This window comes from Hemiscyllium ocellatum, chromosome 11 (assembly GCF_020745735.1).
Source record: "Hemiscyllium ocellatum isolate sHemOce1 chromosome 11, sHemOce1.pat.X.cur, whole genome shotgun sequence".
Classification (NCBI taxonomy): Eukaryota; Metazoa; Chordata; class Chondrichthyes; order Orectolobiformes; family Hemiscylliidae; genus Hemiscyllium; species Hemiscyllium ocellatum.
The window spans coordinates 46516222-46588310 of record NC_083411.1 but is presented as its reverse complement, the minus strand read 5'-3'; the positions used below and the strand labels follow the sequence as shown (position 1 = coordinate 46588310).

Genomic DNA, 72089 nt, shown 5'->3' with positions numbered 1-72089 from the left:
CCTTTTCTGATTATTTTCTGCACATTCCCACTGTTATAATATTCTGTTGTACCTAAATGTAACACAAATGTGTAAATGGAATTTATTTACTTGGAGGTGTATGGTGGGTTAATTCACAGCTAATCTCACAGACAGTGCAGCAGCATTTCAGAGACAGGCTATACCGAGAGAGCTACAGAGCAAAGGGAATGTGGCCTGTTGTCATGTGATAATCTCCAGGTCTTTGCCGCACTTACATGTTGATCTATTAAAGGAACATCACCCCAAAGGTGGTAACATAACCTATATGGCATTTTAGTGATGTTTGCAAATTGATTCGCCAAGTTTCTTTGGATCTCCTCTATTTCTCACTTTTCACTGTTTACAAAGTAGCTTTGTTTATACAGACAGATTTTTCTGATTTTGAAATCAGTTTTCCAGTTTACATTTGTAAAGTTACACTTCCATTTAAACTCCTTACAATCTGCATCATTGGAAAGTTTGGATGCCTTCCTTACTATCGCATGATTAAAACTGAAAAAGAAATCTGTTAAATACTTGAGGGCCCCCAACACACACACACACACACACACACACAGCAGAATTCCATGTTCTTCTCACTAAATTAACTTTCCCAACACCTTTAATGTGTATCTTCTGCCAGTCAGCCACATTCAGAACATGGTATTAATTGTCATTTACTTCCATCAGCTTCCACTTTAGCTAATACCGACAACGGATCTTATTAAATGATTTCTGGAAGTTGACATCAATAAGATTTTATAGAAATTCCACTGTCAACTATTTCAGTCACCACTTCAGAAAAAAAGAAGCTTTGTCATGCATGGGCTGTCTGTCCAAAGGCTGCAACCTCTACTACGTGTAAAGGAAGGACGCATTCACCCCAGCCAGAACGGGAACTGCACCCTGGGCTATTGTCAACAATCTGATTTAAAATAGAAATCCAGTACATAACTCAATCAGTCCCACAAGGAATCTGAATTGCAGGAGCGACAAGCTGCTCAATGGACTGGCAAAAGCCTCACGGTAATATTGCTAGACTATTAATCCAGAGAGCCATTTTATGTTCTGGGGATCTGGGTTCAAATCCTGCCATGGAAGATGATGGAATTTGAATTCAACGAAAAATCTGGAATGAAGAGTCTAATGATGATCATGTGTTGATTGTCAGAAAAAAAACCCATCTGGTTCACAAATGTCCAATAAAGAAGGAAATTTGTCATCCTTTCTTTGTCTGGCCTACATGTGACTCCCACAGCAATGTGGTTGCCTCTGGGCAATTAGGCATGGGCAATAAATGCTGACCTAACCAACGATGCCCACATCCCGCAAATGAATTTTAAGAAAATCTTATACATGTTGTAATCTCAAGCTACAGATATTAACGATAGGGATTCTAATACACTTTCCATGACATGATTGGCCAGGAATTTCTCTCACATTAATGTTCAACCTACTTAGCCCTGTTACGAACACACCTTCCTTACCTCTCAGAACCCGTAGTGGGACTTACAACTGCAACTTTTGGCTCAAAGACACTAAGCACAAGCAGGCAAGTGCACCCTAGGTATATTCTCTGCTTAATGGGGAGGTGATGGCCCAGAACATTATTGCTAGGCTATCCAAGTCTGAATCCTGAAAAAATCTACTGAGGACCATGAAATCATTGTTGATTGTCAGAAAAACCCATCTGGTTCACAAATGTCTTTCCTTCAGGGAAGCAAATCTGCCTTCCTCACCTAGTCTGGCTGACATGTGATTCCAGACCCACACAACGTGATGACTCTTAATTAACCTCTGAAATGGCCTAGCGAGCTACTCAGTTGTATCAATTGCTACAAAGTCTCGACAGAGAATTCAAATTGAGTGGATTACCTGGCATCTACTGAGGCACCAGTAAAGACAATGGCAGAAACAGCCTGGCCGACTCTGCAAAGTCCTCCTCACTAGAGTCTGGGGGCTCTTGCCAAGATTGGGAGAGCTGTCACACAGACTGGTTGAGCAACAGCCTGAGATAGTCATACTCACGGGATCAGACCTTTCAGACAATGTCCCAGACATTGCCATCACCATCCCAGGATATGTCCTGTCCCACCAGCAGGATAGACTCAGCAGAGGTGGTGGCACGTGGTATACAGTTGAGAGGAGGAGGGTTCAACAGTGACTCCGGACTCCATGAAGTCCCTTGGCTTCAGTTTAATAATGGGCATGGAAACCTCCCGCTAGTTATCACATACTGTTGTCCCAAGGTTGATGAATTGGTACTCATTCATGTTGAACAACACTTAGAGGAAGCATTGAGGGTGGCAAGGGTCCTCTGGTTGGGGGATTCTAACAGTGACTGGGCAGACTTGGGTCTGCGACTGGTGGTGAGGGAACTAAAAGAGGGAAAAACATACTTGACCTCATCCTCACCAATCTGCTGGCTGCATATGCATCTGTCCATGAAAGTATTGGTAAGAGTGACTGCTGCACAGTCCTTGTGGAGACAAAGTCCTGCCTTCACAATGAGAATACTCTCCATCATGTTATGTGGCACTATCATTTGCTAAATGGGACAGACTTCGAACAGATCTAGCAACTCAAACAATGTGATGTTGTGGGCCATCAACAGCAGAATTGTACTCCAGCACAATCTGTAACCTCATGGCCTGATATATTCTTCACTCAACCATTACCATCAAGCCAGAGGATTGACCCTGGTTCAATGGAGAGTGCAAGGGGCATGCCAGGAGCAGTACTAGGAATACCTAAAAATGAGGTCCCAATCTGATGAAGTTACCAAACAGGACTAATTGTATGCGAAATAGCATAAGCCGAGCTGTAAGTTTTTGCTGCAAACGTTTCGTTCCCTGGCTAGGGAACATCATCAGTGCTATTGGAGCCTCCTGTGAAGTGCTGCTTTGACAGGAGGCTCCAATAGCACTGATGATGTTCCCTAGCCAGGGAACGAAACGTTTGCAGCAAAAACTTACAGCTCGGCGAACAGAACCACAACAACGGACACCCGAGCTACAAATCTTCAACCAGACTTTAAATAGCATAAGCAGCATATGATAGACAGAGCTAAGTGATCCATCAGCAGAATGGATCAGATATAAGCTCTGTATTTCTGCCAAATCCAATTGTAAATGGTTGTGGACAATTCACCAATTCACTGGAGGAGGAGGCTCCACAAATATCACCATCCGCCATGATAGAAGAGCCCAGCACATCAGGGCAAAAGATAAGACTGAAATATTCGCAGCATTCTTCAGCCAGAAATGCCGAGTAGATGATCCATATCGGCCTCCTCCACTGGTCCCAGGATTACAGATTCCAGTCTTCAGCCAATTTGATTCACTCCATGTGATTTCAAGAAATGTATAGAGGCACTGGATTCTGCAAATGCTACGGGTCTTGACAACATTCTGACAACAGTACTGACGACTTGTGCTCCAGAACCTGTTACTCAAGGACACTTACAACACTGGCATCCACTCAACAATGTGGGTAATTGCTCAGGTATGTCCTACACACAAAAATCAGGACAAATCCAACCTCACCAATGACTACTTCATCAATCTCCTCTCGATCATCAGTAAAGTAGTGGATGATGTCATCAACAGGGCTACTTAGCAGCACCTGCTCAGCAATAACCGGCTCAGTGACAACCAGTTTCAGTCCGCCAGGGCTACTCAGCTCCTGACCTCATTACAGCCTTTCTTCAAACATGGACAAAACAGCTGAATTCCGGGGTTGAGGTGAGAGTGATAGCGCTTGGCATCAAGGCTGCATTCAACTGAGTGTGGCATCAAGGAGAACTGGCCACACTGGAAGCAATGGGAATCAGGGGGCAAACTCTCTGTTGGTTGAAGTCAGACTTGGCACAAAAGAAAATAGTTGTGGTTGTTGGAGGTCAGTCATCTCAACTCTAGGACATCTCTGCAGGAATTCCTCAGTGTGGTGTCCTAGGCCCAACCATTTTCAGCTGCTTCATCAATGACCTTCCCTCCATCATAAGGTCAGTAGTGGGGATGTTTGTCGATGATTGTGCAATGTTCAGCACCATTCGTGACTCCTCAGGTACTGAAGCAGTTCATGTCCAAATGCAAAAAGATCTGGACAATATCCAGGCTTGGGTTGACATTTAGCAAGTAAAGTTTGTGCCACACAAATGCCAGACTATGGCCATCATCAATCAGAAACAATCTAACCATCACCTCTTGACATTCAATGACATTTCCATCACCGAATCCCCCACTGTCAGAATCCTTGGGGTTATTATTGACCAGAAATTCAACTGGACCCACTATATAAATACAGTAGCTACAAGAGCATTTGTACAGAATACTGTAATGAGGGTAGGGGCTGAGTGGTCCTGGCAGACCAAATCTGGGTGTCACTGAGTTGGTTATTGCTGAGTAGGTGCTGCTAAGGAGCACTGTTGATGACATTAGTCCAAGGCACAGAATACTGTGAAGTGTAACTCACCTCCTTACTGCCAAAGCCTGTTCACCATCTACAAGATACAAGTCAGGAGTGTGATGGAATACACCCCACTTGCCTGGATGGGCCCAGCTCCAACAACACTCAAGAAGCTGGACATCATCCAGAACAAAGCAGCCCACTTGATTGGCATTACATTCACAAGCATCCACTCCCTCCACTAACAATGCTCAGCAACAGCAGTATGTATTATTGACAAGATGCAGTGCAGAAATTCACCAAAGATCGTTAGACATTATATTCCTAACCCACAAACCCTTCCATCTAAAAGACAGCAGATACCTGAGGACCCTACCACATGCAAGTTCCCATCCAAGCCACTTACCATTCTGGCCTGGAAATGTATTGCTGTTGCTTCACTGTTGTGGGTCAAAATTCTGGAATTCCCTCCTTAATGGCATTGTGGGTCTACCTGGACTACATGGACTGCAGTGGTTCAAGAAGGCAGCTCACCACCACTTTCTCAAGGGCAACTAGGGCTGGGTGATAAATGCTAGCCCACCCAGCGATGCTCACATCCCTATATATTTATACAATCTATCCTAAATATTGATTCAAATAATGGCCATAAATGTTATTAGCAATGAATGCTGTTATTCAATAACAAACAAACTATAATTCTTGACTTTTGCTCTCTCACCTTTCTTCAACAGTGGAACAACATGAATAATTTTCCAAGCCATAGGAATGCCTCAGGAACAAAAAAGAACTTTGTAAGATTAGAGATAGGGCATTTGTAATATTCTCATCTAAGTTCGATAAAATGATAAGTTGGAAAGCATTTATTCCTGATGATTTGTGCAATGATTTTCTGCATTTCTGTTCACTTGCTTACAAATTCTCCACTGCCTGTTTACCTCAAGTTATATACGTTATTATAATTGAAATTGTGAAAATACAGGCAAGGTACAGTGTCTATGGAAGCAGCCTGGAGATGGTTTGAAAGGCTGATTAGAGGGACAGTCATCTAATGAGAGTTTGAGTATTTTGAGCCTGTTGGTTGGAGTTCAGAAGAATGAGAGGCGACCTTATTGAAGTATGTAGCATCCTGAGGGAGCTTGACAAGGTAGATGCTTAGGAGGTGAATCCCCCTGTAGGAGAGTTTAGGACGAGGGAGAAAAATCTCAGAGTAAGGGGCTGCACATTTAAGAAACACGTGATGAATTTCTTCTCTCAGAATAGTGTAATTCTTCACCACAGAGGGTTTATGAGGCTGGGGCATGCAATATATTTAAGGCTGACAAAGACAGATTTTTAATCAGGAAAGGAATTAAGAGTTATGAAGAAAAGGCAGGAAGGTGAGGTTGAGAGTTATCAGATGGGCTGTAATCTCATTTAGTAGCTGGGCAGGCTTGGTGGGCTGAATGGCTTTTTTTTCACTCATATATCGATGTGGTCTTCCAAGGATCCCTCTTGGTATCAATGACACTAGTCCCACTCTGAGAGCTTGTCTATGTTTCCTGTAGATGTGGTAACCGGGTATGTTTCTTTCCCATTACTGACTGCCTTAAAGTCATTTTTTTCAGGAAAGGTTGCAATATCAGATCCTCAAAGTTGTCCTGATGTCTGCAATTAATTCTTTTTGTCCTTTCCTCCATCTGTTTGCACAACAAACATATATTTGACCATATTGTGTAAATTGTGATTCCGCTCAAATGTTTTTTTCCTCACATATTCCCTTCTGGTGCCGTGACAGAAAAGTCATAGAATGTAGCAGTGTAACACTGCCCTCTTCAGGTGGTAGGTTGCAGCCTCAGATATGAGACGTCTTCTAAAATGTCAGGAATTGGCGGGTAGATTAGCCAAAACAGGTTGGACAGTTATAGAGTTCTGCTACATTGGTCAGCTGTTTGGTTAGTTTTCCTTACTAGCAACATCTGTGCATGTCAGATTAGGTAAAAGCCAGCTTTATCATGGCACCTCTGCCTGATAGAATGCCATGATTTATTTCGAGGGAAATTGCAGCAAAGGAAGGCTATGCTTCAATTGTGCATGGCGTTGGTGAACCACATCTGAATTACTGTGTATAGTATTGGTCACCATACTTATGGAAGGATATTGATGTTGGCAGTTCAGAAAATGTTTGTCAAAATACCTGGGATGAGTAGATTGCCTTATGAAGAAAGGCTACATTGGCTAGTTCCCTACCCTCTGGAGTTTAGAAGAGCCAGAGTGAATTTAATTTATATATAATATGTGTGTGTGTGTGTGTGTGTGTGTGTGTGAGATAAGATCCTGAGAGCACTTGACCTAGTGGATGTTGATAAACCGGGTATGTTTCTTTTCTATTACTGACTGCCTTAAAGTCATTTTTTTTTCAAGAAAGGCTGCAATATCAGATCTCTTGTGGTAGTATTTAAATAAAAATAAGATGTCTCCCTTTTTAAGTCAGAGATAAGGAAACATTTCTTTCTCTCAGGGAGTTGTGAGACTTTGGAATGCCCTTCCATAAAAGGCAGTGGGTACGGAGTCTTTAATTTTCTTTTAAGGAAAAAGTAGATGAATTTTTGATTACCAAGAGGATGAAAGATTGTTGGGGATGTGCAGGAATGCAGGGTTGAAGTTAAAATCAGATCACCCAATGATTTAATTAAATGGCAGAGCAGGCGAGAAGGACTAAGTGATGTTCGCTTGTTCCTTGTTCACATAGTCATAGGTTCACACCCCTTAACACAGTGCCACAATTTAAAGTCAAGCACTGATTTAGGAACTCCAAGTAGAATTTTTGCAATCTGGCATATTGTACATTAAATTCCATTATACATGCTTCTATAGAATATCCATCTTACTTTCTAAATCTAACAATGTCTGATCATGCGTTGTATGAATTTGATCTAATGTCTTTCTCATTAATTTTGTCCATTAATTTTTATAGAATTTCAAAACCTTTCTCAGTGAGAATACTGTACACGTCATCTTGTTTCTGGTAGGAAGCAACAGTGGCAAGGCAATTTCTTGTTTTATTCTTGGTAAAGGTGTAACTAATATCCAGCTCATTTTTCCAGTAAGTTTCAGCTTCACAGAGCTTTGATTGGAAGTCTTAGCACTTAGCTTCAGCCACTCACCTCCAAAATAGCTCCAGTTTCAATGGTCTATCTGAATAGTATGCCTTATTTATATCTTATGGCAACCATCCTGTCCTGTCAATGTCAATTTGGATCCAAATGAGTGTGACATATACACAAAGATATACACAAAGATAGGTGTTCTGGGGGAGGGGGCTGGTGTTGTGAGTAGAATTCCATAATTTTTTCATCCTTTTTATTGCATTTTGTTTCTTGATTGTATGACTCTGTTGTTGGCTCCCCAAATGATCAAAATAAGTTTCTGCATCTACCGCATTTATAGAGTCATAGAATCATAGAGATATACAGCATGGAAACAGACCCTTCGGTCCAACCCGTCCATGCCGACCAGATATCCCAACCCAATCTAGTCTCACCTGCCAGCACCTGACCCATATCCCTCCAAACCCTTCCTATTCATATACCCATCCAAATGCCTCTTAAATGCTGCAATTGTACCAGCCTCCACCACATCCTCTGGCAGCTCATTCCATACGCGTACCACCCTCTGTGTGAAAACGTTGCTCCTTAGGTCTCTTTTATATCTATCCCCTCTCACCCTAAACCTATGCCCTCTAGTTCTGGACTCCCTGATGCCAGGGAAAAGACTTTGTTTATATATCCTATCCATGTCCCTCATAATTTTGTAAACTTCTATAAGGTCACCCCTCAGCCTCCAACGCTCCAGGGAAAACAGCCCCACCCTGTTCAGCCTCTCCCTGTAGCTCAGATCCTCCAACCCTGGCATCATCCTTGTAAATCTTTTCTGAACCCTTTCAAGTTTCTCACACTGGCTCCCTCTGCTCACCAAATGGAATTTGAAATCCTCACCTCCTTATCAAGTCCCCTTCATGCCTTCATTGATCTTAATGTGTAACATTGATCTATCTTCCTTGTCCTCCAGAGCTCTTCAATCCTTTGACTCTTGCCTTCTGAGTATCCTTTCCTCTCTTTAGTCAGGAATTCTCTTGCTAAATTCTCTATTGCCTTACTCATTCACCTATCCTAGAAAGCCTTGTTAAAACCTCTCCTTTCCACCAAGATGCCTTTCTTAGTCTCACTGATAATCATTCCTTTTGTAAAATGGTTTGGAAATTACTCTCTTTATATTTGCTGCAATATAAAGACAAGCAAATGAGCAGAAAGCTGTCAGGTGGAATATAATGTGGAAAAACATGAGGTTATGCACTTTGCAAGAATTGGGGAGCTGATATTATTTAAATGGAGAAAGATTGCACCAAACCGCAGCACTGTGTCCTCATGCATAAATCACACAAAGTCAAGAATCCAAGCTCAGTGAGTAACACGAAGGTGAAAGGAATGTTGGTCTTTATTTCAAAGTATAAAAATTGGGAAGTTTGGTTTAAACTGTACAAGACACAGCTGGAATACTGTGAGTGATGCTGGTCCCCTTATCTAAGGAAACATACACTGGCTTTGGACGTACTTCGGAGAGGGGTCACAAGGCTGATGTCAGGGACCATCTTATGAGGAGAAGTTGAGTGGACTGGGTCTGTACTCATTAAAATTTGGAAGAATGAGAGATGACCTCACTGAAATGTACAAGATTCTTGGGGGACTTAATGACCAAATGCCAAGGGATTGCTTCCCCTTATAGAATAGTTTAGGGCTAGAGGGAATAATCTCAGAGTAAGGCGTCATCCATTTAAGACAAAAATAGGAGGAATTTTTCCTCTCGGGGTAGTGAATCTGTGGATATCTTGAGGTTGGGTCATTAAGTGTATTCAAGGATCAGGTAGAATTTTAATCAGTAAGAGAATTAAGGTTGATGGGGATAAGGCAGGTAAATGGTGTTGAGCATTATCAAATCATTGATTGATGGAGCAGACTTGATGGACTGAATGGCCTACCCCTGCTCCTATGTCTTATGATCAAATGATCATATATTTCATAATGTAACATGTTTCACAGGTACTCAGATCCCCCTCCCCCCCAAAAAAATACTTCTATCTCAGCTTTTTAAATATTTTTAAATTCATTGATTTTGTCCAGTTTTCTTTGGACTACTGAGACAGATTAGCAATTTATTTCCAAGTCTGCTGGCATGAACAATTCTCAATTCTAATAACTTGTTTTTTCATTGCTAACAATTTGAAGACTTCTGCACAGATTTGCCTGAACTATTGGCTCCACAAATGGAACATATTTTGACTAGGTTGATTGGTTTCCCCCAGACTAAAAACATTATTTTCCCTTCTGAACAAAATTCCTGATTCTCCTGAACTAAAGTCAAAACCTAATCTAAAGTCCTGTGGTCTGCTGTAAACACAGCAGGATAAAGTTTCTATCCATTTACGGCATGGGTGTAATTAAAATTAGATATGGGGAACACATAAAAACTCCACACAGAAAATCACCTGAGGCTGGAATTGAACCCAGGTTTCTGGCTATATAAAGCAGCAGTAGTAACCATTGTGCCACCTCATCTGATGCAAGGCACTTGATTAAAGTCATATGCCTTCTTAGAAATGATGTACTTTAGTGACTTTCTAGCCTTCTAAGTAAAAAGACCTTTACAAACAGACCAAAAAAACAACACTCCTCCATTTTAAAATCCAAATCAGAACTTTAAACATGCTTAATCACATATAGTGAAGAAGGCGTTTGGTATGCTTTCCTTTATTGGTCAGAGTATTGAGTACAGGAGTTGGGAGGTCATGTTGCAGCTGTACAGGACATTGATTAGGCCACTTGTGGAATATTGCGTCAGAGGCTGAGGGGTGACCTTATGGAATAAATTCTGTTCTTCCTATCGGAAAGATGTTGTGAAACTTGACAGGGTTCAGAAAAGATTTACAAGGATGTTGCCAGGGTTGGAGGATTTGAGCTACAGGGAGAGGCTGAACAGGCTGGGGCTGGTTTCCCTGGAGCGTCAGAGGCTGAGGGGTGACCTTATAGAGGTTCACAAAATTATGAGGGGCGTGGATAGGGTAAATAGGCAAAGTCTTTTCCCTGGGGTCGGGGAGTCCAGAACTAGAGGGCATAGATTTAGGGTGAGAGGGGAAAGATATAAAAGAGACCTAAGGGGCAACTTTTTCATGCAGAGGGTGGTACATGTATGGAATGAACTGCCAGAGGAAGTGGTGGAGGCTGGTACAATTGCAACATTTAAGAGGCATTTGGATGGGTATACGAATAGGAAGGGTTTGGAGGGATATGGGCTGGTTGCTGACAGGTGGGACTAGATTGTTTTGGGATATCTGGTCAGCATGGACGGATTGGATCGAGGGACCTGTTTCCATACTATACTTCTCTATGACTCTATGATGTGTTAGAAAATGCAATATTTTTAAATAATAATGTGTTGCACTAAATGTCAGTCCCATGATATCCACACTCATTTCTGCATTAATGAATGAAGGAAAGTACTTTGTTTGAGTCAAACTCACAATGTAGAGTCATAGAGATATACAGCACGGAAACAGACCCTTTGATCCAACTAGTCCATGCTGACCAGATATCCCAAATTAATTTCATCCCATTTGCCTGCATTTGGCCCATAGCCTTCTAAACTCTTCCTATTCATAAATCTATCCAGATGCCTTTTAACTATTGTAATTATCCCAGCCTCCACTACTTCCTCTGGCAGCTCATTCAATACATCCACCACTCTCTGCAGCATGGAAACAGACCTTTCAATCCAAATTGTCCATGCCAACCAGATAACCCAATCGGATCTAGTCCCATTTGCCAGCATTTGGCCCATATCCCTCTTAACCCTTCCTATTTATATTCCCATCCAAATGCCTTTTAAATGTTGTAACTATGCTCACCCAATATTCAGCTCCTAATTTTATTTGAAGAGTGATTCTAAAATAAAAACATAAGGGGAACGTTACATGAAGGTCTGTTTTTCACTACATGTTTCCTAAGATTCAAAGTGATTTTTCAAAATTAGTCAGACCTCAGCCATTCACAGCCTTACAAACACTTCAGTTTATATTTCCAAGATACAAATGGTATGTCACCTTTTGTTACAGAGGGTTTGGAGTACCAGGTTACAGTAATGTTCAACAGAGCCTGGATGAAATCACCACTGGAATAGTATGTAAGGTTTTGATCACCTTACCAAAGGAAGGACAAACTTGCTCTAGAGTAAGTGAGTGGTTATTTGAGGATGGATTTAAGCATGAAGCCATACTGACAAGCCAACAGCAAATTTTTGCCTTAGGTGCACCAAACTGTATTGTGACGGTCAGCAAAGTGTGTGAGGATGCTGTCACTTTAAAAGGCTATTTTGTCCTTGTTGTTTTTGAAGAGAGGTGGTAAAGCAGGGGTACTGAACTGGCTACTGAACACAACTAGTGTAAACAACTTAGGAGACCTGTTTTTATTTTCAAAAGCCTGAATGATTGTGGCCAGCCCTCACAAACCCAGACTCTGGGTATTGGTTTCTCAGTAGCATTAGAAGCTGTTTGGGGTCTCAAAAGACTTGGAAGCTTCAGTGCATGTCTCCTGGCTTCTACACTCACTGAATCGTTTCCTGATGTTGGATGGGAGAACTGCATATGAGGATCTGTGTCTGAATTTGCCTTATTGCCAAGGGGTATCTTTATGAGATGTTACTATATTGGAGCAGTTAATTACTAATAGTTACTGTATCTATGATTTGGTTAAGTTTTCCAACAGTTAAGTTATTCAAAACTCTTCTTTCTTTTGTTTATTTTTTATCTATAATGTTTAAATAAATTGTGTTTTTTTTTAACATCCAGTAGTTTGACCAGTCACATCACATGTGGAGCATGACTTTAAAATATTGAGGAGGTCTGGACTAGTCCATAACAAGTGCATGAGACCAACAAAATCTACAACTGATATGATTGGTTGCATCTACCCAAAAGCTATTTTGCTTTTCTTGATATCCGTAAAGTTTGTGCCACCTGGAGATATTAGGCAAACATGTGCCAGAACTTTAATTTTAAAGATGAAGCCAGTCCCCATTGTAAAACGCAAGTGACAACATGATGGTAAAACTCACAACACTCGCACAACGATGAGTATTAAGATGGTTAATAGTGAAAGACAATCAGAAAACATTTATAGTGTTTAGAAGGATGAGGGGGATCTAATTAAAACATACAGAATACTGAATGGCCTAGACAGGATTAGATGTTTTGAGACTAAGACCCGAGGGCACGGAGATAAGCAGAAACTTCTTCAGCCGGAGAGTGGTGAATCTCTGGAATTCATTGCCACAGAGGGCTGTGGAAGGCAGGTCATTGAATATAGCAAATAGATAGGTTCTTGATTGTAAAGGGGATCAAGGGTTATGGGGAGAAAGCTGGAGAATGGAGTGAAATGGTTGAGCAAATGCGATGGGCTGAATGGCCTAATTTCTGCTCCTATGTCTTAAGATTTTATGATCATTAGTACAAAATGTCTTGAAAAGGCAAGATGACACATGAGCATTCTGCCACTGGTTAACGTGGTTTACAAAATACCATGCAAGGACTGCACAAAACACTATATAGGACAAACAGGAAGACAGCTAACAATCTGCATCCATGAACATCAGCTAGCCACAAAACGACACGACCAGCTATCTCTAGTAGCCATACACTCAGACAACCAGCAACATGAATTTGACTGGGAAAACACCACTATCATAGGACAAGCCAGACAGAGAACAGCCAGAGAATTCCTAGAGGCATGGCATTCATCCCCAAACTCCATCAACAGACACATTGACCTAGACACCATATACAAACCACTACAGCTGAAACTGACACCCGGAAACGGCAAGAACATCCATCAACAGACACATCGACCTGGACCCCACGTACAAATCACTGCAGCTGAAACTGACACCCGGAAGCGGCAAGAACAAACCAATATAAATACCGGAAGAAACATCAAAGCAGCGCTTCACACGAGGCTCCAACAGCACTGATGATGTTCCCTAGCCAGGGAATGAAACGTTTGCAGCAAAAACTTCCAGCTCGGCGAGCAGAACTACAACAACGGATACCCGAGCTACAAATCTTCAATCAGATTTTTGGTTTCAAGAACGACGTGTCCCCCAGCAGGTTATTATTCATGGTCGAGCCTGCAAGAGACCACCTCACAGTTCTGTGTATTGGCATAAAGTACTGCAGTGTCAATATTCTCTCTCAACCCGGCTTCTAGAAATCTTTTACCTGGTAGAGACCAATGGACCTACAGCAGCAGGACTGCCAGAATGTACAGATAGAACATAGAACATTGTTGTGGTTCTGCTCGCCGAGCTGGAAGTTTTTGCTGCAAACGTTTCGTTTATTTAAGCGGGCATTGGATAGGCATTTGGAAGTTATTGGGCTAGTATAGGTTAGGTAGGACTCGGTCGGCGCAACATCGAGGGCCGAAGGGCCTGTACTGCGCTGTATCCTTCTATGTTCTATGTTCTATGAACAGCTGACATGCAACATAGTGGAATCATTCAATGCTCTCAATCTTTTGTGCCCAGACCAATTTCAAAAGACCAATAATTTTAAGGGTGACGCAATATCAGGGCTCAGGGATGATGGATCCCAGTTTATTGATCCTCCAAGAATGTGCGGTGGAAGCTTCAAGGGGAACTGAAATCAATGGGGTGAGATTGTATAATTCAGAAGGTCATCCACCACACAGATTATTGGAATATTTTAATATGGCAACACAACAGTAGGTCGAGATCCAAGATCCTGAACTTTCACTCAAGAGGTTTCAACACAAAATATTGATGTGAAAATAATTGAATTTCTAACATTGGATATGAAGTGGGTTTTTAAGCCCCGTCCTCACCTATAGCAACCAGACAACACACAAGTTTATTCAAAGTTCATTTGAGCTTATGCAAGGTGGATTGGAGGAGCAATTCATATCCAAAGCTGTTCCCCCGATCAGTTCCACTTTGTTATTGTTACAAATATCTGACAGCTGTAGTTTTTTTTTATCTGTCAATCAAAAAATAGCACGGGTTATCACTGCTCCATGGTTACCAAATCATATACACATGCAGGAAATATACTAGCTTATTACAATCGAGTGTGTTCTTTACAGATTAGGAAAACACACTTGCATCGAAAGAAACATCTCATGGTTCATCAAAAAGCTCCAAGTCTGCTTATTGTGCTTTGCCTGACAGCTGCAGCCTGGAATTAACAGCATAGTTTCTGTCTCCTCTTTTCCCCCTTCAGATGACTGTCCATTTAGCAGCAGAAACCCAAGAACTTCTGACATGTAGAATGTTATCTATTCAGAGGACTGTCTGTGTTATCAATTAGTAAAAGCCTATTCTAGCAGCAAATAGATGGGATTACTGAGAATGTACATTGCTGCATTGAATAGTTGACAATAGTCATGGGTGAGGCAAAGGCAGAGCATAAATATAACCTTCAACTAGTGATGACAGCAACATGACAAACTAGATTTGTACTAAGCAGCATATAGAACCAAGTAAATGTCAGCCAGATAATCCTTTTAGGCTGCATTTACACCACCCATACAGTCCGTCCCAATCCAAGTCAGATCTAGGATGATAAACAAATGCTGGCCCACAGAATAACAATGTTGCATCAGATTTTGTTAACTTCCTCAGGAAATATATTCCTGCCTTTGGGAGCAATGTCCCTCGACTGAGTGATTTGCTCATGTCCCTTGCGTGTGATTAGACAAACATCAACACGTCTTTGATTTTCTTGAGCTGGGTTCTTTCAGTAAATTCTCACCAACTGCAATACCACGATGCCAGGAATATCATAATTCCCAAAGTACTTGCATCACAAAAGGATGGGTGCATGTCTTTTGCAAGATAAGCACTTGTTGTTCAAAGGCCAAGTGATCTATGCAACCCTTTATTCCAAGACTGAGCTCTGTTTTTTGGCACCATATGGCTTCACATACATTAATTTGGCAAGACATAATGCTGTTTAAAAAAAATCGTCAGACATTGGAAATAAACCGGTAACAAGTGCACTACCACATTTGCAGTGTCTACTTTGCGAGATCCAAGGATGTGACTTTAAAGAGAGGTGTCAGAAAGAATCAGACTCCCTACAGTGTGGAAACAGGCCATTCGGTCCAACAAATCCACACTGACCCTCCAAAGGGTAACCCACCCAGACTAATTCCCCTACCCTATTACTCTACATTTACCCCTGACTAATGCACCTAGCTTACACATCACTGAACATGATGGGAAATTTACCTGACCAGCACATCTTTGGATTGTTGGAGGAAACCGGAGCACCCAGAGGAAACCCATGCAGACACGGGGAGAATGTGCAAACTCCACTCAGGCCGAGGCTGGAATCATGCCCGGGTCCTTGTCGCTGGGAGGCAGCAGTGCTACTCACTGGGCCAGCGTGCTGTGAAGATTACCAATGACACACTGGTGGATTATCCAACCCCTTGTTTTTGGTGCTTTTAACTTGGAAGTTGAAGACACTCTCAAGGCTGATCTGACACACTTTAACCAGAACCAGTTTGAATATTTCCAGTCAGCAAAACCAACTAGAGAGAAGCAACTCCAAGAGTATGAAAAGATCATTATCCAGGTATGGCCTAGCAGCATTAAAGTACCTGAGAAGATTTGTTTAATTTTTGCCATACGGAGATAAACGTGGTATACCATGACTCGTTAAGAGCAAGCAGGTCTAAACATGAAGAGCATTAGGTCTAGATGTTGGTTCAGAGTTTCTAATGCCAGATAGCCATTCTGCAGCAGCAATGGGTGTTATGCACAGGGATGCTGTAGAATCCTGATTCTGTCAGAGACAGACAGAATTGCCAAGGAAATTGATGCTTCTGCTGGCCAACTTGCCTAAAGATGGATCTTCCTGAAACTATCCATTTAAACTAGAAAATTCAGAGGGTTGTCCTGCAGGGAAGGAGTTACTCAGAAAATGTTAGATGATTTAAACCGAGCCTAAACCCTTTGTAACTATTAAACTGAGCCTATCTTCCCACCTCCCCCAAACCGTCCACAGCACCACTCCCTCCTATTATTGGGTCCAGCACCCACCCCATCACAATGACACACTCTCCCCCCCACCCCGACAAGGGCAAGTGACTCAAAAAGCTAACATTGCTAGACAACACTCCCTCTCTCTGCCAAGAATCTGAGAGCTCACTTACTGCCCAGGACTTCAAACATCTACCATCTGTGATGATACCAAGGCTTCAAGAGGTGCATTTGGTCCTTTGTTTTATAAAGAAAGATTAAGACAGAGATTGTAGAGCAGTCTGCTTTGAAGCCTGTTGAGTAAATGGCTTGTGAGGCCATGGGGGTTTTCAAAATCTAAACGTGGAACAATAGAAGCAGCCTGAAAGGGTGGGGCCAAGCTTCCACACAACCAGGATTGTTAGTTTTAGTTTTTCAGTAGGAGTTGTTGCTGGTAACTTGAAGCTAGGTGGAAGCTACAGTACATCTCTCCCTGCTACTCTCTCGCTCTATCTTTCTCAGAGTTTTCACTTGATATTTTTCTTGCTAGACTGGAGAATTGTCTGTGAGACAATCTATTTTACTGACTTTGCCTTTGCCAAGGTATGTTTATGGGATATTATTATATTGGAACAGTTATTGTTTAGGAGTAAAATAATCTATTATTCTATTAAGCTTTCCAACAGAGTTGTGATTCCAATTCTTTCTTTTGTTGTATTTAAACTATAGTGTATGTATTAAATGTGTTTTGCTTTAAGACTGGTTGGTTGACCAACAGCATCTGGAACACAACATCTGGAACTTGCCTTTAAAATAAAAAAAAGTTAGGATCTAGGCAATCCTTCTTAATATATTTTCAAGGGATTTTGTCATCAGATCTGACAACCACCAGCTCTCTCCAAATCCTTTGGACTTGACAGCTCCATCTTTCCCATGTAATTGAGATGCCAGTACAACTTATACTTGGAAGCTGTAGTAGGATCAAGAGAAAATCCCCACTATCTAAAATACTGGGCAAAGCCTTGGATTCAGGTGCCAGCCGGTACACAACACAGCCAGCAGAATGGGGTTTTCTGCCTGGGACTATTTTTCAGTCTGGAATTCCATTTTACACTTCCATTCTAAAAGGACAATCAACTCAAACAGATTCCAGCCCGAGTCAGATCTTATATCTCTGGCTATCCAGCACAGACAGTATGAGGCCTACAGAAATACCGGGCATTCAACATAACAATCAGGAAACCAATTAACTTCAGAAGGAAACACAATGAAAACTATAGGTTTGAAGGGAGATAAAGGGGTACACAGTCAGTACCACCTGAGGGCAAGCCTTTTTCATACAATTCCTACTGTGCAGACACAGGCCATTTGGCCCAACAAGTCTACACTGACCCTCCAAAGCGTATCCCACCCAGGCCCATTCCTCTATCCTATTACTTTACATTTACTCCTGACTAATGCACCTAACCTGCATATCACTGAACACTATGGGCAATTAAGCATGGCCAATTCACCTAACCCACACATCTTCAGACTGTGGGAGGAAACTGGAGCACCCGGAGGAAATCCACACAGACAGGCACCCGAGGCTAGAATCGAATCCAGATCCCTGGCACTTTGAGGCAGCAGTGCTAACCACTGAGCCACTGTGCCACCCAAGCCCACACTTTCTTGAACAATGCGTGGAGTTTTGGAGTTGGGATGTCATGTTGTGGCAGGACTTTGGTTAGGCCACTTCGGAATACTGCATTCAATTCTTGTGTCTTTGCTATAGGAAAGATATTCTTCAACTTGAAAGGGTTCAGAAAAGATTTACAAGTATGTTGCCAGAGTTGGAGGGTTTGTGCTAGAGGGAGAGGCTGAAAAGGCTGGGGTTGTTTGCTCTGCTGAGGGATGATGTTATGGAGGTTTATAAAATCATGAGGGGCATGGATAGGGTGAACAGCCAAGGTCTTTTCCCCAGGGTAGAGGAGCCCAAAACTAGAGCGCATAGGTTTAAGGTAAGAAGGGAAAGATTTAAAAGGGATCTGAGGTGTAACCTTTTCATGCAGAGGCTGGTGCATGTGTGGAATGAGCTGCAGAGGACGTGGTGGAGGCTGGTACAATTGCAACATTTAAGAGGCATTTGGATGGGTATATGAATAGGAAGGGTTTGGAGGGATATGGGCCAGGTGCTGGCAGGTGGGACGAGATTGGGTTGGGATATCTGGTCGGCATGGACACGTTGGACCGAAGGGTTTGTTTCCATGCCGAACATCTCTGTGATTCTAAAAGGAGCTGCACTTCAAAAAAAATCTGTGTTAATCGGCAAAAGGTAAGTATAGCACAAGAAATATAGGTAAATACAGTAAACAGGGAATTTGACAGTTAAATAATTTGACACAAATACTATTAAAAACACAATTAGCTAGATTAAATACTATTTGAACTTAAAAATAAGTTTTAATTACAAAATCTTTATTCAGGCTTCCTACCCAAAGTACCGTCACCATCTGCCTTCCCCTCCCTGCTAGCTAAGTCAGACCCTTGGGGCTTCGGGGGTTTCAGCTCATCACCTGAAACGTGGTTTCGAAGCGTGCCTGGGTTGCTGAGGTTCTTGCCATTGATTCTTTTGGTTTGGAACATGCCAAGATCTGGAACTTTACTCCGAAACTGCCTGTTGGGAAGCTGTTCACACACAAGTCTGTCTGTTGGGGTGATATGGTGGCTCAGTAGTTAGCACTGCTGTCTTACAGCGCTAGGGACCAGCGTTTGATTCCAGGCTCGGGCGACTGTCTGTGTGGAGCTTGTACGTTCTCCCTGTATCTGCGTGGTTTCCTTCACAGTCCAAAGACGGACCAGTTTGCTCATCTTGCCCCCACCTTATCCCAGATCCAACTCAGCACTGCCCTCTTAAACTATCCCATCTGCCCATCTTCCTTCCCACCTCTCTGCTTTACCATCACCACCCCACCTGCATCTACTAATCACCTTCTCAGCCCCTTTCACCTCTCTCCACCTGGGATGAAGGGAATATGCCCAAAACATTGATTCTCCTGCTTGTTGGATGCTGTCTGACCTGCTGTACTTCTCCAGCACCACATTTTTCAACTCTGATCTCCAGTATCTGCAGTCCTCACTTTCCCCTGAGGCAATATGAAATCAAGAGCCTGATTCTAAAAGGGGCAGGAACAGACAGCGTGACAAACACGTTTCCACTTCAGGGTATTGTCACGAAAACTGAATTCCCATCTGCCAACTCTGCAATGGTGATGGAAATCAACAAATGCACTCTACTGTTGCTTGGCCACTTCAAAGCCCAGCACCCTCTTCTGTGATAGGTCAACCTGGACATTGTTAATCCATTACTTCCCTGTTTCCTCTTTGGTCTACATCTGTCTCACAGGGTCAGGTATGACAGACAAATTTGTTCAATTGTAGAAACATCCGGAAAGGTTCATTCCTGTCCCAAGTCATCGTCTTGGATTAGTTTGAATTAGTTGCCTCCTGGATACACTCAGTATTCTGCCACCCAACTCATGCCTGCTGTTACCTTACACTTATTAAAGTTCCTCATGTTCTAACATTCGGATCTACTTAATAAAAGTGGATGGAAATGCTAAGGCACAGTTAGCTATATGCAGAATATGGTTATATATTAAATAAGGAGACATGCAGAAATGGTGACCAATATATTTATTATGCTGTTTAATACAAATATGAAGGCATTTGGAGCTTTCAGATTGCTGGAGATTTTTGCTAAAATATATTAGTAAGAGCTATTAAACAAAGGCAGGTAAACAGAGTTGGAGCATAGATCAGGCAATCTCCAACTGCACAATAAACAGGCTTCATGTTACAACCTTCCCTTGTGAAGAGTTATATACATTCTTTCAGATTTGAAAAAAAACACACACTGGTATTTTGATGGAATACTTGCGATTCATTTTTGAGCACAAGTTCTTCTCATTCAGAGTGTTTAACCTTCCACTAGCATTTCCCTTTATAATAAGGATAATGTATCTACAGGGACATCAAATGGTGCCTGTTCAACACTGTGAAGGAGACAAAAAATAAAAAGGCAAAACTGACCCTGAAACCCTTCCCAATCTTTCTTTACAATCCTACAGTGATCAGAGAGAAGACTGTAATAACTTGGGAGGGACTGCACAGCAAAGCAGCCTGTCAGATTTAATTTGAAGACACTATGAATTAGATACGGCCGTTTGTCAAAACCTGGCATTGGAATGATTAGCCATGATCATGAAAGAGCTCCTGAACCGTTGATTGCAGATGACACTAAAATAGGAGGTTTCATGGACAGTGAGGAAGGTTATCAGAAATTGCAGCAGGACCTTGATCAGCTGGGAAAATGGGCTATGAAATGGTAAACAGAGGTTATTATAGATAAGTGTGAGGTCTTGCATCTTGGAAAGTCAAATCAAGGTAAGAGTTTCATAGTGAATGGTAGGACCTTAAGGAGTGTAGTGGAACAGAGGAACCTTGGAGTTCAAGGGCACGGTTCTGTAAAAGTGGAGTTACAGGTAGACATCTTTTGTCTTGAAACACCTGTCTATGCCTTCTTCATTTCACACTCTTAAATAAGTCCAGTGACTAGAACCAAAGATCTGGGGGTGACTCGAACAACTTTAACATCAGAAAATAATTGATTGCAAACCAGAACCCTACAGTTAAGTGTAAGCAACCTTATCCCGCAACCGAGTATCTTGCCATTCCAAGGTACAGGATATTCTTCTTCAAAGTCAGAGGATACTGGAAGAGATGCATGAGGATCAAGTAGGTAGAGAACTTCCAAAACTGCACACTAGGCAAAGAATGCGAGTTAGAAATCCAAATACCAATATTTGAATTCTAGCAAAGGTTTCTAAAATATATAACCAACCCAGATCATATAAACTCATTACTAATCATAGTCCTACATTTTGAAGAAACAGGAGCCAGCTCAGAGTAATATACAACTCCACTATCATGCACAATGTGAATGAGGAACAACTCACTGACAATGATGATTGTTAGGGCTGTCCATGACCGAACCGCACAAAATGGCTGACCACTGCCCATGGCTAATGCAGCAGAACATGGCTGGCAGTAGTTAGAATGCTTGGGAAAATATTTGCTTCATGTAGTCTTCACAATTAGAACAATAGTAGCTGTATATAACCAAGATTACTGGTTGAGATAGAGCGTGCAGCTGCTGTTACTTACATAGATAAGAACATTTCACATTAATTAGTTGTTTATCTTGAATTATTTAATCAATCTGTTACAATATTAAGGCTAGGTTTTAGTTAAGATTCTTCAAATTATCATAGATAAAGATTCCAATACAATAACTCACTAAAAGATTAGAGGAAAAACATTCAAACAAATTTCAGAGAGTAAAAGCAGCCAGCATATCGTTACAGAGAGGAATGAATCAAAGGTACAGAGATTAGCAGACATTGGAATGTGGATTGAATAAACACTTTATGACACAACTTGTGAGCTAAAGAATTCTAATATTAGGTGTAACCATGTAACTTTGTTGGAACTGATCAAAAATCAATATTCCTTTGTATTTAGACAGAGCAGGACAGAATCCCAACAGTTTAGAAACTGGCCATTTGGCCCAACAGGTCCACATCGATCCTCCAAAGAGTAACCCACCCAGACCCATTCCCTACCCAATTACTTTACATTTACCCCAAACTAATCCACCTAACCTACACATCACTGAACACTACAGGCAATTTAGCATGACCAATTCACCTGACCTGCACATCTTTGAACTGTGGGAGGAAACCGAAGCACCCAAAGGAAACCCACGCAGACATGGGGAGAATGTGCAAACTCCACACAGACAGTTACCTGAGGCTGGAATCAAACCCAGGTCCCTGGCACTGAGAGGGAGCAGTGTGCTAACTACTGAACCACCATGCCGCCCATATTTGCTGTAATGAGGAATTTAAAAGATCCCAAAATAATAGGCAAGTATCCAATTAATTGGCAGTTAACACTGTGCAGCCCGTGCAAGGGTTACTTGTATACAGTATCTATTGTGATTTGGAGGTGCCAGTGTTGGACTGGGGTGTTGGACTGAAGAAGAAACAGCGCTCCGAAAGCTAGTGCTTCCAAATAAACCTGTTGCACTATAATCTCTTGTTGTGTGATTTTTAACTTTGTATCTGTTGTGTAAAGCTTCAAGAAGGAAGATAAGAAAATCTTGGCAAACATTATGTAGGACGGAGGGTGGAGCAAAAGCCAGTTCACCTTTTTGTTGTTCGGTGTAGCGTAATTGGAAATACGCTGAAACTGCTGACACAAGCTTGAACTGTGTAAGATGTTGTACCAGATAGATAATTACAAAGGGATAACTTGGTGCCGCTGACCAATAGTAATCAAAGGGGAGGGGGGGTGGATGTGCTCTAAGTTTAAACTGTACAAGTTAAGACATTCTGAAGCTTTTTGTCTGCCTTATTGTTCTGGAAAAATGCAGCTGGAAATCACAATAAAAGTCACCTGGAAATGCTTCCAAATCGGACTGTCATTGGAAAATATGAAATCTGACAATGATTATGAGGTGCTGTTGAGTGACAGCAATAAGCAACACATTGGGGCAGCACGGTGGCACTGTGGTTAGCACTGCTGCCTCACAGCGCCAGAGACCCGGGTTCAATTCCCGCCTCAGGTGACTCTCTGTGTGGAGTTTGCACATTCTCCCCGTGTCTGCATGGGATTCCTCCGAGTGCTCCGGTTTCCTCCCACTGTCCAAAAATGTGTAGGTTAGCTGAATTGGCCATGTTAAATTGCCCGTAGTGTGAGGTGTAGGGGAATGGGTCCGGGTGGGTTGTGCTTCGGTGGGTCGGTGTGGACTTGTTGGGCCAAAGGGCCTGTTTCCACACTGTAAATAATCTAATCACATCAAGCAAATTGTCAACCAAATTCGCCAGAGAACATCATATTACATTCACCAGATCTGGAAAAATGATCAAAACCTGGAAACCTTACATTGACATTTGAATTGCTTGTTTCACAAATTCCACTTCAATTGTTTATAAAATTATCAAATTGACAGCACAGGCCCATGTAAAACTAAGTGCATTTGTCTGGCTTACGTTTGCATACTTGAGGAAAAGGGGGATGTTGTGTTATGTTCTCACGGTCAGTATGTTAGGTATAGCTTTAAGAGGTATGTTCATGATGTCATCACTGATTCATAGCATGTGACCAGTGAATATAAAGGTCTCATACTCCATCCTACCATGGATTAGTTGAAGTTTGACAGACTATTGGATGCATATGAATCTGTTGTTAGCTGCTAACACATTTTAGTCCATTCTCATGCGTCTGAGGAAAATGCTGTTTGGAATTTGCTGTAACAAATGTCTGTTGGATTCTTCAATACCACAATATCCGCAATACCAAAAGCCCAGTGTCTTTTGACGCCAGGCAGCTACCCACGTGTTTGGGCCTGCCAGTTTGATCCTGATGATGCACAAACCTATATGAAAATCTGTTTCCAGGACATTACTGGGACAAGACAGCTGCTGGCACCTCTCAGATTCTGCCAGTCAAAATTTTGATTTCACATAAAATTCTAGGGAAAATATATATTGGTGTTCCTTTCTTTTTCCTTAATGTTACAGCACGCTCTTGAGGATTAGCTGCATTGAGTGTTGTGCTCAAACACTGCTCAATGCTTTAGCATGCAAGCTCATGAGGCAACTCCTCATTGAGAACAAGACAGTGAAGGGGCAAAGAGAGACAGGGGACGAAATGGTGATATAGTGACATACTGTGGGGAGGTGAGGTGAAGAGGGGATTGGGATTCAGGATTGGGGGGAGCAGGAGATTGTAATTCAAGTGAGGGGGGCAGAAAATTGTGATTCAGGATTGGGGGAAGGAGATTGTGATTCAGAATGGGGGAGATAAAGGAGATTGTGTTTCAGGATGTGGGGTGGTAGAGGAGGGTGTGATTCAGGATGTGGGGGGGAGAGGAGGGTGTGATTCAGGATGTGGGGGGGAGAGGAGATTGTGATCCAGGATGTGCGGGGGGGTGGAGAGGAGATTGTGATCCAGTATGTGGGGGTGAGTGGAGTTTGTGATGCAGGATGTGGGGGGAGAGATTATGATTCAGGATGTGAGGGGGGAGAGGAGATTGTGATTCAGGATGTGGGGGAGGGAGGAGATTGTGTTTCATGATGTGGGGGGGGAGAGGAGTGTGTGATTCAGGATGTGGGGGGGGAGAGGAGATTGTGATTCAGGATGTAGGGGGAGAGGAGGGTGTGATTCAGGATGTAGGGGGAGAGGAGGGTGTGATTCAGGATGTGGGGGGGGGAGGAGATTGTGATCCAGGATGTGCGGGGGGGTGGAGAGGAGATTGTGATCCAGTATGTGGGGGTGAGTGGAGTTTGTGATGCAGGATGTGGGGGGAGAGATTATGATTCAGGATGTGAGGGGGGAGAGGAGATTGTGATTCAGGATGTGGGGGAGGGAGGAGATTGTGTTTCATGATGTGGGGGGGGAGAGGAGTGTGTGATTCAGGATGGGGGGGAGAGAGATTATGATTCAGAATATGGGGGGGGGAAAGGAGATTGTGATTCAGGATGTGGGGGAGAGATTATGATTCAGAACGTGAGGTGGGAGAGGAAATTGTGATTCACGATGTGGGGGGAGAGGAGATTGTGATTCAGGATGGGGGGGGGGAGAGATTATGATTCAGAATATGGTGGGGAGAGGAGATTTTGATCCAGGATGGTGGGGGAGAGGAGATCGTGATTCAAGATATGGGGGGGGGGAGGAGATTGTGATTCAGGATGTGGAGAGGTAAGATTGTGATTCAGAATGCGGGGGGAGAGGAATTTGTGATTCAGGATGTTTTGGGGGAGAGGATTTTGTGATTCAGGATTTGTGGGGGAGAGGAGATTGAGTGTCAGGATGTGGAGGGGAGAGGAGATTGTGACTCAGGATGTGGGGGGGAGATTGTGATTGAGGATGTTGGAGGGTGAGAGGAGAGTGTGATTCAGCATGTGTGGGAGGGAGGGGAGTTTGTGATTCAGGATGTTGGAGGGTGAGAGATGATTTTCATTCAGGATGGGGAAAAATTGATTGTGATTCAGAATGGAGGGGAGAGATTGTGGCGACGACAAAGGGAAAGAGAGAAGACAAAAAGGATAAGAAAAGAATGGAGAAAGTGGTCGGTCTGTAGCAAACAGGTCGAGGACCCAAACGCTGTCTACCTTGCCAGTGCCGCCATCTTGAAAACTTGAAGAAATTTCCCAACTTAACCTCAGGCATCCAAATATGATATTAAACTGCCTATAGGATCTTCCCTGCTATCATAACACTGTATAAAGGTTGATTGGTGATTGATGTCCTCTGTCTGTGGTGTTTGACTCAGAACGTTTCCTGCATTCATCTAACATTTCAGAGGGAGTGGTCTTGGACTAGTCATGAAGGAATGGAACAATTTCTCACCATGATTTCAGTGGTGACTCATTCCTAAACAATCTTCACTTCAAAGAGACCCTGACAGTTTTTGATTTGATTTATTATTGTTACATGTACTGACATACAGTGAAACGTATTGCTTTGCATGCAGTCCAGGCAACCATACCTTACATAAGTACTCATGATTTGGAGATGCCGGTGTTGGATTAGGGTGCACAAAGTTAAAAATCACACAACACCAGGTTATAGTCCAACAGGTTTAATTGAAAGCACACTAGCTTTCGGAGCGACGCTCCTTAATCAGGTGATTGTGGAGGGCTCGATCGTAACACAGAATTTATAGCAAAAATTTACAGTGTGATGTAACTGAAATTATACATTGAAAAATTGATTGTCTGTTAAGCCGTTCATCTGTTAGAATACAGTGATAGTTTCACCTCTTTCATGTGTAAATCACAAAACCCTTCTTTTTAAAGTTGCATTCTCGGGTTAGCTGTTAACAATGGTGATAGCTAAACAATATGTTGAAGGTGTTAGCCCCCTGTGTTCTCTGTCAATGACCTGATGTTTAGATTGATTCTAATCTAAAAAGTGAGATAACAGAGTTTTACATAAATTCATGCAGTTTCTGAGCTCAGAGTTCTACATGAATGTATGCAGTTTTTGAGCAAAGTGCAATGTAACTCTGCAAGTACAAATTCGCCACACAAAATATATGTGTGCACGTGGGTCTTTGTCTGTCTGTCTGTGTGTGTGTGTCTGTCTGGGGTGGGGGTTGTGAGTGTGAGAAAGTGTGTGTGTGTGAGAGTGTGTATCTATAGGAATATCTCTGTGCAATTGTGAAAGTCCACTTTGGAGGATGGTCACCTGAAGGTCCGAGGCGGAATGTCCTGGACCACTGAAGTGTTCCCCAACTGGGAGGGAATCCTCTTGTCTGTTGATTGTTGTGCGGTGCCCAATCATCCGTTGTCGTAGCCTTTGCTCGGTTTTCCCAATGTACCATATCTCTGGGCATGGATTCCTCCACAGCAAGGAACAGTAATGACCTCCTCAGGAGACAGACAGGTGCTGCAACTGATAGGGTACCCTTTGTTGTTCAGTACTTCCCAGGGGCTGAAAAATTACGCCATGTTCTTCGTGACCTGCAACACATTATCAATGAGGATGAGCACCTCACCAAGACCGTCCCCACACCTCCACTACTTACCTTTAAACAACTGCCAAACCTCAAACAGATCATTGTTCATAGCAAACTGCCCGGTTCTCAGGACAACTCCATACAACCCTGTCACGGTAGATGCTGCAAGACGTTTCAGATTGTGGACATAAATACCACTATTACACGTGGGATCACCTCCCACCTTGTACATGGCAGGTACTCATGTGACTCAAGCAACGTTGTCTATCTTATACGTTGCAGGCAAGAATGCCCAGAGGCATGGTACATTGGGGAAACCGAGCAAAGGCTACGATAACGGATGAATAGGTACCACACAACAATCAACAGACAGGAGGGTTCCCTCCCAATTGGGGAATACTTCAGTGGTCCAGGACATTCAGTCTCGGACCTTCGGGTGAACATCCTCCAAGGTGGACTTCGGGTCAGGCAGTAAAGGAAAGTGGCTGAGCAGAGGCTGATAGCTAAGTTCGGTACCCATAGGGAGGGCCTCAACCGGGACCTTGGGTTCATGTCACATTACAGGTGATCACCATTGCACTACACACACACATACAGATATTCCTACACACACACACACACACACACACACACACAGATGCGCATACAGACACCCACACACACCCTTATAGACACACACACTCCCACACTCACACATGCACCCCCTCACAGACTTAAGACACTCTGCACCCGCTACACACACACACACACACACACACACTTTCTCACACTCACAACCCCCACCCCAGACAGACACACACACACACACACACACAGACAGACAGACAAAGACCCACATGCACACATATATTTTGTGTGGTGAATTTGTACTTGCAGAGTTTCATTGCACTTTGCTCAAAAACTGCATACATTCATGTAGAACTCTGAGCTCAAAAACTGCACAAATTTATGTAAAACTCTGTTATCTCACTTTTTAGATTAGAATCAATCTAAACATCAGGTCATTGACAGAGAACACAGGGGGCTAACACCTTCAACATGTTGTTTAGCTATCACCATTGTTAGCAGCTAACCCGAGAATGCAACTTTAAAAAGAAGGGTTTTGTATTTACACATGAAAGAAGTGAAACTATCACTGTATTCTAACAGATGAAAGGCTTATCAGACAATCAATTTTTCAATGTATAATTTCAGTTACATCACACTGCAAATTTTTGCTATAAATTCTGTGTTACGATCGAGCCCTCCACAATCACCTGATGAAGGAGCGTCGCTCCGAAAGCTAGTGTGCTTCCAATTAAACCTGTTGGATTATAACCTGATGATTGTGTGATTTTTAACTTTACATAAGTACAGCAGGGTAATAGAACAGAATGCAGAATATAGTGTTACAGCTATAGAGAGAAAGATCAACTCTGATATGTGCAAGGTCTGGCCAATAGTCTGATACCAGCCAAGTGGAAGCTGTTCTTAAATCTGTTGGTGAGTGTTTTCAAACATTTGTATCTTCTGCCTAATGGAAGAGGATGAGAGTGTAACTAGGGTTGGAGGGGTCTTTGATTATATCAGCTGTTTTCCTGAGGCAGAGGGAAGTGTCAATGGAGTTAATGGATGGGAGGCTGGTTTGTGTGATGGACTGGTCTGTGTACACAATTCTGTAATGAAACAGTGTTTTATTTGTTTAAGTGTTTAGAAATCCCTCCATGGCTTTTTCCCTCACCATCACTCATCTCCTCCAGCACTATTACCATCCAAGATTTAGATTAGATTAGTGTGGGAACAGGCCCTTTGGCCCAACAAGTCCACACCGACCCTCCACAGAGTAACCCACCCAGACCCATTTCCCTCTGCATCTACCACTATGTGCAATTTAGCATGGCCAATTCATCTGACCTGCACCAATAAGTGAATTAAGTTTTATAGAGACCTAAATGTCTCTGCTATATCTTTGTCTATGTGTCTACTGTTGTCTCTCAGAGATGGGCAATGCCACTTTCATAGAATTACATGATTGACGAATATGCAGCCAATTGCCCTACAAGCCACCTGTTGTAAATGCATAATTGAAGCACACAGATTTCAGTGCAGTTGGATTAATAAATGAATAAATCAATTTATATAGAAATCATGATTTGGAGGTGCTGGTGTTGGACTGTGGTGGGCAAAGTTAAAAATCACATAATACCAGTTATAGTTCAAAAAGTTTATATGGAAGCACTCAGCTAGAGCTTCCAAATAAACCTATTGGATGATTACCTGGTGTTATGTGATTTTTAACTAGATCATAAGTACCAGTCATGATCTATCTTTTTCAATCTGATTTTGAAATAAAGTTATATTGACAAAGCTTTCTATCCTACCCTTATCAACACTCACACAAGAATGGGCCAAACAAACAATCACACCAATTCCAAGAGAAAAAGATGCTAATTGTTTGGCAGATTGATTTTGGTGGCCGAGGATGTACCTTGGAGAAAGCATTAGGATTGTTTGATGGCTGCAAGTTAAAACAGTTTTGTGATATGCTTTTCAGCAATATTCAAATAATTCCTTTAATTAGGATGCTTCTGGTCTTCTTACACTGGGAATTCTTTAAGAAGGTAGCATGGAATGATCTCACATGAATTATGCAGGATTCTGAAGGAATGGTATCATATACCCATGAGTTCTGGCTTCTTATAATGAACATCACATGAAATTTATACACAGCCCAAACCAAACTATCTCTCTCCAGGGGTCTTATTTATGTGGCAAGCAGATAGTTCAAATTTCCTGCGCAGCCATTGGTGACGATGAGAGTTTCAGCTGACTCTCTGGTACTGGGATTGCAGCAGCATCATGTTTCTGTCATGAGTTCAAATTGCACCATGGAAACTGGGGATTTTTTTATTCACTTAGTTTAGTCAACCTGAGTTAACAACTTGGTCTCAGTGATGGTGACCTTGAAATGACTTAGATTCTGTTTTTTTTTAAAAAATCACTAATGTGTAGGTTTACTGTTTTTAACAGATCTGATATCTAAGTGACTCCAGCCCAACCACAATGTGGTTAACTCTGTAATAACCATGTAATTTGGCCTCTGTAATAGCCTAGAATTCCATTCAATTTTTGATTATTCATTTATGGGATGTGGCCACTTCTGGCAAGCCGACATTCATTGTCAGTCCCTAATTACCCTCTTGAGAAGGTGGTGGTGAGCTGCAGTCCATGTGCTGGAGGTAGACCCACATTACCTGTGGGTGGGAATTCCAGGATTTTGAGTGATGGGATAGTGATATATTTCCAAGTCAGGAGGATGAGTGGCTTGCAGGGAATCTTGCAGGTGGTGGTGTCCTCATGTATATTCCACTATTGTCTTTCTAGGTGGAAGGGGTTGTGGGTTTGGAAGGTGATCTTTGGTGAATTTCTGCGGTGCATCTTGCAAGTAGTACACACTGCTGCTCCTGACCGTAGGTGGTAGAGGGAATAGATGCTTCTGGATGTGGTGCCAATCAAGCGGGTTGCTTTGTCCTGGTGTCAAGCTTTTTGAGTGTTGTTGGAGTTGCACTCATCCAGGCAAGTGGGGAGTATTCCATCACACTCCTAACTACCTTGTATAAGAATAGTTTCCCTGTGGCAGATAGGAGAGAGACTCCACTGTTGTTATTATATTAGGCTTGTCTCAATTCTTAAATATAATCCCAATGTTTGAGTCCTTGAGATCCTCCAGCATAGAGTCAGGTACAGCACAGAAATAGACCCTTTGGTCCAACTTGTCCATGCCAACCAGTTCCTAAATTAATCTACTCCAATTTGCGAGCATTTGGCCCATATCTCTCTATATCCTTCCTATTCATTAGACCCATCCAAATGCCTTTTAAATGTCATAATTGTACCAGCTTCCACCACTTCCTGTACAGCTGCAACATGACATCCCAACTCCTATATTCAGTGCACTGATAAATAAAGGCAAGCATGCCAAACGCCGCCTTCTCTACCCTGTCTACCCTGAACCTGTACTCCAAGAACGCTTTGCTCAGCAATACTCCCCATGGCCTTACCAACACACATCCCTCTTCCCAGGTGAGGGATGTGAGACCATGCAAGAGTGTATCTCTGGGCACGGAGATAATCAATAGAGCAGAAAGACAACTGTTCAACCTTTGGAACCATCAATACAAAATCAAAATCAGTCCAATCTCAGTAACGATTATCCAAAGTTTAATGTATCCTTAAACCAAAGATACTCTGCTTTGGTATAGAGCAGAAACCAAGTTGTGTTGTTTAGGCAGCTTAAGTAGCCCATTAAGAAACACTATAATGGGAGACCTACAGGGCTACCATATTTGGAAGAACTTATATGCCGATGAAAGTTCCTCAGACATGACAATAACTTGGGGTAGGTCAGTTCTAATAGCTGACAAGTGTCATTGGATTCAAAAAAACTTATGTATAATTGGGATCAAGTTTTCTGAAATGTAATGAAAACTCAATTGCTTCACTTGTGTCTAATGGAAAGGATTTCTATCTACCCACATCTCTTTACTCACCTTCAATGTGGTGGTGTATTACACTTGATTTAGAGTCCAGCTGTAAACAATTCACATTTTAACCTTAACAATGATAGAGCTGTAGACGGTGATGGTCGTGTTTCCAATCATTCAATCACAATGCTGACTAGTCCCTCCTGCCCTCATCACTCTTCTTTGTGATGAGTTGGAAGGATCTCTAAGTTGATTATCCACATGTTTGGCTGTTAAGTACTGGAGCAGGACTTGAACCTGGAACTTCAGGCTTGGGATTCAATTTGAAAATGGTCATTCAAGAATGATTCAAGGAATATCCCTTCAGCTAAATGGACTGAAATCAGGAACTGTCTCTCAAAAGCTATTCAGATTGGGGTGAATATTTAAAACTGAAATTTAATTTTGTTTTAGGCAAGCTGAGGGGGGATGGAGAAAATAAAAGTCAGGTTTTCAGTTAAGGCGGCATAATGGTCAGCCCTGCTGCCTCACAGCACCAGGGATCCGGGTTCAATTCCATCCTCAGGCAACTGTCTGTGTGAAGTTTACACATTCTCCCCATGTCTGCAAGGCTTTCCTCTCTCTCTCTCTCTGGGGAAGGTCCTGGAAGGAGCTACTAGGGTAGCGGCAGGGAAATCACCTCCCTAAATAGTGGGTAGCACGGTTTCTCGGTGGTGAGCACTGCTGCCTCACAGTACCAGGGGCCCAGGTTCGATTCCAGCCTCGGGCAACTGTCTGTGTGGAGTTTACACATTCTCCCCGTGTCTGCATGGGCTTGCTCCGGTTTCCTCCCACAATCCAAAGACATGCGGGTCAGGTGAATTGGCTATGCTGAATTGCCCATAGTTCTTGGGGCATTAGTCAGGGGTAAATATAGGGTCTGGGTGGCTTACTGTTCAGAGAGTCGGAGTGGATTTGTTGAGCCGAAGGGCCTGTTTCCAAACTGTGGTAAATCTAATGTGCAGGTGGACATGCTAAATTGCCCATAGTGGCCCAGAATGTGAAGTCTGAGTAGGTTAGCCATGGGAAATACAGGAGTGCAGGGAAGGGTTGGGTTGGGTCTGAATGTGATACTCGCTGGAGGCTTGGCCGAATGGCCTGTGTCCACACTGTAGGAATTCTATGTTAGATGCAATTCAGATACAGATCAGTCAAGACCTAATTGAATGGAACAGACTTGATGAAATAAGTGGTCTCTCAGTCTGTCTGAACCAAACTGCCTTGTAAATATCTCACCCATCCTGACAGCAAATGAAAAATAATAATTTCAGAAACAAACTAACAGTACATTTAAAAGGCATTTACACAACTAGATAACAGAATTTTTATTCAGAAAGTCAAAAGAACCATCAGACACTGCTACAAAATATTAAATTGATTTAATATTACAGCTTTTAGGCATAACATACATTGAACTTGAGGTTGACTTTCATAATTGAAAAATGATTTCCCTGATGTGCAAGAACAGCCGTTTACAAGCCTGGTTCCCAGTATTGTGCATTATAGTGATTAGAAAAGTACTGATAGGATGTTGCAATTTTCACTTTGATAAAGATTGATCCACACTGCAGGAGACTAACCTGACTTTCAAAAGGTGAGGAATTGGTCCAGAGAAGCAAAATACTCAAGTTGCTTGAAATTTGAAATAAATGGCAGATCATTCATTAACATCATCAGAGATTTGAGCTGCGACCAAGTGTCGACGTTAGACTGAGCACTCAAACAGAGGCTGAAAAAATGCCAATGTATTGAGATTAATAAGTTAAGAAAGGTGTGGCCTGAGTACCTGTGTCACAGACACACAGACTGTGGAGGGGGAGAAAGAATGTCCGAAATTCCTCTGCCCACCATCAGTGGATACATTACCCAGTGAAATGAGCGTGCTTCTCTGCAAGTAATGAGAGACAGCAGCTCCAATGGAAAGTGTCAATGATAATCTGGCTCCATTTGACAATCATAAAATCTAAAACAGAAACTTTCAGAATAGTCATTTTGAAGAGGTTAAAATGGAAATGAAGGTGGGTTGGTTCATTCTGCAGAACAAGGACTGATGACATTGTTGAGTACTAGTTCTGGCTGTCATAATTGTGTACCAATGGACTTCAGAACCAGTCATCGATAAGACTAATTGTCTTTTGTGCCACTGATAAGAGGAGGTAAATTGGTACAGCTAGTCTTATTGCAGTTACTGGGGCTTTTCTGTGGCCATTTTCTGTTCAAATTCCTCTTTCAATTTGGCTTTTTTCTCCAAGTTCCACTTGGTAAGGTTCTCATGCTGTTTAAAAGCCTGCAATTACAAAAGGGAGAGAATATAACAATATAAATGACGTAATGCAAAGTCCGAGCAAAAACAAACATTGTTTCGGAAATTTCCAGCTAATAAAAATCCAGCTGATTAAAAGGAGTGAACAATGGGGGAGCACGGTGGCTCAGCAGTTAGCACTGCTGCCTCACAGCATTAGGGACCCAGGTTCGATTCCCACCTTGGGTGACTGTCTGTCTGTGTGGAGTTTGCACATTCTTCATGTGAGCTTGCTTCAGGTGCTCCGGTTTCTCCCAAAATCCAAAGATATGCAGGTTCAGGTGAATGGGCCACACTAAATTTCCCATAGTATTAGGTGCATCAGTCTGGGGTAAATATAGGGCAGGGGAATGGGTCTGGGTGGGTTACTCTTCAGAGGGTCAGTGTGGACTTGCTGGGCCAAAGGGTCTGTTTCCATACGGTCAGGAATCTAATCTAAAAATCTACCTGGCAGGAAATAGGCTTGTGTGGCACAGTGGTGGTACTCCCTGCCTTTGAGGCTGGAGGTTAGCTCAAGTCTAACCTACTCCAGTGCTGTATAGCCACATCTGAGCAGGTTTATTTAGAAAACATCTAATGGCAGGGAGACCTCCTCAATGACAGGTTCAAGACAGATAGATGTCCAGGTCCTGCTTGTTAGTGGAGGTGAGACAAGCTTTTGATGGGTGAGGTGGGGGGATATTACTGTTGTCAAGGCGAAGGCCAGCAGTAGGAGAGGTTGTCCAGCATGCTCACCTGTTCATGGGGCATCGACATCAAAGACCGGAGAAAATACCCAATGGAAGAGACTGGCTAAACTAAAGGCAGCTTTGTGTTTGGACCATCATTGTTAATTTCTTAGCTTATTCTCACTCTCTCCATGGCAACTTTAAGACACAGCATATGTGGGCGGCACGGTGGCACAGTGGTTAGCACTGCTGCCTCACAGCACCAGAGACCTGGGTTCAATTCCCGCCTCAGGCAACGGACTGTGTGGAGTTTGCACGTTCTCCCCGTGTCTGTGTGGGTTTCCTCAGGGTGCTCCGGTTTCCTCCCACAGTCACAAAGATGTGCGGGTCACGTGAATTGGCCATGCTAAATTGCCCGTAACGTTAGGTAAGGGGTAAATGTAGAGGTATGGGTGGGTTGTACTTCGGCGGGTTGGTGTGGACTTGTTGGGCCGAAGGGCCTGTTTCCACACTGTAAGTAATCTAATCTAACCATTAAGTCCAGAGGACGTGAGGAAGATCCTCCAGTGAGGCCTGCATTCAGTGAGATAGCAATCAACCTCACCCCCCACAACCACCCCCACATTCATTTCATCTCTCTCACAATGCCACCTGGTTTCAGGCAAAAACCAAGAGGAGGATCAGAGAATGCCTACAGTGTGGAAGCAGGCCCATTGGGTCAACACCAACCCTCCGAACAGCATCCCATTCACCCCACCCTATCCCTGTAACCCTGCATTTCCCTGGCACATCTTTGGACTGTGGGAGGAAACTGGAGCACCCAAAGGAAACTCATGTAGACACATGGAGAATGTGCAAACTCCACACAGAAAGTCACCTGAAGGTGAAATCGAACCAGTATCCCTAGCACTATGAGGCAGCAGTGCTAACCACTGAGTCACCATTTCACCCTGACCAATTAATTAAAGACCCTCCAATGCACTCGATCTTATTCCAGAAATCCAGTCCTTCTGTTGCAATTGCCTTACTGTCAAAACAGCAAGCTGGTACTGAAGTAAATGCATCAGATTATTCTCAAACATCAGATTATTTTTGAAAAAACCTTGCATAAGGACTGCTTCCTGTTTGGTGTTCAAAAACTGTCCTTCCCATAACTATCATTGCAACATCCTGTAATACTTTCACATCTGAAAGGATTGCATTACATTGACTCATTCTCTCCTAATGTGCCATAAACATTCAATGGCAGCCTCAGGCCCAAGGCTGTGCCTGGCAGTGAATGCTGCCAGATTATGGGTCAGGTGTTTGGGGCAGGGGTAAGTTCAGGCTTGTTGGGGGTCATGGGTCACTTTCAACCTTGTCATAGATCAGGAAAACAAATAAGCCTAATGCCCTTCAGCTACCTCGCAACATTACATACAAATGAACTTCGTAAGTTCAGTTTAACGGAGTAAAACAGAAAAAGATGATGTATGGCACGTTCTGCAAAATGTTTAATTTTCAGTTACTGTCGATTTTTTGCCTGTCGGTTTGACAGATGATACTAGTAGCTTGGATAAAAAAAAAAGTCTTTTTTGGAACCACACTGATCAGTGGTGAAGACGTCTGACTGACTAATATGTTTCCCAAAGCTCCTGTCCCTCAGTTAGGATGGTCAACTGCAGCAACCAGAACTCCGAGCAGTAATCCAGGTGGGTTTGACTGAGGAACTGCAGAGTTTCAATGTGAATCCACAACCAACTGGGTTGTGTAACCTCTCAATATATTCACTTTGTTACCATAATCTCACACCATTTGGTCAGAATGAATGATAGATTATCGTTCTAGAGTCCCCCTTGCATCATCGTTCTGGGCTTGATCAATCTCGATCGCGTAATATGTGCAGCCTTAATTTTGATTTCAAATGTACACCAGCTTCCAGTTGGCTAAATCAAACTTGAATTTGCCAATAGACAGTCCAGATATAAATTCGCTTGGGCTGGTGTCAAAATGGCTTCCTCTGAATATATGCCAGCTTGTATGCTGACTGCAAATTTAATATCCATTCAATGATAAGAGGGGCTGAACTTCTAGTTGAGGCTTAGATTAGAGGCGGTTAGGCCTGTGAGTTAGCACTGTCAGACTTTGTGCACGTTGTCTATTACATCCCCAATTCGACAGTCCTTGAATATCTTTAAGGCAGAGATGGATAGTTTCTTAAAAAGTTCGGGGTGAAAGGTTATCTGGGGTCTGGTGGAAATGTGGAGAGGTCACATTAGTCATGATCTTATTGAATGGAGGCGGTGGCTTGGGGTGAGTGACTAAGTGGCCTACATTTACATCAAATTTGTTAATTAGGGCAAGAAGACATCAGTTTGGTGTTGGAGAATCCATTCCTCATCATTTACTAGATTATATTCCTACAGATAATCTTTTTCCTGATTATTAATTCAGCTCATTTCTTAATTACTGGTGTCAGGCTAATAAGTCTGTAGACTTCTGGCACTTTCATCCATTCATATCAAAACCATTATCCACCTCCTCCCTTCAAAACATTCGCTCTCAAACCTTTCATCCCTGATCATTGCAGACAGAGCAGCAATGTCTTTTTCCTTGACAGTTCCTTGAACATGTTGCCTCCCAAATTAATGCAAACCTTTCATTCAGTTCACTCTTTGAATCTATAATCAGGTTTCTCTCTGCACAACAGCACAGAAATGGCTCAGCTAAATGACTGATTTATGAAGGCAACTGTGGTACCTCACTCGTCTTCAGCCACTGTAGGCTTCAGCATCACTGGGAACAGTGTGGTTTCCAACCAAATTGTAGAACTATGGAGATGATTTTCACTGTTTGCCAACTCTAGGAGCAACGTCAGCCCCTCGGCATCACCTTCATCGACCTGACCAAGGCTTTTGATTCAGCCAATCAGGAAGTGCTATGGAAGACCCTGCCAATGGCCCAGTGAAACCCATCACCATTTGGTCTCCTCCACAATCAGATAGTCAGCGATGGTCCTCACCATTGGTAATATGATAGACTCCTTTGAAGCCTACTCTGAGTTGGTCAAGCACGCTCTGACATCACTGCCACTCTTTTCTCCACCTTCATCACCTCCATTCATCACTTTGTCAAGAACACGTTTTCCAGTGGTATTGGCACATTAGACTCAGCCCCAACCACAAAAAGAATCAAATCCTTTAACAATCTATCCCAGGTCATGTTCTTGTCCATATCTCCATTATGATCAACGAGAAATCCTGCCAAATGTGGGACATTGCCCTTCCCAGGGAAGGGCAATCTCTTGAGCTAAGGCTGACATTGGGTACAATGTTGAATTACTGCATCCCGTTGGCACGCTTAAGGTTGCAAGTCTTCAACAATAATGACACCTGTGCTGATACCAACAAGCCTGTGGATAAGGCAGTCATCTTTCTGACTCTTCTGTATGGCTCTGAAACTTGGAGGATGTAAGGGTCAGCTGGAAGGACAGGTGTGACTAACATCAGTGTCCTTGAAGCAACCCAATAGCACCAGCATGGAGGTCATGACCATGCGAAACTCACTCCATTGGGCCAGCCTCATGCTTAGGATGTCAATGACTGCCAAAGCAAATCATCTTTGCCCAGCTCAAGGAAAACACTCCAACAAGAAGACAACAAAGGAAGCATTTCAAAGACTCTCTGCAGACTTCCCTCACGAAATGCAACATTGATGTCAAGGCATGGGAAACCCTCATTCATAAGAATTCCCGACCTGGGGGAAATCCGTATGTGAAAGGACACAATTCTTTGAGAACACCCATCAGCTAGAGGAAGTATGGAAAAGGAACCAGAGAGGGGAATGAGAATAACCTCAAGCCCAATTACCACTTTGAGAAACAAGTTAGTCAGTTGAAGGTCTTCAACACTGAAACGTCTGGTCAGACTGAGCTCATTGGTCACCCAAGGACTCAGAAAATCCATGACACATGACATGGAATTTCCTAAGTGGACAATCACACTCATTAGCAAGTGATTGCAGACAACAACGGTGATTGGTGAGTGAAAATGAAAAGCTTTGACACAATGTGCCCTCTTCAGCAATACTCAAAGATCATAATTTTCTGGGGGTAATTATCCCCAATTCATAACTCTGTCCATTGAATGGACTGCAATTCCTGGTGAGACTCACCGATGGACTGAATTCCTCAACATAACTCCCTTTAGAATGTCCTAATATGACTTCCTATTTGGCTATGGTTCAGAGGTAACAGTTCAAATGGACCATAATTCAGAATGTGACTTGTTAATAGACTATTTCTGTCTGACCTGTGAATAGACTGTAATTCCCATTGTGACTCTTTGATGTGTTTTGTATCTCATGGATAAGGTAATATCAATCATCCTGAATTGCAATTTTATAGCTATAGATTGTAGGTGCTTACTGTCTCAGAATGAACAATGGTACATCTGAAATCTCCTTCTATCTCCATGATTCAAGCAAAAATGGAGGGGTCAGCTCCTTCTGCCTCATTTAAAACCATCTGGTTTAGCAATGTCCGGTCCCGTGGCATCAATGATGGGTGCAGTCTATGTTTAAGTTTTAGTGTCCTCGCTAACAAAAAGCTGCAAATAACAGTGATTTAATATGTTTACTCTCTCCTATGCATCCTCATCCAATTCCTTAGAGGCTTACCTTCTTCCCATACTAGTCTCGTTACTAGAATTTATTGGCCTGGTATTTTGCATCAGCCCCTGTGCCCCAGCTCCCTTGGCAGTTCGAAAATCTCTGCACCATTGCTCATTCCCTGTTATCTGGGTGGTGCGCTGAATTTTCAATTCCTGGCAGGAGTGAAAGGTGACTGCCCCACATTCTGTGTTCCCACCATTAGCGCCACAATTTATTCCTGGGTTTTTATTCATTTCTTCCCCAACCAAAAGAGAAGGGATTTAAATAATAGCTTGCTAATGAGAGATGCACACTGATCAGGACCTTACCACCCAAACTGTTGATTTTCCTTTGTTTGACAGAACATATTCTACAATAGAAATTCAATTTACTAAAATTGGCTGTAATACATTTCCCTAGACATTGACCATTTTAAAGCTCCCGCACAGATTGCACTCAATTTTTGCTTCACTGCATCAAATTAAGACCCATTAGATAGTTACATTAGATGGAAACAGCAAAAACATTATAGGGAAATTAAAAGTGCCGTTCAACTGCTCGCATGTATCTGGCCTTCTGCTCCGTCATGATGTTCTGGTCTCCCTGCTATTGGAAAGATGTTGTGAAACTTGAAAAGGGTTTAGAAAAGATTTCCAAGGATGTTGCCAGAGTTGGAGGGTTTGAGCTGTAAGGAGTGGCTGAATACGCTGGGGCTGTTTTCCCCAAGAGCATTGGAGACTGAGGTTTTGCAGGTTTATAAAATCATGAAGGACATGGATAGGGTGAATAGCCAAGTGTAGGAGAGTCCAAAACTAGAAGGCATGGGTTGTTTAAAAGGGACAATTTCTCAGGGACAGTAAGCACTTACAAACTACAGCTGTAAAATTACAATTTAGGAAGATTGTATTTCCTTGATGTGGTAATGTCAACACATTAGACAGTCACACTGGGAATTACAGCCCATTCACAAATCACAGTCTATGAATGAATCAGATTTAAAAAGGGAAATTGTTTCACACAGAGGGAGGCGCATGTCTAGAATGAGCTACCAGAGGAAGTGGTGGACCATAAGACATAGGAATGGAAATAAGGCCATTCTGCCCATAGTGGAGGTTAGTACAATTATAACATTTAAAAAGCATCTGGAATGAGTATATGAATAAGAAGGGTTTAGAGGGAATATGGGCCAAATGCTGGCAAATGGGACTAGATTAATTTAGGAAATCTGTTAGGTGTGGATGAATTGCTCCAAAGGGTCTGTTCCATATTTACAATGCTATGATACAAGTGCAATGCAGAAGGTCTGTGCTTATTATGGTTCAGTGCAACATGCAGTGTTAACAAGCATCCAGTTTTTTGAAGCTTAACCCATAATTTCACCTTCCATCCCATTTTGTGTCCACATGCATTTCTCAGTTGTTTGTCCTGTATTTTTCAAGCAGTGAGTGGAAAATAGCTGGCAATCTTCCCTTGCCTCTGCCTGCAGGTTTACTTGCCTTCAAAGTATCCCACCATTTGTCACAAAGTAAAGATGGAATGTGAAACATAATGATTTCATAGAGTGAATTATTAATATGGGGATCCTGCCACTCCTGGATTTTCATCAGTAACTGCTCCCTATTCTGATCAGCCATTCCCACTCATAAACCTATACCCATTTCTGTCATCACTCACCCAATATCCGCTACAGACAGACCTCAGCAGCCATAGGGACATGAAAATATTATTAACAATCGAATAAAGCTGCGGCTCTCATGCAATCCTGATAAAGAAAAACAACTCTCATTCACGAAACACATTAAAACACCTTAAATCCCCAGAAGTGGGCGATGAGCGAGAATAAAATTCATTTTAGCAACCACAAAGTGATACTTGTTTTAAAAAAATATTAATTCAGAGGATGTGGATATCACTAGCCATGCCAATATTTATTATCCATCTCTATTTACCCAGAGGGCAGTTGAGAATCAACCACGTTGCTGTGGGTCTGGAGTCACATAGACCAGATTTCCTTCCCTAAAACACCATTAGTGAACCAGACGGGTTTAGTCCTATTGTAAGCTCAAAGCTGTGAATCAAAATGCACTCCACTGAGATAAGTGCTTTTATAGCTTTAGAATCTCTGGAAAGTGTTCAGGATTAAGCTCAGCTATAATCTTGTAATTCTCATCAATGATTTCTATTGGCACTTAAGGAACAGTGGGGTTCATTTTCTAATCTGCACCAGATGGCCTGTCAATCAAGCCTTTCTTTCAACTATAACTGACAGCTGCAGTCTGTTTTACTTCTATGTTTCAAGAACTGGGGATTTAAATAAGAACATGTCACTTAAACAGACTTTATCTGCCCTTCAAGAGCTTTTAAGACTTTTTTTTCCCCACAAATTGATGACTGCCACATTGTGGGTTAAAGTACTTGGAACAGTGAAAACTATCACAGAAACTAGGAACTGAGTAGGCCATGTGGCCCTTCAACCCTGCTCCTCCATTCCATATGATCATGGTGGTTCATCCAACTCTATCTTGTTCCCCCTTTACCCCATGCTCATTGATCCATTTAGCCCCAAGAATTAGAAGACCATAACAGCAGAAATTAGGCCATTCAGTCCATCGAGTCTGCTCTGCTATTCAATCATGGCCAGGAAAGTTTCTCAACCCCATTCTCCCATTTTCTCCCAGTAACCCTTGATCCCCTTGACCATTAGTTAGTCAGTCTTAAATATACTCAATGACTTGGTCTCCACAGCCTTCTGTGGCAGTGAACTCCATCGATTCCCCACTCTCTGGCTGAAAAAGTATCTCATTATCTCCGATCTAAAAGGTCTTCCCTTTATTCTAAGCCCTTGGGTCCTGATCTCTCCTACTAATGGAGGCATCGTCCCAACACCCACTCTGTCCAGGCCATTCAGTATTCTGTAAGTTTCACTTTGATCCCCCTCATCCTTCTAACTCCATCGAGTATAGGCCAGAGTCCTCAAACATTCCTCATATGTTAAGGTTTTCATTCCTGGGACCATTCTCGCGAACCTCCTCTGAACATGTTCCAGGGCTAGTATATCCTTCTTGAGATATGGGGCCCAAAATTGCACACAATACTCCCAATATGGTCTGACCAGAACAGTATAGAGCCTCAGAAGTCCATCTCTGCTTTTATATTCAAGTCCTCTCAAAATAAAAGCCATTATTGCATTTGCCTTCCTAACTACTGATTCAATGCAAGTTTACCCTGAGACAATCCTGTACTCGAACTTCAGAGTCTCTTTGCACTCCAGACTTCTGAATTTTCTCTCCATTTAGAAAATAGTGCATGCCCTTATTCTTTCTACCAAAGTACATGACCTCTCAATTTCCCAAATTGCACTCCATCTGCCACTTCTTTGCCCACTCTCCTAACCTGTCCAAATCCTTCTTCAGCCTCTCCGTCTCCTCAGTGCTACCTGTCCCTCTACCTGTCTTTGTATCATCTACAAACTTAGCCAGAATACTCTCAGGTCCTTTATCTAGATCGTAATTTGAAACATTGTGGTCCCAACACCAAGCCTTGCAGTACACCACTTATCACTGGCTACCATCCTGAGAAGAGACCCTTCAATCCCCACTCACTACTTCCTGCCAGACAGCCAAGCTTCTATCCATGCTAGTACTTTGCCTCCAACACCTTGGGCCCTTATCTTACTCAGCTGCCTCCTGTGTTGGCACCTTGCCAAAGGCCTTCTTGAAGTCCAGATAGATATCATCCATTGGCTCTCCTTGGTCTAATCTGCTCGTTACTTCCTCAAGGAATTCTAGCAGATTTGTCAGGCATGACCTCCCCTTGATGAAACCATGCTGACTCTGCCCTATTTTACCATACACTTCCAAGTATTCAGAAATTGCATCCTTCACAATGGATTCCAGTGTCTTACTCACAACTGAGGTTAGGCTAATTGGTCTGTAATTCTCCATCTTTTGCCTTACTCCCTTTTTAAACAGGGATGTCAGGTTAGCTATTTTCCAGTCATCTGGGGCTCTCCCTGATTCTAGCAATTCCTGAAAGATCACCACTAATGCTTCTGCTATCTCTTCAGCTATCTCCCTTAGAACACTGAGGTGTAGTCCATCTGGTCCAGGTGATATATCCACCTTCAGGCTGTTCAGTTTTTCTAGCACCTACTCCTTGGTGATGGCCACCATATTCAGCTCTGCCCTCTCACTCTCTTGGATATTTGAGAAATTACTGTGTCCTCCACCTTGAAAACTGATGCAAAGTAATTATTCAGTTCTTCAGTCATTTCCTTGTTCCCCACTACTATCTCCCCAGCACCATTTACCAGTGGCCCAATATTCACTTTTGTCTCTTTCTTGCCCTTCATATAACTCTTACAGTCTTCCTTTATATTACTGGCTAATTACCCTCATATTTTATCGTCTTCCTCCTTATTTCTTCTTTTTTGTTACCCTCCGTTGGTAGGCATTTTTTTTGTAAGCTCCCCAATCCTCTCATTTCCCACTGTCCTTTCACCACATTATCTGCTCTCTCTTTTGCTTTTATGCTATCCCTGACTTCCCTCATCAGCCATGGTTGCCTCATCCTCCCTCTACCACACTTCTCTTTCCTCGGGATGAATCTCTGCTGTGTCTCTAGAATTACTCCCTGCCATTGCTGTTCCACTGTCTTTTCTGCTGGGCTCATCTCCCAGTCATTTCTACCCTGTTCCTCCCTCATGCCTCTGTAGTTGCCTTTATACAGCTGTAATACCATTAACTCTAATTCTATCTTCTCCCTCTCAAATTACAGAGGAAATTCAATCATATTATGATCACTGCCTCCTAAGGGTTCCTTCACCTTAAGCTCCCTTATCAAGTCTGCCTTATTGCACAACACTAAATCCAGTATTGCCTGTTCCCTAGTGGGCTCCAAAACGCCATCGCGTAGACATTCCATAAATTCATTTTCTTGCAAATCTACTACCAACCTGAATTTCTCAGTCCATCTGCCTACTGAACTCCCCACAATTACTGTAACTTTGCCTTTCCTACACATCTTTTCTATCTTTTTTTTAAGATTAGATTCCCTCCAGTGTGGAAACAGGCCTTTTGGCCCAACCAGTCCACACCGACCCTCCGAAGAGTAACCCACCCAGACCCATTTCCCTCTGACTAATGCAAATAACACTATGGCTAATTCACCTGACCTGCACATCTTTGGACTGTGGGAGGAAATCGAAGCACCCGGAGGAAACCCACACAGACACGGGGAGAATGTGCAAACTCCACACAGACAGTCGCCCAAGGTTGGAATTGAACCCGGGACCCTGGTGCTGTGTGGCAGCAGTGCTAACTACTGAGCCACCGTGCCGCCTTGGTGTATCTTGCATCCCAGCTCCTGACTGCTATTTGGAGGTCTGTACATAACTCTAGCTATAGATTTTCCACCTTTGCAGCTCCTCAATTCCACCCACACAGGTTCGACACTATACTGCCTATCTTTTCGATAGGATGGATATCCTTGAATATTCCGCTTCCAATCCTCATCCCCTTGCAATCATGTCTCCATGATGCCCATCAAATCATATCTGTCAATTCAATGTGCACCACAGCTCATTTACCTTGTTCCTTTTACTGCGTGCATTCAGATACAACATCTTCAGTCCTGTGTTAACTGTCCATCTTCTCATTGTCATTCCTTTGGGCAGTGTGCTTGAAGTTTGATTGCTAACCCTTTCCAAATACTCTGTCCTATTTATGTCTATGTTGGAGATTTTAATAACCTATCCTGAGTTCAGCAATCTTACTGTCTCTTTTAATTTGGGTTTCCTCATTTCCACTATATTGGACCCCACCCCCCTCCCCACCTTTATTTAGTTTAAAACCCTGTCTACAGCCCTGGTTATGCGATTCACTAGGACTTTGGTCCCAGCACGGTTCATACCAAGACAGTCCCATCAGAACAGGTCCCTTCTTCCCCAGTACTGGTGCCGATGTCCCCTGAATTCAAACCTATTTCTCCCACAGCAATCTTTGAGCCACGTATTTACCTGCTTAATCTTATTGACCCTGTGCCAATTAGCTCATGGCTCAGGTAGTAATCCAGCGATTATTACGTTTTTTGGTTCTGTGTTTTAATTTAGCTCCTAGCTGTTTATCCTCCCTTAGCAGAACCTCTGCCCTAGTTTTATCTGTCATTGGATCCTATGTGGACCACGACCACTGGAACTAGCCCTCCCACTCCAAGTTCCTCTGCAGCCCAGATGGGATATCCCGAACCTGACAACCAAGCAGGAAACTCAACCTCTGGGACTCTTGAACCTGATCACAGAGAACAGTGTCTATGCCTTGAACTACACCATCCCTAATTACAACATTTCTCCCCCCTTGAATGGTTCCCAGCACCACGGTGCTGCGTGCAGTCCCATTCCCATGCACACAAGAGCAAACGTCTTGAACATATTGGACAAGGTCTGGGGCCGAGGCTCCTGCAACTCTACCTCCTGAATCCCTCTAACTGCCTCACTCACAGCCACACCCTCTATCTCCTTGAGCACATTCAATGTTTTAACCTCAACTGCTTTCTAGTGATAGTGAGTTCCACATACACCACTCTCTGCATTAAAAAATGTTTCTCCTCATATCAGTCCTCAATGGCCCATCCTGTATCCTGAGACTATGAATCCTGGTTCTGGACCACCCTTACTGAAAATGCCCTTCCTGCAATTAACTTGTCCAGTCCTGTTAGAACCTGTTGATTTCTATGAGTACCCCTGTCTCATTCTTCGAAACATCAGTGTCTCTTCATACCTCAGTCCTGTCATCTCAGGCACCAGTCTGGTAAACAAAAGGAGAAATTGCTGGAAAAAAACTCACCAGGTTTGGTAGCATCTGTGAAGAGAAATCAGAGTTATTGTTTCCGCTCTGAGGAAGGGTCACTTGACCAAAAACGTTAACTCTGATTTCTCTCCACAGGTGCTGCCAGACCTGCTGAGCTTTTCCAGCAATTTCTGTTTTAGTTTCTGATTTACAGCAGCTGCAGTCCTTTCTGTTTTTTACTTTATCAGTCTGGTAAATCTTCCATTGCACTTCCTTCATAGCAGAACACCCTTCCTGAGATAAGGAGACCAAAACTGTATACAATACTCGAGATGTGCTCTCACCAATGCCCTGTACCATTGCAGCAAGACATCCCTGCTCCTGTACTTGAATCCCCTCACTATGAACGTCAACATATCACTTGCCTTGTTCTCCACCTGCTGCACCTGTATGCTTGCTTTCAGCAACTGCTGAACAAGGACGCCCAGATCTCATTGTCATTCAGATAATAATCCACCTTCCTGTTTTTGTTACCAAAGTGGACAACCTCATATTTATTCATGTCGTACTTCATCTGCCATGCATTTGTCCACTCACTCAACTTGGCCAAACCACAATGAAACATCTCTGCACTACTCACCCTCTGACCTGCCTTTGTGTCACCGACAAACCTGGAGACGTTGCACTTAGTGCCCCCATCTAGATCTTTAATATATATTGTGAGCAGCCAATGTCCAAGCACTGACTTTACTCATTACTGCCTGCCATTTTTAAGGGTCTCCAGATTGATCCCCATCCCAGCTCTCGAAACCTGTAAACAGCAATGAGAAGTTATCAAACAATTTATTGTTTTAGATGTTAGGCCAAGGCAATGGGGAGAATGGTCCTTTCCTTCTTGATTAGGCTACATGCATAAATTTAACAGAAATACTGAAAGTATTTGAAAGCTGATACAGCAACTGTCTATGTGGAGTTTGCACATTCTCCCAGTGTCTGCGTGGGTTTCCTCCGGGTGCTCCGATTTCCTCCCACAGTCCAAAGACGTGCAGGGCAGGTGAATTGGTTATGCTAAGTTGTCCACAGTGTTAGGTGCATTAGTCAGAGGGAAATGGGTCGGAGGGTCAATGTGGACTTGTTGGGCCAAAGGGCCTGTTCCATACTGTACGGAATTTAATCTAATATAGTCTGGGCAGAGAACATTCCTTTGCTTCCCCATTACCACTAGCTGTACAAAATGAATTAGAAACCCATTGTGGAAACCAATATGTGAGGAGACCAGGAAATCACTACCTGGAGACCAGCTAAGACAGTTGAGATGAACACTCCTTAATATTGACTGCACTTAAGAGGAGGAATTGTGCCATGGAAAATAAATAGGATTCCATTGCAGATACATTAAATAGGCTCTCTTGACAACAGGTCTGCGATGAACATACCTTCCTTCCAGAGACCACCATAATCAGGCAGGCTACAACCGTCAAACCTATCATCATGTAGCAGATTTTCACCCTTATTTTGTTTCCAGCTGCATAAAGCATTTCATTCCTGTGAAAAAGAAACATTTTTTTTAATTTGAAAAGAGGAAGATGACTATGACATCAAATATCTAACTCCCTGCATTATTTCCAGTTTTTAAAAAAAGTGCTGCTGGTTTTGATGCTTTTTGCAGGCCTGTCTTAATTAAATATACCTCAAACAAAAAGTACACAGCTCTCAGCCTCCCCTTGTCTAAGCTCACCAGAATGTCCGGCCCCACCATAGGAACCTGTATTCATCATAGGCTCAAATGTAATGGTAGCTCTTGAGAAGTTGTCAATAACGAGTTCTAGTTAAACAGCAGGAAAAGACTAATGGGCATTAAATGCTGATGTTGTTCATTTTTGGGATGTGGTCATTGACAGCAAATGAAAAAGATTCTAAGTTTTTCTTAAGTAAATCAGTTATCCATGATACAGACAGTCTACTGCATTTCCATCATGGAGAATTGGGTTTGATGTATAACTCGGAAATGATTTTGCATTCTTGTAATTTGAGGAAGAGATGTGTAAAACTAGAATATTAAACTGAAATCAGGGCAACTGCGAGGGAATGAAAGCAGAACTGATCTCACAAATTGGGACAGGTCAACAGAAGTCCAGTAGCCAAGATTTTAAGGAGATAACTTAGAATACACAATACAAATCTCAATGAGAAAAATTCTAAAAGAAAAGATCCACCATCTGTGGTTAACTAAAAAAAGCTAGAGATATTTTCAAGCTTCAATGTGATATAATTGTGCAAATGTTCATGAGACAGGTCGGGAGAATGGACAGAAAATCAAAACCAAAGCACAGACATTTTTCTTCGGTCTTCACTACAGACGATATTAGGAACATTTCAATAATAAATGCAAATCAGAAAGCGGAAGGAAGAGAGGAACTTAGTGAAATTAAAATTAGGGAAGTGTATGAAGATAACTGATGGAACTGCAAACTGACAAGTTTCCTGTACAGATAGACTTTCACCCTGGGTGTTAAAGGAAGTAACCAACCAGATAGAAGTTGTCTTGGTGTTAATTTTCCAAAATGTCCTGGACTGGAGATTGCAAATATGATCCCTCGATTTGCGAAGGGAGGGAGATAGCAAACAAAAAAATATAAGTTAGCTTGATGTCTGTTATGGGGAAGATTTTAGAATTGATCATTAAAGAGGTCATAGCAACAAATTTAGAAATTCAAAATAATCAAAGTGTCAGCATGGTTTTGTTTAAGGGAAATTGTGTTTAATTAAGAGACAGAGGGTGGTTGTGGTGGTAGAGGGTTGCTTTTCGGAGTGGAAACCTGTGACCAGTGGTGTGCTGCATAGAATGGTCCACTGCTTTGTAGTCATTTATATAAATGACTACAATGTGAACATAGGAGGTCTGGTTAGTAAGTTTGCAGATGACGTCAAAATTGGAGGTATAGAGGACAGTGAAGAAGGTGACCTCAGAGTATAACAGGATCTTGATCAAATGGGCCAATGGGCTGAGGAGCGGAAGATGGAGCTTAATTCAGATAAATGTGAGGTGCTGCACTTTGGCAAGACAAACCAAGGCAGGATTTACACAGTTAATGGTGGGGCCCTGGGGAGTGTTGCCAAACAAAGAGACTGAGGTGTACAGTTGCATAGTTTCTTGAAAGTGGAGTCACACAGACAGGATGGTGAAGAGGGCATTTGGCATGCTTGCCTTTATTGGTCAGTGCATTGAGTGTGGAAGTTGACATTATTCTGCAGTTGTACAAGATGGGGGTGAGGCCACTTTTAGAATGTTACATTCAATCTGGTCTCCCTGCTACAGGAAGGATGTTATTGAGTCATAAAGGTTTACAGCGTGGAAACAGGGTACAGTTCAGAAAAGATTTACAAGGATGTTGCAAGGACTGGACAGTTTAAGCTATAGGGAAAGACTGAATAAGCTGGGTTTTTTTTTTAAACCTTGAGTGTCATTGGCTGAGGGGGTGACCTTTATAGAGGTTTATAAAATCATGAGAAGCATCGATAAGTGAATAGCGACGGTCTTTCGGGCGGCACGGTGGCACAGTGGTTAGCACTGCTGCCTCACAGCGCCAGAGACCCAGGTTCAATTCCTGACTCGGGCGACTGACTGTGTGGAGTTTGCACATTCTCCCCGTGTCTGCGTGGGTTTCCTCCGGGTGCTCCGGTTTCCTCCCACAGTCCAAAGATGTGCGGGTCAGGTGAATTGGCCATGCTAAATTGACCGTATGTTAGGTAAAGGGGTAAATGTAGGGGTATGGGTGGGTTGCGCTTCGACGGGTCGGTGTGGACTTGTTGGGCCGAAGATTACTCCACACTGTAAGTAATCTAATCTAATCTTTTTATGAGGGTGGGGGGAGTCCAAAACTAGAGAGCAAAGGTTTAAGGTAAGAGGGGAAAGATTTAAAAGGGACCTAATGAGCAGATTTTTCACACAGTAGTGTGCGTATGGAATGAGAGGATGCCAGAGGAAGTGGTGGAGGCTGGTACAATTACAACGTTTAAAAGGATGGGTATTTGAATAAGAAGGGTTTAGAGGTCTACAGTTGAAATGCTGACAAACGGGACGGGATTAATTTAGGATACCTGGTCGACGTGGATGAATTGGACCAAAGGGTCTGTTTCCATGCTGTACAATTCTATGACTTCCTTGAGGAAGCATCATGTGTTGTGGATAAAGGGAAGTCTGTAGTTGTACTGAACATGGAGTTCTGAAAAAGGCAATCGATAAGGTGCCATGTCATTTGGAAAATAAAAACAGGAAACAGAGCAAATGTAAGTGACCCATTTTCTGGTTGACGAGGTACAGTAATTGGCAAGCCATATGGATCAGTCCCTGGGTCTCTGGTAGCTCCATTTGTTGGTGACAGAGATAGATAGGAAAGTAAGCTGTGAAAACAGCCCAAGGAAGGGACATTGATAGATTAACCAAGTGGGCAAAGATTAGGGAAATGGGGTATAAAGAAAGCAAGTGTAAAATTTTCCAATTTCTCAGACAGAGTGGTGAGACTTTGAAATCCTCCTCCACAAAAGACAGTGGAAGCAAAGTCTTTCAATATTTTAAGGCAGAGATGGATAGATTTTGGATAAGCAATTGGCTGAAAAATTATTGTTGGGGGTGGGGGGGGTGGTTGGTGCCGGAGTGGGAGCAATGTGGGATAATCAGGTGAGCCAAGATCTTACTGAATGGTGGGGCATACTCAAGGGGCCATCTGGCCTTTCTTGTTCCTGATTCATATATTCAAATGAATGCCACTTCTTTTTTTAAGAAAGGGACACATACTTCAAGCCTGGGTGACTATTTCCAGAATGTAGGTGTGCAATATTACTGTGAAGGAATGGTTTTGACACTGCAATTCTCTACCCAGTGTCAGACAGATAATCTTTTGTTGCAGGATTTTGTTATTTCCGTGACGTTAGATGTCACTGTTCCTGAGTAGTGCAGCCTGGTTATAATGTTTGGTTTCTAAAATGCCAGTGAGTTTAGAATTAGAATCCCTACAGAGTGGAAACAGGCCCTTTAGCCCAACAAGTCCATACCGATCCCCTGAAGGGTATTTCACCCAAACCCATTATGCTATGTTTACCCCAGACTAATGCACCTAACCTACATATCCCTGAACACTATGGGCAACTTAGTATGACCAAGTCACCTATCTGTACATTTTTTTGGATTGTGGGATGAAACCAGAGCACTCAGGGGAAACCCACACAGACATGAGGAGAATGTGCAAACTCCATACAGACAGTCGCCCAAGGCTGGAATCGAAGCCGGGTCCCTGGTGCTGTGAGGCAGCAGTGCTAACCACTGAGCCACCGTGCCACCCATTTAAGATTAGGACAATGGTTTTAATCAGTCCATTCAGTTATTCATATGCGCCCTAATAACTCAATTATCAATCTGAGCGTCATTGTAATTGCCTGAAAATTTCTGGTATCAAATCAGAGACAGCTACCCAGAAATTGTTATCCATTTAAAAGGACTTTGCATCATTAACACAACATTTCTTCTGGAATATTAGCACTGTGGTTGTTTCAAAATCTTGAGGATGGTTTGAAAGACAGCTCACCGTCACCTTCTCAGGGGCAATTAAAGTTGGACAATAAGTGCGAGCCTAGCCAACAATTTCCACATCCAATCAATCAAGTCAAAAATTCTGGATGTTTAATAAACCTAAGTAGTTAATTAGTCAGTCTCTAAAAGGTTTGTTTATTGTTCATGATGTGCTACAAATGCAGGTGTATTATTCTTACGGTCTTGTGACACTGCTGCTAGACACTTCATCGATGCATCTATGTACCATGCTTCCAAGGGACCTGCACTAGCCTGTAACTAATTGCAAACCTGCTCAAGATTGGAGCCCCTGGATATTTCTGCCTTTCATCTCAACATTTACTCATTTTCCCAAAAGGTTGAACTGGCACAGTTGGAGGAGACTTCACGGAAGAAAAATCTACATTATTTCACACTAAGACGAACATGTCATATAATGAACAGTTATCACTCTCCATGCTCTTAATTCCAATTGCCTAAATATGCCTACAAATTTACAAGGATGTTGCCAGGGCTAGAGGATTTCAGCTACAGGGAGAGGCTGAATCAGCTACGGCTATTTTCCCTGGAGCAAAGGAGGCTGCGGGGTGATTTACAGAAGCTTATAAAATCACAAGGGGCATGGATAGGGTGAATAACTAAGATCTTTTCCCCAGGGTAGGGAGTCCAAAATAAGAGGGCGTAGGTTTAAGGTAAGAGGGGAAAGATTTAAAAGGCACCTAAGGGGCAACCTTTTCAGAGGGTGGTCTGTGTATGGAATAACATGCCAGGGGAAGTGGTGGAGGCTGGTACAATTACAGCATTTAAAAGGCATCTGGATGGGTATACGATTAGGAAGGGTTTAGAGGGCTAAGGGCCGGGTGCTGGCAGGTGGGACTAGATTAATTTTGGATAATCTGTAAGCAAGGACCAGTTGGATCAATGGATCCGTTTTCATGCTGCACAGCTCTACGACTCTAATAATTCTTATATTAAGCAGTATCTGTGAAGCCATTTACTTGGGCAAGCAGTTTCTAATTAATGTGCAGTTCAACACCCTCTGTGCAGACAGAAAATAATTAATGGGCATTCCATTTTCTCAATGATAGTCCACAGAATATATATCACAGAGAATCAGATTCTTGATAAGATCAATGTCTCAAAATGTATTGCCATCCCAAGATGCCATTGAGACTAAAGCAATGACTTTCTAAGTTAGGATGGTGAGTGTTTTGGAGGGGAACTTGGAAGTGGTGGTGTTCCCATGTATCTGCTGTCGTTGTCCTTTTCAATGTTAGTGGTGGGTTTGGTAGGTGCAGTCTAAGGAGTGTTGGTGAATTTCTGCAGTACATCTGGTAGACAGTACACACTGCCGCTGCTGAGCGGGTGGTATAAATGATAGACGTATGCATATGGTTTCAGGAGGGTGTGGAGATAGTCATCAGCCTCTAAAAGACCCAGTGACAAAGAACAACACAGCAACAGTCACCAGAGGCTAAGAGGGCAGGATAAACTATGGAGAAAGTGAGGACTGCAGATGTTGGATCTCAGTCGAGTGTGGTGCTGGAAAAGCACAGCAGGACAGACAGCATCCGAGGAGCAGGAGAATTGACGTTTCTGGCAAGAGCCCTTCATCGGGATAAACGATGATCCAGTGACAGTCACATATTGGATGGTCCGAAATGAACTTTTAATTCTTTCAGAACCATTACTTTTAGAACAATTCACATAGGTAGAATCTCTATTAAGGAAATCTTTTCTTGGAGCTAGGACAGCAGGGGCCTTAAAACAGTGTTTTGGATCATTGTGTGATGCTTATTTATATATGTAAAATGTTTGACAATCCAGTAATGGTAAAAAAAAAAGCATTTTGGGACTGTTTCAAGGGCTCTCTGATGTAAGGCTATATCTACTTTTCTGCATTTTTGGTTGTGAACTGAAAATAGGAAAATGACTGTTTTAAAAGGATTAGAGATGGGATTGCTGCACTTTTTAGAAGTAAATTATTGAACCTCATAGTAAGTGATGTTTTGATCAACTAATAGGGGGACATTGGTCAAAATGAGCTGTCACCTGGAGATTTACAAATTAAAATTCAACTGGCAACAAGCAGTTGACTGGTTTGAGAAGTGGTAACCAGTTTTCATGACAAAATCCAACAGTCTGTCAACAAGTATATGATAGGACCTTGGTCATCTGAACAGCTTGTGGCTGTGAAAGATATTGCCAGAAGTCTTCGGACCTCTGGGAGGAGAGCTGGTTTGTCTCTGCAATAGAAAATACCGGAGGCCTGAAGAAAGCTAGCTTATTTTCCCTCACTTGTAAGATGTTGCTTCCAATTGAGTCAGAGTCTTTGTAATTTGCGAATCACTCACCCTGTGTCTCCTGCAAGGAAGTAAAACGTACCCAGAGAAGGGATATTAGAGTCCTGGCAAGCAAAAGGATCATCTCCGTGAACCCTTTGGACATGGACCATTGAACTGCCGGACTTTTGCTCTAAACGTCAATTCTCCTGCTCCTCAGATAATGCCTGACTTGCTGTGCTTTTCCAGCACCACACTCTTGACTCTAATCTCCAGAATCTGCAGTGCTCACGTTCGCTTCTCTGGTGTGCGAGTGTTGGACAAGAGTGGAGTTTTACATAGGATTATACTTTAACCAGGAGAGTTATATGTTGAGAGTTCATAGATCCTAGCTTTAACTATATGTAATAAAATTCTTGTTAAGTACAGAAATCTGGTCCATACTTTCTGTTCACCAGGGTCTATATGAACTGGTAAATTGGGGAAACTTTCTGTACTTTGATAAAATCTTTAGTGATGACTCTGATTTTTTGGGGCTTGATTTGCAGTGTGTAACCCAGTGAGGCATGACACCGTATATGACCTCATTTTCAGCTATTCAGAGTTAAATGCAGGGAGGTCTGAGGACATGTATAAAACAGGCATGGTGTCTTGTGTTATCCAGCTAGGAACATCTCAAAACAGGACATTTCAAGACTCCAAGAATGCACATAGACTCAAAAGGATCAGCTGGGCTGGTTATTATGAATATTACTTGGGGGATGTATAACCCTTTTGGACTCTGACTTGGTTAAAGCAGAGGGCTGAGAAAAGTGTTAGTTTTTAAAGAGTTAACAGTTGAAGGTCTGAGTGAAAAAGGCTACTAGGTTTTTTTCTGTACATTGAAGGCTAACACTGAAACACAAGGCTGGGAACTATATGGACAATTCAGTTTTGTGGAGCATTCAGAAAATTGAATGTGTAAACCTTTGAACTCATCATAGCACAGGAAGCTGGATGAAATTAGTTAGTTGTCCTGTAGTTTAAAAGGTAAAAAGACAGTGTGCTGGGAACATTCAGCTGCTGTGGGATATTTCTGACATAAGGGAACAATGGAATTGAAACAAAATGAATTCATCAGTTTGGTATTTTATTGATACACCTTGCATGATGTCATTGGCTCTCTGTTATTCACAGCCTTGTGACTTTGAAACACTTCAATAAAATTTATTTTATAATCCTGATGATTTTATAATCCTGTGTATTTTCCAGCATTGTTAGCTATTCTATTCAGGACTCATAGCAGTTCAACTGTTACGGTGCAAACAAGAAGATATCCAATAAAGATAACTAAAACCAATTTGACATACAAAAGGCTCCAAATGTTCACTTACGAAACCATTTCTGGTATATCCTGCTCTCTTTTGAAGCGACCAGACCACAGCAGGAGCTTCCTGTCTAATGCTGAAGGGATACGGCCCTGGAGCTTGTAGGCAGAACAGGCTGTAAGAAAATAACTGCTGTTAGACCACAAGTTAGACTGAACGACAACACATTGTACGAGGAGAGAGTGTTTGTGCAATCTGGAATAACCATTCATGAGTTAGAAGAAGGGGCAGCTGGATATTGTACAGCTGATTTGATTCCCTCTGTCTCAGTCACAAAACCTGACCCCTAGGTACAGTCAGTAAGGTTGATCCTTTATTGATTGAACCAATCAACGAATTTCTCTAGAGTTAACAAACAAAATACAGCATCACCAATCCTAATTTTACAGTTCCACAAATACAATAAATGAATAAGTGGTCTAAATAAACTTAACACACTGAAAACAATGCACAATGGGAATGGAATTTCTAATATTTAAATGGCCGTGCCCACAGGTTGATACCTGCTGCATGTTCTTATGAGGCTTTGAGGATGCTGGAGATCCGAGCTGAAAATGTGTTGCTGGAAAAGCGCAGGTCAGGCAGCATCCAAGGAACAGGAGAGTCGACGAGAGTCGAATCTCCTGTTCCTTGGGTGCTGCCTGACCTGCTGCGCTTTTCCAGCAACACATTTTCAGTTCTTATGAGACTTCCCAGGCTAAAGGCTGGTAGCCACAGAGACTGCCCTACTCTTCCCAGCTGAATCCTATCACTCACCAAGGGAGCAATGCAGGGAGATCCAGGTACCAGCGACCATTGTTCTGGGTTCCCATCAGGCACTATGTATCAACATCAAGCTGGATTTCTGAACTCAAAGCTATGTTGACTAAATATCAAAGAAAGCCATCGAGGGGAAATCTTCACATTAGAATACACTAATAACAACATTCTAAAAGTTTTAAATAATCAAGGGACAAAAAGGGGAGAGGATATAAATGCAAGGGCAACAATAATTTACAACATATGTTCATAATTTGAATGGGGGAAGCGAGTGTACCCCTAGCCAAGTTGGTAAATGTCAGAAAAACAGGTGGGAAGGACAAGTGGTAAGGATGTCACAAATAGTCTATGGAAGGATATGGAAGTTTCGTGGGCAAAATCTTCGGAAATGGAATATAATGTGGGCAACCGTGAGGTTATGTAATTTGGCAGGAAGTGTAGAGGGGCTGAATATTGTTTAAATAGAAAAGACTTAAAAAGGTATGAAACCGAGGGACTCAAGAGCCCTTGTGCATGGATTCCAAAGAACTAACATTCAGGTTCAATGGTTAACAAGGAAGGCAAGTGAAATGCTGTCCTTTACTTCAAAGACAATAGGGTATTAAAGTAGGGTGGCCTTGTGAAAACTATATTAGCATTAGATCAACCATAGTTGGAATAGTGTGAACAGTTTTAGGTCCGTTATCTAACGAAAGATATGCTGACATTGAAGGCAGTCCGGAGAAAGGTTCCCCTGTTTGGATGGACTGTCTATCAGGTCACAAAGCTCAAAAAAATGCTGAGATGAGAGATGGAAGAAGCAATCTTTCCCACTTGACAGAAGATGGCTAAAAGAACACTAGTATCATGGAGCCAGGAAATGCAAATACACTTTAGGATATCAAATAATCAAGATATTTGTCTTAAGAAAGTATAATAATCTTCTCAATCAAACCCTAGAATTGAACAGCACAGTAAGAAATTATTCTGACTCCCCTGCCTGTGCCAATTCTCAGAGAGCTATCCATTCAGCCCATTCCGCTGCTCTTCCAACATAGCCCTGCAATTGCACCTTTCTAAATGAAGATCTAATTGCTTCACTAAAATTACGATTGAATGTCACCTTCAGCCTTTCAGGAAATGCAACTTAAATCATAACTCACTCGAAGAAATATTATCTTCATCATGCTTTCTCTCTCTCCGGCACTTTGCCAATTATTTGAATCTACTCCCCATATCATCTGGATATTCACTTTCCTGTCAGTGGCACACTGGGCATAAACCTCAAGCCTCCAAATTACTGGCAGCAACAAAAACAGCCAATAATACTGTTCATTTAATCATAATGCTGTGCGTCATATGGCAATCTGGCTAATGGTCAGATATTTGCTTTCAGGAAAGAATGAGGCAATCATTCCACTTTACAGAATATTATAGTTGCTGCCTATCCTTCAGCTTAATTCTGCTTTTGCAATGTCATCCTGCCTCAGTCAGCAACATTTTAATTGAAGTTCAGTCAAAGTTTACCTACCACTTAAAATTTAATATCCAGGCAAGTCATCGACTGTCTTTGTGCAATAACTCCTTGGTGATTTGTAATCAAGTCATCACTTTTGTTTATAACAGCAACAGGAGGAAGTTATTGCAGCAAAGCAAGAGGGATAGGAGGAGCAGGTCATGATAGGACAGTCTCTGATACTGTAGCCTTCCCAGCCTCACCTAATTACCACTGATCAGAGTGGTTTACTGTATACAAAACTGTTCCGTATTTTTCCTGCTTACAGTGAAGTTGTTTTGAACAGGCAAAATAAAATGTCACAGTCACAATAAAAAGGGTAGAGACCAGAAGGAGAAAGGAAAGGACAGTGGAGAAACGTGAATGTATACATGAGAGATTATGCTATCCTCCTACTGTCATTGGCTACCAATCCAGACTGATTATTTTTATTTCAAACATATTGATAAATGAACATACATTGTCACTAAAACAGTAGCACATGAAGAAACAAATATTGGAGTTTGATTCTATCCAGCAAACAAACCCAAGGCATTGTTGCTTGTGCAAGACTATATTACTATATTTTTGAGGCAATCCAGACTAATGCCCTGTGGATGTGGGTTTAAAAATCGCAGAATGAGAGCTGGTGGAATTTATATTCAGCCAACAAAATCTGGAACTGAAGTCTAATCTCAGTAATGGGAACCATAAAGCGATCATCATTGTTGTAAAAAAAACACATTTGACTCATCAATGCCCTGTTAAGGAAGGAAGTCTGCTGTGACTCCATTAACTCTGAAATGGCCCAACAAAGCAGTCAGTTCAAGGGCAATTAGGGATGGCAACAAATTCTGGTTTGGCCTGTCCAATGATGACTACAACTCATGATTTTTTTTTAAAAAAAGAAAAAAGATAGGTTGGCAAGGAATGGGACAGAGGGGCAGACAGAGTGAGGAAATGGGGGAAAATGGAAGGCAAAGGGTTCAAATTGAGGAAGCTGTGGGTTAAGTTATTTTTCACTACGGTTTCTCCTGTTCCAGGTCCCATTCGTGGCAGGTGGAAAATTTGGCTTTAACCGGCCACCAGAGGTGTACAAATTTTTATATTTGTGGCACTAAGACTTGACAATATTGTGTAAGACATTCCTGGTACAGGAAGTGACTCAGTAAGTTTTTTTATTGAGTGGACTGGGGACGACATAAAATCATAGAGCTGTATAGCATGGAAACAGACCCTTCAGTCCAACTTGTGGATGCCCCCCTGGATATCGTAACCTAATCTAGTCCCAGTTGTCAGCATTTGGCTCATATCCCACTAAACCCTTCCTGTTCATATAGTCATCAAGATTTTTTTTTTTAAATGTTTTAATTGTACTACTTCCTCTAGCAGCTCAATCCAGACCTACACCACCCTCTGTGTGAAAACATTGCCCCTTAGTCCCTTTTAAATCATTCTCCTCTCATCTTAAACCTATGCCTTCTAGTTTTGGACTCCCTGATCCTGTGGAAAAGACCTTGTTTATTTACCCTATCCATGTCCCTCATGATTATACTAGCTTCTATTAGGTCACCCCTCAGCCAGCGATGCTCCAGAGAAAACAATCACAGCTTATTCAGCTTCTCCCTATGGCAAACCCTCCAACCCCGGATAACATCCTTACAAATCTTGTCTGAACACTTCCAAGTTTCACAACATCATTCCTAAAGCACGTAGACCAGAACTGATCACAATATTCCAAAAGTGGCCTCACCAATGTCTTGTACAGCTGCAACATGACCTCCTAACACCTATACCCAACCAAGGCAAGCAAACCAAATGCCTTCTTCACTACCATGTCTACCTGCAACTCCACTTTCAAGTAACCATATTGAGAGAGAACAGGATGAACGGTGTTAGACAAAACAATGGATCATTTTCCATTTACCACTGATCAGATATTGGTAACACACAATTTCATTCCAGCCCCACAAGAAGCCAATGCAGTTAGTGATCAGGGTTTGAAAAGATTGGATTGGGTTCTCTTTAATGCACATGTGGCACTACTGAGGCCTGGAGCTGCCAGCCAAACCCCCAGTTTTGGCAATTGGGTTTCCCAGCTAAACTGGACAAATGGAATAGAGCTGTCTGGCTGGGTTCATTTGTTCAGTATCACTAAGCCAGTGGGTGGTGGCTGTTTCTATCTGTACCCCAGGTGTATGTTTGTGCGCATGTGTATTGCCAATCTTTCCAGAAACAAGGAAAATCATACAGACATTTTAAAAAAGCTCTTTGTACCAACATCCTGTGACACTCTAGTCCACTCCTCAATTGTAAAACCCTTCCCCTTCCCTTTGGGAACTTCACATGAACCACAGTAAATTAAGCAAGGAACCTTTTCTCTCCTATCTCTTTGCTGTTTATGGTCCCTTTCCAGGTGAAGCAGTGATTTACTCTAGTCTACTGTGTTCACCACTCATGATGTGGCCTCCTCCCTATACTCTACACAAACACAGTGGCTGATTGCTTTACAAATCCACGTGCAAGCATAACCCTGAGCTCCCTTTTCCTTGTCACTTTAATTCCTCATCTTGCTCTCTCACACTGACATCTCTGTTCTCAGCCTCCTCCTGCACTGTTCCAATGAAACTCAGAACAAACCTCAAGGAGCAATGTCTCCTCTTTCAACTTGGCACTTTACAGTTTTCTGCACTCAACACCGGGTTTGACGATTTCAGACCACCACCTCTGGCCTAATTGAATTTCTGTATTCTTTGAGAGAGGTGGATGAAGGGCTTTTGCCCGAAACGTCGATTTTACTGCTCCTCGGATGCTGCTTGAACTGCTGTGCTTTTCCAGCACCATTCTAATCTAGACTCTGTTTTCCAGCATCTGCAGTCATTGTTTTTACCTTTGTGAGAGGTGGACTTATTCCTGTCTTGCCTGCTGAACAGCAACCATTCCTCATTGTCCTTCACAGCACCTCAGACAAAGGAGACTCATCTCACACAGCAACAAATCTCTTTTGTGCACCCTGGATTTGCCCAAAAAGAGGAAGGTAACCCCAGAATCCTCTGGGAGGCTGCCATGTTCCCCCAGGTAATCTCTATATGTGCTCACCCCTGACCCTGATATACCCACAGAGAAAGGTGCTGCCCCTGAGGTTGGTGTAGGATAGATGATAGTTTTCCAGCCCCTGGCAAAACATCATGGGGACAGAGAGACAACATGTTCTTCTAAGGCATTCCTGCATGACTCTGCCAGTCTTCATCCCCCACTAGGGTTGGGAAAATTCCAGCCACCACACACTCCCTTGTCTCCTGCAGACCTCCCTTTGCATTCTAATCCCCTTCCTGCAATCACACAATCAAAATCAAGAAAACTTTCAACCTTTCCAAAGTCTGAGGATTGACCACATCAACTGAAGTTAAAAGCAGAAAGTGCTGAAGAAATTCAAACACCAGGATAGGTCAGAAAGCAACCTGTGAATGAGATGTAAGGAGGCTACAAAGAGATAAAATGCTAGGCCAGTGGAGAAGGGTTCGGAAAATGGTGTATCATGAGGGAAAAGTGGGAAATGGTCCATTTTCAAGATGAAAAATGCATATTATCTAAACAGTGAGAGATTGAAGAGCTCTGAGATGCAGAGGGATCTGTGTGTCCTAGTGCAAGAATAGCAAAGGGTTAACCTGCAGGTACAGCAAGTGATAGGGAAATTGATGAGAACAATAAGACTATAAGATTTAGGAATAACAAGTAAGCCATTCGACCCTTCAAGCCTATTCTTCCATTCAACAGGGCCAAGGCTGATCTTTCTCCACAACCCTTCATTCCCCAACTGATCAAGACTCTTTCAGCCCCCACAGCTCTCTCTAGTAAGGAGTTCCAAAGATTCGGAGACCTCTGAGAGAAGAGATTCCTCCTCATCTCAGCTTTCAGTTGGCACCCCTTTATTCCGAGACTATTCCCTCCGGTCCCAGACTCTCCTGTGAGGGGAAACATCCGCTCAGCTTTGACCGTGCTGAGCCCTTTAAGAATCCTAAATAAAAACCAAAAGGGCTGCGGAGGATGTAAATCAGAAGCAAAAACAGAAATTGCTGGAAAAGCTCAGCAGGTCTGGCAGCATCTGTGGAGAGAAATCAGAGTTAATGTTTCAGGTCCAGTGACGCTTCCTCAGACCCTTCCTTAAGAATCCTGTAGATTTCAATGAGAACACCTTTCATTCATCTGAACTCCGGTGAGTACAGTCCTTGCCTGCAGAGCCTTTGCTCATAAGACAATCGCTCCACATCAGAGACATCCTAGTGAACCTTCTCTGAACTAGAATCATAGAATCTGGAAGTGCACAAACACCTCTAAAGGAAAAAGTCTTTCACTGAGTCACACAGCATGGAAACAGGCACTCCGGTCCAACCAGTCCATGTCAATAATAATCTCAAACTGAACCAGTCCCACCTGCGTGCCTCTGGCCCACATCCCTACAAATCTTTCTTATTCATGTAGTTATCCAAATGTCTTTTAAACTTATCGAAATGTATCAGCATCTACCACTTCCTCAGGAAATTCACGTCATACATGAACCACCCTCTGTGTAAAAAAAATTGTCCCTCATGACTTTGTAATTCTCTTACCTTAAAAAATGTGTCCCCTCGTACTGAAATCCCCCATCTTGGGGAAAAGACAATTACCATTAACTCTATCTATACCCCTCATTGTTTTATAAGCCTCCTACGCTCCAGTGAAAAATGTCCCAGCCTATCAAGCCTTTGTTTGGAACTCAAACCTTCCACACCCAGCAGCATCCTGGCAAATCTCTTCTGAGCCCTCTCCAGCTTAATAATATCCTTCCCATAAGCGGACACAGTATTCCAGATGAGGCCTCACCGAAGTCCTGTACATATAATGTCCCAACTCCTACACTCAAAGGAACTGAGCAATGAAGACAATCATGTTAAATGCCCTTTTAACCACCCTGTCTATATGTCATCATTAACATTTATAACAATCACAACGGACGTGAAATACGGTCTCTCTTTCCACTTTGAGCCATTCAGCTCATTAATATGTAAACTTCTTTCAAGCCACATTCTCAAGGTAACTTAGGGTTTTATTTTTAAAAAGGGAGACGTTAGCTCAGACAATTCATTCAAGGTCTGACTGTATCCCAATCTTGAGTCAGACTAGTTGAATGTCCTAAGCAGGAATTCATAAGAGGTTTTAAAATGAATGCTGCCAGACCTGCTGAATTTCTCCAATACTTCATTTTTATTCATATCTCCACAGTATTTTATCATTTCTTTCACCACAGATGCTCCAAGTGTTTTTAGTTCCGGGATTGTAGGGGCAGGGTTTTGTTTGGGAGGGGTTGTTCCTTACCTGGTTCAGGTGCTGCAGGCTGGGTACTGGGCCCGGTAGCTTGCACAGCTCCGCCCTGGTTTACTCGGCTACACAGCAGCGCTGTCCCGGGCCTGGCTCTGGGAGGGACCGGCACTCTGGCAGGGACTGCATTTGGCAGCAGGCTCCTGGCTCTCAGCACAGTTCTCCACATCTCTCGGACTGGCTCCGGGACCGGGCAGCGGCGGGCTACGGGAATCAGCAAAGTGCTGGAGGGAACGACAGGCGGGGTGGAGACTTCTCAGCAAGGACGCTCCGCTCTGATGTAAGACACCGCTGGAGGAAGTGGAAAGGGTTGAAGTAGTTTCCTCCCTGCCCCGTCACTGTCTGACTCACCTCGCTGGGAAATCAGCTGATTTCCCTGAAAGAGAAGCTTCTGACGACCTCCCAGCCCCAGCATATTGTGGAATTTCCAACCACCAGCTCAGCCCAGACCTGTTTAAAGTGGCAGCTGCCAAAGAGTTGCTGAACTACCAGTCATTTCCTTGCTCTCTCCCTCTCACTTTTACTTGTGTCTTTATTTTTCTCAGCTCCCTTCTCTCCCTCTGTCTTTTTTTCCATTCTCTGTCATTTATTTACCCCTTTTTGTCTTTTCCTTTATCTCCCAGAGTGCCGGGGTTTTAACAGGATTGTCCCATCTGCAAGTTCTCCTCCAAGCCACTCACCAGCCTAACTTAGATGGCCATCACTGTCGCTGGTAAAAACAATGACTGCAGATGCTGGAAACCAGATTCTGGATTAGTGGCGCTGGAAGAGCACAGCAGTTCAGGCAGCATCCAAGGAGTTTGGGTGCTTCCTGAACTGCTGTGCTCTTCCAGCACCACTAATCCAGAATCACTGTCACTGGGTCCAAATCCTGGAATTCCCTCCGTTAAGGGTCATGTGGACTGCAGTGGTTCAAGAAGGCAGCTCACCATCTTGTTGAGGGCAACTAGGGGCAGGCGATAAATGCCAGGCCAGCTGACACCTATGTCCCCTGAGTGATTTTAAAAAGTATTTCTTCATCATCATCCTAATTTATGCTCATCCTCCACAATGTTCCTTGTCCCAAGGCAGACTGCAGCTGCTCAAGTGTCTTTAGAGTGGGCACATTGTATACCCACTGTCAGTCACAGAGTGGGGCAAGGGATAGTTCAGATACACCCATGCTGCCCCTATCCTTGCTGAGGTGGGCTGGCAGTTATTAGTCAGCTGTGGATTGTTAGCCTGATGGTCCCATAGATACTCCCCCTGATCCCCTCGGAAAGTGATGGCTTCCCTGTGCCAGTCAAGGTCGACTCTGTCTGCATTTACTACGTGGGAAGGCAGGATTAAGAAGGTGTATCATTTGCCACTCCCAGTTTTCTCCTCTCCCTTGGTCAGCTGACATTTCAGCCTCCACTCACCTCTTGCAACACCTCTTTCAGAGAGCCTACAAAGGGCATGGCCTCCAATTGTCAGTGCCACTGCATACCGGGATTCCAGGTGTTCTTGTATGGAGACCGAGTTGGGATTGGAGGATGTGAGCCAATGGCCCATTCACTACACTGAGGGAGTATAGGTAAGCGGTCAACATTCATCCATTGGATGTGGCCCAGCCAGCCCAGATGGCATTGACTTGGCAATGAGTGTGAGCTGATAGAATGAGCTTTCTCCATTTATGACCTCTCTCACCAAGAGAAGTGCAGGATTTTCTCGGTTTACAACTTACTGCAAATTCTGTACAAGGCACCAAACCTCAATGACAATTCCAGGGACTAAATTGAAAATTTGACCTATCTGAAAATATCAGAAGAGGGAGTAGGCTGCTCTTCCTCTATAGGGTAAAAAGTGAGGTCTGCAGATGCTGGAGATCACAGTTGAAAATGTGTTGCTGGTTAAAGCACAGCAGGTTAGGCAGCATCCAAGGAATAGGAAATTCGACGTTTCGGGCATAAGCCCTTCATCAGGAATCTGATTCCTGATGAAGGGCTTATGCCCGAAACGTCAAATTTCCTATTCCTTGGATGCTGCCTAACCTGCTGTGCTTTAACCAGCAACACATTTTCAACTGCTCTTCCTCTATAGCATGCTCTCAATTCTAGATCGTGGCTGAACATCTCCCATCACATCACTTTCACACCCTATTTCATATCTGTTGGTGTTGTTTATTGACTTCTGTCTTCAACATGCTCAATAGCTGATCTCCCTCACCCTCTGGGCTCCAGAATCGCAAGAGTCAACAATAAGTGAAGAAATTCCTCTTCATCTCAGACTTAGTTTTCTGCTTCTTATCCTGAGATTACACCTGCTAGTTTGACAGTTACCAGTCAGAGGAAACAGTGTATCTAGATCTACTCTGTTAAATGCCCTGGAAGAATTTTATAAGTTTCAATCAGACATTTCTTATCCTTCTAATGGTCTAGAGAATATAAACCTAGTTTCCTCATTCGTCCCCAAGGAATTCTCAGCATGCCAGCAATCAATCTGGTATATTTCTATTGCACCCTGTGGCAAGTAAGTCCTTCATTAAATAAGGGAACAGAACAACAAATATTCCAGGTGAGATTTCAAGCTCCCTTGTGATGAATACTAACATAACTTCCTTATTGATTGTTGCACTGACAACTCTTAGTGTCTCACAAACAAAGGAAACCCACGTCCCTTTGAAATATGTTTCATCGTTCTGTTTAGAGTTGCTGTCCCACACCTCCAGAGCCCAACCTCTCAGCACTTGAGGGATGATCTGTTTTCTTATTTGTTTTGACTGAAGTGGATAACTTCATATTTACTCCTTATATTGCATTCACCATGGTCCTTGCCCATTCACGTAGGCCAATACAGGTCTGCTTGAAGTTTCTTTCCATCTTCCTTGCAACTTTCATTGCCACTTAGATTTGTGTTTTTGACTACTAGAGGCTTAAAATTAGGGGACATCAATATAGATTAGATTAGATTCTCTACAGTGTGGAAACAGGCCCTTCGGCCCAACAAGTCCACACTGCCCCTCTGAAGAGAAACCCACCCAAACCCATTCCCCTACCCTATATTTACCCCTGACTAATGCACCTAAAACTGGGGGCAATTTAGCATGGCCAATTCACCTGACCTGCACATCTTTGGACCGTGGGAGGAAACCAGAACACCTGGAGGAAACCCACGCAGACCCGGGGAGAATGTGCAAATTCCACACAGACAGGCGGGAATCAAACTCAGGTCCCTGGTGCTGTGAGGCAGCAGTGTTAACCACTGAGCCATCGTGCTGCCCATGAAGATGAGTACTATTAAGCATTTGGGATTCTTATCTTTATTAGCCAAAACAAAAAAGTGAGAGGTGATGCTGGAATTGTATACAACATTGATTAGGCCACAGCTAGATTAATGTTTGCATTTCTGGAATCCACATTGTATGAGAGATGTGATAGAACTGGAGGGGGCTGGAGGAGATTTACCAGGATCTTGCCTGGACTGGTGAGTTTTAGTTGTGTAGAGAGATGGGTCAGACTGGGGCCTTTTTTCTTACTGCATAGGAGACTGATTGAGATGTGTAAAATTATGGGAGAGCATAGACAGAAGAAACTTTCCCACTGAGGAAAGGATCAGGGAATGGCGCATAGATTAAAGGGAAGAAGCAGAAGGTTTAGAGGGGATGTGAGGGAAATAGATTCACCCAGAGGCCTGTGGGAATCTTGAACACACTGCCTATAAGGGTGGGAGAGGTAGAAACACTCATTACATTTCAGAAGTGTTTAGATACCCACTTGTGATGTCAAGAGACAAAAAAAACTCTGCAGATTCCAAAATAGAGAGGCAGGAGGCTGGAAGAACACCGCAAGCCAGTCAGCACCCAGAGTATAGACCTACACTCACCTCCACTCCTGAAGAAGGGTTACACCTGAAATGTCGACTTCTTCATCCCCTGATACTACCTACCTTGCTGTGTTCCTCCAGCCTCCTGCTTTTCTACCTTGTAATGTCAAGGCATACAGGGCTATAAGACAAAAGGGATTAGAATAACTATGTGGTCATATTTGACTGGCACAGACTTGGTGGGTTGAAGAGCATTTTTCTGTGCCATCCAGCTAGTAAATCTGAAAGTATTCAGGAGAAATCTTTTTATTCAGGAAGTGGTCATAATCGGGAATAATTAATGTAAGCAGCGTGACACATTATTATACAAGGCAGGTAAGAACACACACGGGAGAAATGAATAAAAGGATAGTGTTTGTTAATTTAGTGTAGGAGATGGCCCATGGAGAGAACAAATGATAAAATTAAGCATTTAGACTGAGTAGAGTCATAGACTCATGCAGCACGGAAACAGACCCTTTGGTTCAACCAGTCCATACCCTCCATAATGCCAAAGCTAACTAGTCTGCTTATGTACTGTCACTGTGGTGTAACTTTACACCAATAGCCACTGCTGAAATGCCAGTTTCAAAGTCCATATCCCTGTTTGTCACCAGCACTGCCCAGATTCTCCTTGTAAAAACTGTACCTTGTAAAGTTCCAAAAGCGAGCCTCCAAAATATGGGAAGAAAGTCCTAAGGAGGCCAGGTCATTGAGGGTCATTAGACATGGTGAATCTAGAACTGGGGATATTGTCTGATAATTAGGGACAGGCGAGATGTTAGGAAGCACTTCTACACACAAACATTTGTAGATTTTAGGAACTCTCTTCCACAAACAACAGTTGAGGCCAGATCAATTGTTAGTTTTAAATGTGAGATCATTTGTTTGTTAAGCAAAAGTTTTATGGAAAATGGATCAAAGGCAGGTATCTGGAGTTAGGTCACAGGTCAGCTATGATAGCGGAACAGATTCAAGAGGCTGAATGGCCTACTCCTATCTTCCCTAATCTACAAAGGGATCAAAACCTAATGGTGGGTTAAATTTTACAAAGAGAGTAAGACATACTGTTTGCTCTCAACTCCTGAAGTTGGATCGGGAGTCCTGCGTCAAGAGCTGCCTGCCGTTCTGAGGTAATAGCGGCTCTTGCAGTCCCACCTGCCTCCGATATGAGTCGTGGGCAATGCTGGCATTGTGTGGTTGGCTGGGAGGCAGATCATGGCGACCAGACCCATGTAAGCTCCAGTGTTTGGGAAGGGAGCGATTCCAATCCTTTAGGTAGGTAGCTTCAGGTTTGTAGAGTCCAAGTGAGGTGGCATGAAGGTACGGAGGAGTAACATCTTGGGCAATGGGTTGTAGTTCACAAACACAAACCTTTCAGCCCACATTTTCACCAAATTTGTTAAATAATCATTTATTTCCCCTCTCTTCTTCCTTTCACAGCTTGCTGCAGCATGACAGTGCATTGAGGGACTTAATTGGGCAATATATAGACACTTAAAGGTCTCTAAAGGCTTGATGGCAGGTGAGATCTACCCAATAGAGGCCCGCTCCATGGAGAGCGTATGGCATATAATTGAGCTCTCACTCAATTGTGTTTAATATGTGGACCCCCCCTCCCACATCTCAATGAACCCCATCCTACCCCACCAAAAATAAATAAAAATAATCCAGCCTATTGTACCAATACATCGGTTTGAATCTCACTCTGAATTGATGTATTTGAGCTTAGCCTGTTGGTTGGAGTGATGTTAAAAATGACTTCAATATTCCTTGGCAAAAGAGTGGAGGGGAAACAATATATATTCTTGATCTTCATGTTGTCAAAGGAGCTGTGTGTGAGAGAGAGAGAGAGGAGGCAACAGTAGGAATCAACCCAACGGCCAACACTCAGTGTTTACTGCAGCATGTGATTCGTCCTGAGCTGGGATTGGGTCTTGGAAATCTTCCAATTCTAAGGCAACCTTAGTCCAGCATGAGTCAGCACTATCACAAGAAGGGAGAAAGAAATATCATGTACCAGTCTTGTTTTGCTTTCCTGTTAATGTTTCAGCTAGAGCACTGAAGTGTCAAATAACAGGAAGTGAAGGTGGCTTTACTGTCATCCTGCCCAAAAATGCTTCTGCTGAAGTTTTTATTGTTAACCTGATTGCTGGACTGGTATGACTATCTTTGAGGTGAGATTGAGGAGACTAGGGGCCTGTGTTGCAAATCATTTTGAAGAATGAGAGGTAATCTCATTGAAGCACGCCCATCTTTACAGGTAAATAAAGGAAGGATGTTTCCCTGGGGCGGGGGTGTCTACAAAAAGGACATAGTCTCAACCTAAGAAGTAGGCTAACAGGTGAGGAGGAATTTCTTCACTTACAGCGTGCCGAACCTTTGGCTTTGTGTACCCCAGAAGCCTGCGACAACTTAATCACTGAGTTTATTCAAAGCAGTTATCAATGGCTTCCAAGATTTAAGGTTATTAAGAAATAAGGGGATAGGGCAGGCAAGTGGTAATAATGTACATGATCAGGCTGATCTAGCAGAATGTACTGACCTTCCCTGTGGCCTACCATCCATTCCCAATGTTTCTTATGCAACACTGCTCTCATGATGGTTTTTCCCGAAATAACACATTGTCCCTTTGTAGCTTTTGCGTGTCCTAGAATACATAGAATCCCATTTCCCATTTGTGTAGAGAATTCTCATTTCCATGGAAGCCTATTTCCACCCAACTTGCACCGATATGCCGTGGTCAAAACCATTGGCATCATCTTTGTCTAGGCAAAAGTGAGGACTGCAGATACTGGAAACCAGAGTCAAGATTAGAGTGGTGCTGGAAATGCACAGCAGGTCAGGCAGCATCCAAGGAGCAGGAAAATCGATAGGAAAAGATTTTCTTGCTCCTCTGCTGCTGCCTGACCTGCTGTGTATTTCCAGCACCACTGTAATCCTTTTTGTCTACACAACCCTTCCTTCAACTGGCCAGAGTGTCCAAGGTAGCTGACCATTCAAAGAACGACGAAAATTTACAGCCCAGGAACAGGCCCTTCAGCCCTCCAAGCCTGAGCCGATCCAAAATGTATTGTCTAAACCTGTCGGTCAATTCCTAAGTATTTGTATCCCTCTGCTCCCCACCTACTCATGCATCTGTCCAGACGCATCTTAAATGAATCGACCGGGCCTGCCTCTACTACGTCTGCTGGCAACATGTTCCAAATGCCCATCATCCTCAGTGTGAAGTACTTGCTGCGTGTATCCCCCTTAAACTTTCCACTCTCACCTTGAAAGCATGACCTCTCATTATTTCCTTTCACCCTGGGAAAAAGCTTGTCTCTATCCACCCTGTCCATACCCTTCACGATTTTGTAGACCTCAATCAGGTCCCCCTCAATCTCCTTTTTTCTAATGAAAACAATCCTAACCTACTCAACCTCTCTTCATAGCTAGCACCTTCCATACCAGGCAACATCCTCGTAACCCTTCTCTGCACCCTCTCCAGAACATCCACCTCCTTTTGGTAACGTAGCGACCAAAACTATACACAGTATTCCAAATGCGGCCGAACCAATGTCCTGTACAATTTTAACATGACTTGCCAGCTCCTAATCTCAATACCCCGTCCAATGAAGGCAAGCCTACTATATGCCTTCTTGACCACTCTATCCACCTATGCAGCCACCTCTATCCACCTTTATGACGTCCTTACAGGTCCATTCCCTTTGCTTTGTCTGACATGATGGAGGAAAGAGAGAGACAGAGAGGGAGAGAGAGAAAGTGCCAGGCTGCTACTGTGTGTAGTATTGATGAGATTCAGACTCCTGACCAGCTGCTGATGAACACGCGATATTGTACTGTGATTCTTTGCCAGCAATGTAATTTGTGACATTTATGAGCTGAACTCAAAATAATGAATGGATTTAATCAAGAGAAACTGTTTGCATTTTCTGGAGGATTGTCAATAGGCACAGATTTAAGATAATTCTTGAAAGAGCAGGGTGGATAGAGATTTGGTTTCAATACAGTGAGTGTTTATGGTTGACATTACCAAAAGTAAGCAGGTTCATTTTGACTTTGAAAAGGTATGGGTGTAGAGAAAAAATAATAATGCAGACTCTGGGAAAGAGCAGGAATGTGGGACTAATGAAATAACCTTTTCCAGCAGCTGCAACAGGCACTCAGGACCCAGGCACTGTGAGGCAGCAATGCTAACTACTGAGATAACATGTCCTTTCAAAATGGAAGCATGAATGGGGAATGTAAAGATTTATACTGGTAGCTGCATTAACCTATCAAGTTGTAACACTTGACCTATTTGTATCGCATGACTGAAGTTGGAGTTTGTTGAATTGTTTACAAATTTAATCCAAGGATCAAAGTCAGTGGCTCTGTGAGACCCAGAGGGAGGACAGGACTCCAGGCTGAGTTGTCAGTCTGCCTCAAACCCTCTGTCTCAGTCTCCCAGCTGTTGGGCAGAAAGAAGCCTACCTTTTGTTTGCAAGAAGGAAAACTACGAGTTCCAAATTCATTGAGGAAACTATCTTTTTCAAATGTATTCATTTGTGGGATGTGGGAGTCACTGGCTGGGCCAGCATTTATTGTCCCATCCCTCGTTGCCCTTGAGAAGCTGGTGGTGAGCTGCCTTCTTGAACCGCGGCAGTCCACCTGCTGTGGGTCGATGCACAGTGCTGTTAGAGAGGAAATTCCAGGATATTGACCCAGTGACAGTGAAGGAACGGCGGCAATATATTTCTGAGTCAGGATGATAAGTGGCTCGGAAGGGAACTTGAAGGTGGTGGTCCCATGTATCTGCTACCCTCATTCTTCTAGATGAAAGTGGTCGTGGGTTTGGAAATTGCTGTCTGTAGATCTTTGGTGAATTTGGAGATCTATTATTTGATATTGAGCTCCAGGGAAGTTGTAACTCTCATTTTTAAAAGTAATTTGCAAATTTACAACTTAACTCCTTTCCTGCCACGTGTGTGTGTGTGTGTGTGTGTGTGTGTGTGTGTGTGTGTGTGTGTGTGTGTGTGTGTGTGTATGGAGTGAATGCAGAGATTTCCCTGCATTTCAATTGTTTTGTTGATAAACCCTATCGTCAATTTCATCTGAGATTATTTTCCTGTGGTTCCATTTCAAAAATCGGATTGAAACCAGGGTTTAGGGAGCACTGTTGGTCTACCACTATGTTGGCATGGAGTGGAATGAAAAGTGAAAGAAGTAAATCAAACACTGCCTCTTTATTCTCAAGCCTAGGAGGGAGAATAAGTTAATAATTAAATTAACCCCATTCCCCCTTTGCCCATGGCAGAATTGGGAACTCACATCTTCTACTTGATCCATTAAAAGAAGCAATAAAGTGTATCAAACTTACAAATAAACTGACCAGCATGCAAAAATTAACCAGAACCCTGTAACAGAAAGAAAGAAATTGTTTGGAAATCAATTCTACAAACTTCCACGTCTGGAATTATTTGCAAATGAAGATAGGAACAACATTAAATCCTTTCTGATCTAAGAGAAGATTGGCAAATATTGATGTGA

General features: G+C 42.8%; 1 protein-coding gene across 1 annotated transcript; it reads right to left on the bottom strand.

The window, feature by feature from the left end:
• Positions 1-32852: 32852 nt before the first annotated feature.
• On the bottom strand, positions 32853-63078 carry LOC132820193 (protein FAM162A-like). Its single transcript, XM_060832162.1, has 4 exons — positions 62733-63078; positions 55151-55259; positions 47363-47471; positions 32853-33829 (listed from the first exon to the last, which is right to left on the bottom strand). Exons 1-4 carry the CDS (start codon positions 62902-62904, stop codon positions 33728-33730), a joined length of 492 nt encoding a protein of 163 aa, XP_060688145.1. The 5' UTR covers positions 62905-63078; the 3' UTR covers positions 32853-33727.
• Between the last annotated feature and the right edge of the window lie 9011 nt (positions 63079-72089).

What these genes read in the sequence shown, in the direction of transcription:
- LOC132820193 (XM_060832162.1), bottom strand. Translation starts at nt 62,904, where the DNA reads ATGTGGAGAACTGTGCTGAGAGCCAGGAGCCTGCTGCCAAATGCAGTC. An exon ending in GATATACCAGAAATGGTTTC is followed by an intron (nt 47,472 to 55,150) that starts GTAAGTGAACAT and finishes TCTTTTTCACAG; the next exon opens with GAATGAAATGCTTTATGCAG. An exon ending in TGGTGGTCTCTGGAAGGAAG is followed by an intron (nt 33,830 to 47,362) that starts GTATGTTCATCG and finishes TTGTAATTGCAG; the next exon opens with GCTTTTAAACAGCATGAGAA.